Consider the following 72,089-nt stretch of genomic DNA (forward strand, 5'->3'; position numbering starts at 1 on the left):
CTAGGACGCATATTTAAGGAGATATGGCAAAAAGAAGTTTTTCATATAAAAATTTCAATTTTTTTAGGTTTTGGGTGGATTTTTCAATTTTTTGAGGGTGGTCACGAATTATCGTCCTTTTCGCTCTAGGACGCTTAGTTCAGGAGATATGGCCAAAAGAAGTTTTTCATATAAAAATTTCAATTTTTTTAGGTTTTGGGCGGATTTTTCAATTTTTTGAGGGTGGTCACGAATTATCGTCCTTTTCGCTCTAGGACGCATATTTAAGGAGATATGGCCAAAAGAAGTTTTTCATATAAAAATTTAAATTTTTTTAGGTTTTGGGTGGATTTTTCAATTTTTTGATGGTGGTCACGAATTATCGTCCTTTTCGCTCTAGGACGCTTAGTTTAGGAGATATGGCCAAAAGAAGTTTTTCATATAAAAATTTCAATTTTTTTTAGGTTTTGGGTGGATTTTTCAATTGTTTGAGGGTGGTCACGAATTATTGTCCTTTTCGCTCTAGGACGCTTAGTTCAATTGATATGGCCAAAAGAAGTTTTTCATATAAAAATTTCAATTTTTTTAGGTTTTGGGTGGATTTTTCAATTTTTTGATGGTGGTCACGAATTATCGTCCTTTTCGCTCTAGGACGCATATTTAAGGAGATATGGCCAAAAGAAGTTTTTCATATAAAAATTTCAATTTTTTTAGGTTTTGGGTGGATTTTTCAATTTTTTGAGGGTGGTCACGAATTATCGTCCTTTTCGCTCTAGGACGCATATTTAAGGAGATATGGCCAAAACAAGTTTTTCATATAAAAATTTCAATTTTTTTAGGTTTTGGGTGGATTTTTCAATTTTTTGAGGGTGGTCACGACTTATCGTCCTTTTCGCTCTAGGACGCATATTTAACAAAAACAAGTTTTTCATATAAAAATTTCATTTTTTTTAGGTTTTGGGTTGATTTTTCAATTTTTTGATGGCGGTCACGAATTATCGTCCTTTTCGCTCTAGGACGCATATTTAAGGAGATATGGCCAAAAGAAGTTTTTCATATAAAAATTTCAATTTTTTAGGTTTTGGGTGGATTTTTCAATTTTTTGAGGGTGGTCACGAATTATCGTCCTTTTCGCTCTAGGACGCATATTTAAGGAGATATGGCCAAAACAAGTTTTTCATATAAAAATTTCAATTTTTTTAGGTTTTGGGTGGATTTTTCAATTTTTTGAGGGTGGTCACGAATTATCGTCCGTTTCGCTCTAGGACGCATATTTAAGGAGATATGACCAAAAGAAGTTTTTCATATAAAAATTTCAATTTTTTTAGGTTTTGGGTGGATTTTTCATTTTTTTGATGGTGGTCACGAATTATCGTCCTTTTCGCTCTATGACGCTTAGTTCAGGAGATATGGCCAAAAGAAGTTTTTCATATAAAAATTTCAATTTTTTTAGGTTTTGGGTGGATTTTTCAATTTTTTGAGGGTGGACGAATTATCGTCCTTTTCGCTCTAGGACGCATATTTAAGGAAATATGGCCAAAACAAATTTTTCATATAAAAATTTAAATTTTTTAAGGTTTTGGGTGAATTTTTCAATTTTTTGACGGTGGTCACGAATTATCGTCCTTTTCGCTCTAGGACGCATATTTAAGGAGATATGGCCAAAAGAAGTTTTTCATATAAAAATTTCAATTTTTTTAGGTTTTGGGTGGATTTTTCAATTTTTTGAGGGTGGTCACGAATTATCGTCCTTTTCGCTCTAGGACGCATATTTAAGGAGATATGGCCAAAACAAGTTTTTCATATAAAAATTTCAATTTTTTAGGTTTTGGGTGGATTTTTCAATTTTTTGACGGTGGTCACGAATTATCGTCCTTTTCGCTCTAGGACGCATATTTAAGGAGATATGGCAAAAAGAAGTTTTTCATATAAAAATTTCAATTTTTTTAGGTTTTGGGTGGATTTTTCAATTTTTTGAGGGTGGTCACGAATTATCGTCCTTTTCGCTCTAGGACGCTTAGTTCAGGAGATATGGCCAAAACAAGTTTTTCATATAAAAATTTCAATTTTTTTAGGTTTTGGGCGGATTTTTCAATTTTTTGAGGGTGGTCACGAATTATCGTCCTTTTCGCTCTAGGACGCATATTTAAGGAGATATGGCCAAAAGAAGTTTTTCATATAAAAATTTAAATTTTTTTAGGTTTTGGGTGGATTTTTCAATTTTTTGATGGTGGTCACGAATTATCGTCCTTTTCGCTCTAGGACGCTTAGTTTAGGAGATATGGCCAAAAGAAGTTTTTCATATAAAAATTTCAATTTTTTTTAGGTTTTGGGTGGATTTTTCAATTGTTTGAGGGTGGTCACGAATTATTGTCCTTTTCGCTCTAGGACGCTTAGTTCAATTGATATGGCCAAAAGAAGTTTTTCATATAAAAATTTCAATTTTTTTAGGTTTTGGGTGGATTTTTCAATTTTTTGATGGTGGTCACGAATTATCGTCCTTTTCGCTCTAGGACGCATATTTAAGGAGATATGGCCAAAAGAAGTTTTTCATATAAAAATTTCAATTTTTTTAGGTTTTGGGTGGATTTTTCAATTTTTTGAGGGTGGTCACGAATTATCGTCCTTTTCGCTCTAGGACGCATATTTAAGGAGATATGGCCAAAACAAGTTTTTCATATAAAAATTTCAATTTTTTTAGGTTTTGGGTGGATTTTTAAATTTTTTGACGGTGGTCACGACTTATCGTCCTTTTCGCTCTAGGACGCATATTTAAGGAGATATGGCCAAAACAAGTTTTTCATATAAAAATTTCAATTTTTTTAGATTTTGGGTGGATTTTTCAATTTTTTGAGGGTGGTCACGAATTATCGTCCTTTTCGCTCTAGGACGCATATTTAAGGAGATATGGCCAAAAGAAGTTTTTCATATAAAAATTTCAATTTTTTTAGGTTTTGGGTGGATTTTTCAATTTTTTGAGGGTGGTCACGAATTATCGTCCTTTTCGCTCTAGGACGCATATTTAAGGAGATATGGCCAAAACAAGTTTTTCATATAAAAATTTCAATTTTTTTAGGTTTTGGGTGGATTTTTCAATTTTTTGACGGTGGTCACGAATTATCGTCCTTTTCGCTCTAGGACGCATATTTAAGGAGATATGGCCAAAAGAAGTTTTTCATATAAAAATTTCAATTTTTTTAGGTATTGGGTGGATTTTTCAATTTTTTGAGGGTGACCACGAATTATCGTCCTTTTCGCTCTAGGACGCATATTTAAGGAGATATGGCCAAAAGAAGTTCTTCATATAAAAATTTCAATTTTTTTAGGTTTTGGGTGGATTTTTCAATTTTTTGAGGGTGGTCACGAATTATCGTCCTTTTCGCTCTAGGACGCATATTTAAGGAGATATGGCCAAAAGAAGTTTTTCATATAAAAATTTAAATTTTTTTAGGTTTTGGGTGGATTTTTCAATTTTTTGAGGGTGGTCACGAATTATCGTCCTTTTCGCTCTAGGACGCATATTTAAGGAGATATGGCCAAAAGAAGTTTTTCATATAAAAATTTCAATTTTTTTAGGTTTTGGGTGGATTTTTCAATTTTTTGAGGGTGGTCACGAATTATCGTCCTTTTCGCTCTAGGACGCATATTTAAGGAGATATGGCCAAAACAAGTTTTTCATATAAAAATTTCAATTGTTTAGGTTTTGGGTGGATTTTTCAATTTTTTTACGGTGGTCACGAATTATCGTCCTTTTCGCTCTAGGACGCATATTTAAGGAGATATGGCCAAAAGAAGTTTTTCATATAAAAATTTCAATTTTTTTAGGTATTGGGTGGATTTTTCAATTTTTTGAGGGTGATCACGAATTATCGTCCTTTTCGCTCTAGGACGCATATTTAAGGAGATATGGCCAAAAGAAGTTCTTCATATAAAAATTTCAATTTTTTTAGGTTTTGGGTGGATTTTTCAATTTTTTGAGGGTGGTCACGAATTATCGTCCTTTTCGCTTTAGGACGCTTAGTTCAGGAGATATGGCCAAAGAAGTTTTTCATATAAAAATTTCAATTTTTTTAGGTTTTGGGTGGATTTTTCAATTTTTTGATGGTGGTCACGAATTATCGTCCTTTTCGCTCTAGGACGCATATTTAAGGAGATATGGCCAAAAGAAGTTTTTCATATAAACATTTCAATTTTTTTAGGTTTTGGGTGGATTTTTCAATTTTTTGAGGGTGGTCACGAATTATCGCCCTTTTCGCTCTAGGACGCATATTTAAGGAGATATGGCCAAAAGAAGTTTTTCATATAAAAATTTCAATTTTTTTAGGTTTTGGGTGGATTTTTCAATTTTTTGAGGGTGGTCACGAATTATCGTCCTTTTCGCTCTAGGACGCTTAGTTCAGAAGATATGGCCAAAAGAAGGTTTTCATATAAAAATTTCAATTTTTTTAGGTTTTGGGTGGATTTTTCAATTTTTTGAGGGTGGTCACGAATTATCGTCCTTTTCGCTCTAGGACGCATATTTAAGGAGATATGGCCAAAACAAGTTTTTCATATACAAATTTCAATTTTTTAGGTTTTGGGTGGATTTTTCAATTTTTTTACGGTGGTCACGAATTATCGTCCTTTTCGCTCTAGGACGCATATTTAAGGAGATATGGCCAAAAGAAGTTTTTCATATAAAAATTTCAATTTTTTTAGGTATTGGGTGGATTTTTCAATTTTTTGAGGGTGATCACGAATTATCGTCCTTTTCGCTCTAGGACGCATATTTAAGGAGATATGGCCAAAAGAAGTTCTTCATATAAAAATTTCAATTTTTTTAGGTTTTGGGTGGATTTTTCAATTTTTTGAGGGCGGTCACGAATTATCGTCCTTTTCGCTTTAGGACGCTTAGTTCAGGAGATATGGCCAAAGAAGTTTTTCATATAAAAATTTCAATTTTTTTAGGTTTTGGGTGGATTTTTCAATTTTTTGATGGTGGTCACGAATTATCGTCCTTTTCGCTCTAGGACGCATATTTAAGGAGATATGGCCAAAAGAAGTTTTTCATATAAACATTTCAATTTTTTTAGGTTTTGGGTGGATTTTTCAATTTTTTGAGGGTGGTCACGAATTATCGACCTTTTCGCTCTAGGACGCATATTTAAGGAGATATGGCCAAAAGAAGTTTTTCATATAAAAATTTCAATTTTTTTAGGTTTTGGGTGGATTTTTCAATTTTTTGAGGGTGGTCACGAATTATCGTCCTTTTCGCTCTAGGACGCTTAGTTCAGAAGATATGGCCAAAAGAAGGTTTTCATATAAAAATTTCAATTTTTTAGGTTTTGGGTGGATTTTTCAATTTTTTGAGGGTGGTCACGAATTATCGTCCTTTTCGCTCTAGGACGCATATTTAAGGAGATATGGCCAAAAGAAGTTTTTCATATAAAAATTTCAATTTTTTTAGGTTTTGGGTTGATTTTTCAATTTTTTGAGGGTGGTCACGAATTATCGTCCTTTTCGCTCTAGGACGCATATTTAAGGAGATATGGCCAAAAGAAGTTTTTCATATAAAAATTTCAATTTTTTTAGGTTTTGGGTGGATTTTTCATTTTTTTGATGGTGGTCACGAATTATCGTCCTTTTCGCTCTATGACGCTTAGTTCAGGAGATATGGCCAAAACAAATTTTTCATATAAAAATTTAAATTTTTTTAGGTTTTGGGTGAATTTTTCAATTTTTTGACGGTGGTCACGAATTATCGTCCTTTTCGCTCTAGGACGCATATTTAAGGAGATATGGCCAAAAGAAGTTTTTCATATAAAAATTTCAATTTTTTTAGGTTTTGGGTGGATTTTTCAATTTTTTGAGGGTGGTCACGAATTATCGTCCTTTTCGCTCTAGGACGCATATTTAAGGAGATATGGCCAAAACAAGTTTTTCATATAAAAATTTAAATTTTTTTAGGTTTTGGGTGGATTTTTCAATTTTTTGACGGTGGTCACGAATTATCGTCCTTTTCGCTCTAGGACGCATATTTAAGGAGATATGGCAAAAAGAAGTTTTTCATATAAAAATTTCAATTTTTTTAGGTTTTGGGTGGATTTTTCAATTTTTTGAGGGTGGTCACGAATTATCGTCCTTTTCGCTCTAGGACGCATATTTAAGGAGATATGGCCAAAACAAGTTTTTCATATAAAAATTTCAATTTTTTTAGGTTTTGGGTGGATTTTTCAATTTTTTGAGGGTGGTCACGAATTATCGTCCTTTTCGCTCTAGGACGCATATTTAAGGAGATATGGCCAAAAGAAGTTTTTCATATAAAAATTTAAATTTTTTTAGGTTTTGGGTGGATTTTTCAATTTTTTGAGGGTGGTCACGAATTATCGTCCTTTTCGCTCTAGGACGCATATTTAAGGAGATATGGCCAAAACAAGTTTTTCATATAAAAATTTCAATTTTTTTAGGTTTTGGGTGGATTTTTCAATTTTTTGACGGTGGTCACGAATTATCGTCCTTTTCGCTCTAGGACGCATATTTAAGGAGATATGGCCAAAAGAAGTTTTTCATATAAAAATTTCAATTTTTTTAGGTATTGGGTGGATTTTTCAATTTTTTGAGGGTGATCACGAATTATCGTCCTTTTCGCTCTAGGACGCATATTTAAGGAGATATGGCCAAAAGAAGTTCTTCATATAAAAATTTCAATTTTTTTAGGTTTTGGGTGGATTTTTCAATTTTTTGAGGGTGGTCACGAATTATCGTCCTTTTCGCTCTAGGACGCATATTTAAGGAGATATGGCCAAAACAAGTTTTTCATATAAAAATTTCAATTTTTTTAGGTTTTGGGTGGATTTTTCATTTTTTTGATGGTGGTCACGAATTATCGTCCTTTTCGCTCTATGACGCTTAGTTCAGGAGATATGGCCAAAACAAGTTTTTCATATAAAAATTTCATTTTTTTAGGTTTTGGGTGGATTTTTCAATTTTTTGAGGGTGGACGAATTATCGTCCTTTTCGCTCTAGGACGCATATTTAAGGAAATATCGCCAAAACAAATTTTTCATATAAAAATTTCAATTTTTTAGGTTTTGGGTGGATTTTTCAATTTTTTGAGGGTGGTCACGAATTATCGTCCTTTTCGCTCTAGGACGCATATTTAAGGAGATATGGCCAAAACAAGTTTTTCATATAAAAATTTAAATTTTTTTAGGTTTTGGGTGAATTTTTCAATTTTTTGACGGTGGTCACGAATTATCGTCCTTTTCGCTCTAGGACGCATATTTAAGGAGATATGGCCAAAAGAAGTTTTTCATATAAAAATTTCAATTTTTTTAGGTTTTGGGTGGATTTTTCAATTTTTTGAGGGTGGTCACGAATTATCGTCCTTTTCGCTCTAGGACGCATATTTAAGGAGATATGGCCAAAAGAAGTTTTTCATATAAAAATTTCAATTTTTTTAGGTTTTGGGTGGATTTTTCAATTTTTTGAGGGTGGACGAATTATCGTCCTTTTCGCTCTAGGACGCATATTTAAGGAAATATGGCCAAAACAAATTTTTCATATAAAAATTTAAATTTTTTTAGGTTTTGGGTGAATTTTTCAATTTTTTGACGGTGGTCACGAATTATCGTCCTTTTCGCTCTAGGACGCATATTTAAGGAGATATGGCCAAAAGAAGTTTTTCATATAAAAATTTCAATTTTTTTAGGTATTGGGTGGATTTTTCAATTTTTTGAGGGTGATCACGAATTATCGTCCTTTTCGCTCTAGGACGCTTAGTTCAGGAGATATGGCCAAAAGAAGTTTTTCATATAAAAATTTCAATTTTTTTAGGTTTTGGGTGGATTTTTCAATTTTTTGATGGTGGTCACGAATTATCGTCCTTTTCGCTCTAGGACGCATATTTAAGGAGATATGGCCAAAAGAAGTTTTTCATATAAACATTTCAATTTTTTTAGGTTTTGGGTGGATTTTTCAATTTTTTGAGGGTGGTCACGAATTATCGTCCTTTTCGCTCTAGGACGCTTAGTTCAGGAGATATGGCCAAAAGAAGTTTTTCATATAAAAATTTCAATTTTTTTAGGTTTTGGGTGGATTTTTCAATTTTTTGAGGGTGGTCACGAATTATTGTCCTTTTCGCTCTAGGACGCTTAGTTCAGAAGATATGGCCAAAAGAAGGTTTTCATATAAAAATTTAAATTTTTTTAGGTTTTGGGTGGATTTTTCAATTTTTTGAGGGTGGTCACGAATTATTGTCCTTTTCGCTCTAGGACGCTTAGTTCAGGAGATATGGCCAAAAGAAGTTTTTCATATAAAAATTTAATTTTTTTTAGGTTTTGGGTTGATTTTTCAATTTTTTGATGGCGGTCACGAATTATCGTCCTTTTCGCTCTAGGACGCACATTTAAGGAGATATGGCCAAAACAAGTTTTTCATATAAAAATTTCAATTTTTTTAGGTTTTGGGTGGATTTTTAAATTTTTTGAGGGTGGTCACGAATTATCGTCCTTTTCGCTCTAGGACGCATATTTAAGGAGATATGGCCAAAACAAGTTTTTCATATAAAAATTTCAATTTTTTTAGGTTTTGGGTGGATTTTTCAATTTTTTGAGGATAGTCACGAATTATCGTCCTTTTCGCTCTAGGACGCATATTTAAGGAGATATGGCCAAAAGAAGTTTTTCATATAAAAATTTCAATTTTTTTAGGTTTTGGGTGGATTTTTCAATTTTTTGAGGGTGGTCACGAATTATTGTCCTTTTCGCTCTAGGACGCTTAGTTCAGGAGATATGGCCAAAAGAAGTTTTTCATATAAAAATTTAATTTTTTTAGGTTTTGGGTTGATTTTTCAATTTTTTGATGGCGGTCACGAATTATCGTCCTTTTCGCTCTAGGACGCATATTTAAGGAGATATGGCCAAAAGAAGTTTTTCATATAAAAATTTCAATTTTTTAGGTTTTGGGTGGATTTTTCAATTTTTTGAGGGTGGTCACGAATTATCGTCCTTTTCGCTCTAGGACGCACATTTAAGGAGATGTGGCCAAAACAAGTTTTTCATATAAAAATTTCAATTTTTTTAGGTTTTGGGTGGATTTTTCAATTTTTTGAAGGTGGTCACGAATTATCGTCCTTTTCGCTCTAGGACGCATATTTAAGGAGATATTGCCAAAAGAAGTTTTTCATATAAAAATTTCAATTTTTTTAGGTTTTGGGTGGATTTTTCATTTTTTTGATGGTGGTCACGAATTATCGTCCTTTTCGCTCTATGACGCTTAGTTCAGGAGATATGGCCAAAAGAAGTTTTTCATATAAAAATTTCAATTTTTTTAGGTTTTGGGTGGATTTTTCAATTTTTTGAGGGTGGACGAATTATCGTCCTTTTCGCTCTAGGACGCATATTTAAGGAAATATGGCCAAAACAAATTTTTCATATAAAAATTTAAATTTTTTTAGGTTTTGGGTGAATTTTTCAATTTTTTGACGGTGGTCACGAATTATCGTCCTTTTCGCTCTAGGACGCATATTTAAGGAGATATGGCCAAAAGAAGTTTTTCATATAAAAATTTCAATTTTTTTAGGTTTTGGGTGGATTTTTCAATTTTTTGAGGGTGGTCACGAATTATCGTCCTTTTCGCTCTAGGACGCATATTTAAGGAGATATGGCCAAAACAAGTTTTTCATATAAAAATTTCAATTTTTTTAGGTTTTGGGTGGATTTTTCAATTTTTTGAGGGTGGTCACGAATTATCGTCCTTTTCGCTCTAGGACGCATATTTAAGGAGATATGGCAAAAAGAAGTTTTTCATATAAAAATTTAAATTTTTTTAGGTTTTGGGTGGATTTTTCAATTTTTTGATGGTGGTCACGAATTATCGTCCTTTTCGCTCTAGGACACTTAGTTTAGGAGATATGGCCAAAAGAAGTTTTTCATATAAAAATTTCAATTTTTTTAGGTTTTGGATGGATTTTGCAATCGTTTGAGGGTGGTCACGAATTATCGTCCTTTTCGCTCTAGGACGCATATTTAAGGAGATATGGCCAAAAGAAGTTTTTCATATAAAAATTTCAATTTTTTTAGGTTTTGGGTGGATTTTTCAATTTTTTGAGGGTGGTCACGAATTATCGTCCTTTTCGCTCTAGGACGCATATTTAAGGAGATATGGCCAAAACAAGTTTTTCATATAAAAATTTCAATTTTTTTTGGTTTTGGGTGGATTTTTCAATTTTTTGACGGTGGTCACGAATTATCGTCCTTTTCGCTCTAGGACGCATATTTAAGGAGATATGGCCAAAACAAGTTTTTCATATAAAAATTTCAATTTTTTAGGTTTTGGGTGGATTTTTCAATTTTTTGAGGGTGGTCACGAATTATCGTCCTTTTCGCTCTAGGACGCATATTTAAGGAGATATGGCCAAAAGAAGTTTTTCATATAAAAATTTCAATTTTTTTAGGTTTTGGGTTGATTTTTCAATTTTTTGAGGGTGGTCACGAATTATCGTCCTTTTCGCTCTAGGACGCATATTTAAGGAGATATCGCCAAAAGAAGTTTTTCATATAAAAATTTAAATTTTTTTAGGTTTTGGGTGGATTTTTCAATTTTTTGAGGGTGGTCACGAATTATCGTCCTTTTCGCTCTAGGACACATATTTAAGGAGATATGGCCAAAACAAGTTTTTCATATAAAAATTGCAATTTTTTTAGGTTTTGGGTGGATTTTTCAATTTTTTGACGGTGGTCACGAATTATCGTCCTTTTCGCTCTAGGACGCATATTTAAGGAGATATGGCCAAAAGAAGTTTTTCATATAAAAATTTCAATTTTTTTAGGTTTTGGGTGGATTTTTCAATTTTTTGAGGGTGGTCACGAATTATCGTCCTTTTCGCTCTAGGACGCATATTTAAGGAGATATGGCCAAAACAAGTTTTTCATATAAAAATTTCAATTTTTTTAGGTTTTGGGTGGATTTTTCATTTTTTTGATGGTGGTCACGAATTATCGTCCTTTTCGCTCTATGACGCTTAGTTCAGGAGATATGGCCAAAAGAAGTTTTTCATATAAAAATTTCAATTTTTTTAGGTTTTGGGTGGATTTTTCAATTTTTTGAGGGTGGACGAATTATCGTCCTTTTCGCTCTAGGACGCATATTTAAGGAGATATGGCCAAAAGAAGTTTTTCATATAAAAATTTCAATTTTTTTAGGTTTTGGGTGGATTTTTCAATTTTTTGAGGGTGGTCACGAATTATCGTCCTTTTCGCTCTAGGACGCATATTTAAGGAGATATGGCCAAAACAAGTTTTTCATATAAAAATTTCAATTTTTTTAGGTTTTGGGTGGATTTTTCAATTTTTTGAGGGTGGTCACGAATTATCGTCCTTTTCGCTCTAGGACGCATATTTAAGGAGATATGGCAAAAAGAAGTTTTTCATATAAAAATTTCAATTTTTTTAGGTTTTGGGTGGATTTTTCAATTTTTTGAGGGTGGTCACGAATTATCGTCCTTTTCGCTCTAGGACGCATATTTAAGGAGATATGGCCAAAACAAGTTTTTCATATAAAAATTTCAATTTTTTTAGGTTTTGGGTGGATTTTTCAATTTTTTGAGGGTGGTCACGAATTATCGTCCTTTTCGCTCTAGGACGCATATTTAAGGAGATATGGCCAAAAGAAGTTTTTCATATAAAAATTTAAATTTTTTTAGGTTTTGGGTGGATTTTTCAATTTTTTGATGGTGGTCACGAATTATCGTCCTTTTCGCTCTAGGACGCTTAGTTTAGGAGATATGGCCAAAAGAAGTTTTTCATATAAAAATTTCAATTTTTTTTAGGTTTTGGGTGGATTTTTCAATTGCGTCCTTTTCGCTCTAGGACGCATATTTAAGGAGATATGGCCAAAAGAAGTTTTTCATATAAAAATTTCAATTTTTTTAGATTTTGGGTGGATTTTTCAATTTTTTGAGGGTGGTCACGAATTATCGTCCTTTTCGCTCTAGGACGCATATTTAAGGAGATATGGCCAAAACAAGTTTTTCATATAAAAATTTCAATTTTTTTAGGTTTTGGGTGGATTTTTCAATTTTTTGACGGTGGTCACGAATTATCGTCCTTTTCGCTCTAGGACGCATATTTAAGGAGATATGGCCAAAAGAAGTTTTTCATATAAAAATTTCAATTTTTTTAGGTATTGGGTGGATTTTTCAATTTTTTGAGGGTGATCACGAATTATCGTCCTTTTCGCTCTAGGACGCATATTTAAGGAGATATGGCCAAAAGAAGTTCTTCATATAAAAATTTCAATTTTTTTAGGTTTTGGGTGGATTTTTCAATTTTTTGAGGGTGGTCACGAATTATCGTCCTTTTCGCTCTAGGACGCATATTTAAGGAGATATGGCCAAAACAAGTTTTTCATATAAAAATTTCAATTTTTTTAGGTTTTGGGTGGATTTTTCAATTTTTTGAGGGTGGTCACGAATTATCGTCCTTTTCGCTCTAGGACGCATATTTAAGGAGATATGGCAAAAAGAAGTTTTTCATATAAAAATTTCAATTTTTTTAGGTTTTGGGTGGATTTTTCAATTTTTTGAGGGTGGTCACGAATTATCGTCCTTTTCGCTCTAGGACGCATATTTAAGGAGATATGGCCAAAACAAGTTTTTCATATAAAAATTTCAATTTTTTTAGGTTTTGGGTGGATTTTTCAATTTTTTGAGGGTGGTCACGAATTATCGTCCTTTTCGCTCTAGGACGCATATTTAAGGAGATATGGCCAAAAGAAGTTTTTCATATAAAAATTTAAATTTTTTTAGGTTTTGGGTGGATTTTTCAATTTTTTGATGGTGGTCACGAATTATCGTCCTTTTCGCTCTAGGACGCTTAGTTTAGGAGATATGGCCAAAAGAAGTTTTTCATATAAAAATTTCAATTTTTTTTAGGTTTTGGGTGGATTTTTCAATTGCGTCCTTTTCGCTCTAGGACGCATATTTAAGGAGATATGGCCAAAAGAAGTTTTTCATATAAAAATTTCAATTTTTTTAGGGTTTGGGTGGATTTTTCAATTTTTTGAGGGTGGTCACGAATTATCGTCCTTTTCGCTCTAGGACGCATATTTAAGGAGATATGGCCAAAACAAGTTTTTCATATAAAAATTTCAATTTTTTTAGGTTTTGGGTGGATTTTTCAATTTTTTGACGGTGGTCACGAATTATCGTCCTTTTCGCTCTAGGACGCATATTTAAGGAGATATGGCCAAAAGAAGTTTTTCATATAAAAATTTCAATTTTTTTAGGTATTGGGTGGATTTTTCAATTTTTTGAGGGTGATCACGAATTATCGTCCTTTTCGCTCTAGGACGCATATTTAAGGAGATATGGCCAAAAGAAGTTCTTCATATAAAAATTTAAATTTTTTTAGGTTTTGGGTGGATTTTTCAATTTTTTGAGGGTGGTCACGAATTATCGTCCTTTTCGCTCTAGGACGCATATTTAAGGAGATATGGCCAAAAGAAGTTTTTCATATAAAAATTTAAATTTTTTTAGGTTTTGGGTGGATTTTTCAATTTTTTGAGGGTGGTCACGAATTATCGTCCTTTTCGCTCTAGGACGCATATTTAAGGAGATATGGCCAAAACAAGTTTTTCATATAAAAATTTAATTTTTTTTAGGTTTTGGGTGGATTTTTCAATTTTTTGAGGATGGTCACGAATTATCGTCCTTTTCGCTCTAGGACGCATATTTAAGGAGATATGGCCAAAAGAAGTTTTTCATATAAAAATTTCAATTTTTTTAGGTTTTGGGTGGATTTTTCAATTTTTTGAGGGTGGTCACGAATTATTGTCCTTTTCGCTCTAGGACGCTTAGTTCAGGAGATATGACCAAAAGAATTTTTTCATATAAAAATTTCATTTTTTTAGGTTTTGGGTTGATTTTTCAATTTTTTGATGGCGGTCACGAATTATCGTCCTTTTCGCTCTAGTACGCATATTTAAGGAGATATGGCCAAAAGAAGTTTTTCATATAAAAATTTCAATTTTTTAGGTTTTGGGTGGATTTTTCAATTTTTTGAGGGTGGTCACGAATTATCGTCCTTTTCGCTATAGGACGCATATTTAAGGAGATATGGCCAAAACAAGTTTTTCATATAAAAATTTCAATTTTTTTAGGTTTTGGGTGGATTTTTCAATTTTTTGAGGGTGGTCACGAATTATCGTCCTTTTCGCTCTAGGACGCATATTTAAGGAGATATGGCCAAAAGAAGTTTTTCATATAAAAATTTAAATTTTTTTAGGTTTTGGGTGGATTTTTCATTTTTTGATGGTGGTCACGAATTACCGTCCTTTTCGCTCTATGACGCTTAGTTCAGGAGATATGGCCAAAAGAAGTTTTTCATATAAAAATTTCAATTTTTTTAGGTTTTGGGTGGATTTTTCAATTTTTTGAGGGTGGACGAATTATCGTCCTTTTCGCTCTAGGACGCATATTTAAGGAGATATGGCCAAAAGAAGTTCTTCATATAAAAATTTCAATTTTTTTAGGTTTTGGGTGGATTTTTCAATTTTTTGAGGGTGGTCACGAATTATCGTCCTTTTCGCTCTAGGACGCATATTTAAGGAGATATGGCCAAAAGAAGTTTTTCATATAAAAATTTCAATTTTTTTAGATTTTGGGTGGATTTTTCAATTTTTTGAGGGTGGTCACGAATTATCGTCCTTTTCGCTCTAGGACGCATATTTAAGGAGATATGGCCAAAACAAGTTTTTCATATAAAAATTTCAATTTTTTTAGGTTTTGGGTGGATTTTTCAATTTTTTGACGGTGGTCACGAATTATCGTCCTTTTCGCTCTAGGACGCATATTTAAGGAGATATGGCCAAAAGAAGTTTTTCGTATAAAAATTTCAATTTTTTTAGGTATTGGGTGGATTTTTCAATTTTTTGAGGGTGATCACGAATTATCGTCCTTTTCGCTCTAGGAGGCATATTTAAGGAGATATGGCCAAAAGAAGTTCTTCATATAAAAATTTCAATTTTTTTAGGTTTTGGGTGGATTTTTCAATTTTTTGAGGGTGGTCACGAATTATCGTCCTTTTCGCTCTAGGACGCATATTTAAGGAGATATGGCCAAAAGAAGTTTTTCATATAAAAATTTCAATTTTTTTAGGTTTTGGGTGGATTTTTCAATTTTTTGAGGGTGGTCACGAATTATCGTCCTTTTCGCTCTAGGACGCATATTTAAGGAGATATGACCAAAAGAAGTTTTTCATATAAAAATTTCAATTTTTTTAGGTTTTGGGTGGATTTTTCAATTTTTTGAGGGTGGTCACGAATTATCGTCCTTTTCGCTCTAGGACGCATATTTAAGGAGATATGGCCAAAACAAGTTTTTCATATAAAAATTTCAATTTTTTTAGGTTTTGGGTGGATTTTTAAATTTTTTGACGGTGGTCACGAATTATCGTCCTTTTCGCTCTAGGACGCATATTTAAGGAGATATGGCCAAAAGAAGTTTTTCATATAAAAATTTCAATTTTTTTAGGTATTGGGTGGATTTTTCAATTTTTTGAGGGTGGTCACGAATTATCGTCCTTTTCGCTCTAGGACGCATATTTAAGGAGATATGGCCAAAACAAGTTTTTCATATAAAAATTTCAATTTTTTTAGGTTTTGGGTGGATTTTTCAATTTTTTGAGGGTGGTCACGAATTATCGTCCTTTTCGCTCTAGGACGCTTAGTTCAGGAGATATGGCCAAAAGAAGTTTTTCATATAAAAATTTCAATTTTTTTAGGTTTTGGGTGGATTTTTCAATTTTTTGATGGTGGTCACGAATTATCGTCCTTTTCGCTCTAGGACGCATATTTAAGGAGATATGGCCAAAAGAAGTTTTTCATATAAACATTTCAATTTTTTTAGGTTTTGGGTGGATTTTTCAATTTTTTGAGGGTGGTCACGAATTATCGTCCTTTTCGCTCTAGGACGCATATTTAAGGAGATATGGCCAAAAGAAGTTTTTCATATAAAAATTTCAATTTTTTTAGGTTTTGGGTGGATTTTTCAATTTTTTGAGGGTGGTCACGAATTATTGTCCTTTTCGCTCTAGGACGCTTAGTTCAGAAGATATGGCCAAAAGAAGGTTTTCATATAAAAATTTCAATTTTTTTAGGTTTTGGGTGGATTTTTCAATTTTTTGATGGTGGTCACGAATTATCGTCCTTTTCGCTCTAGGACGCATATTTAAGGAGATATGGCCAAAAGAAGTTTTTCATATAAAAATTTCAATTTTTTAGGTTTTGGGTGGATTTTTCAATTTTTTGAGGGTGGTCACGAATTATCGTCCTTTTCGCTCTAGGACGCATATTTAAGGAGATATGGCCAAAACAAGTTTTTCATATAAAAATTTCAATTTTTTTAGGTTTTGGGTGGATTTTTCAATTTTTTGATGGTGGTCACGAATTATCGTCCTTTTCGCTCTAGGACGCATATTTAAGGAGATATGGCCAAAAGAAGTTTTTCATATAAAAATTTCAATTATTTTAGGTTTTGGGTGGATTTTTCAATTTTTTTGAGGGTGGTCACGAATTATCGTCTTTTCGCTCTAGGACGCATATTTAAGGAGATATGGCCAAAAGAAGTTTTTCATATAAAAATTTCAATTTTTTTAGGTTTTGGGTGGATTTTTCAATTTTTTGAGGGTGGACGAATTATCGTCCTTTTCGCTCTAGGACGCATATTTAAGGAAATATGGCCAAAACAAATTTTTCATATAAAAATTTAAATTTTTTTAGGTTTTGGGTGAATTTTTCAATTTTTTGACGGTGGTCACGAATTATCGTCCTTTTCGCTCTAGGACGCATATTTAAGGAGATATGGCCAAAAGAAGTTTTTCATATAAAAATTTCAATTTTTTTAGGTTTTGGGTGGATTTTTCAATTTTTTGAGGGTGGTCACGAATTATCGTCCTTTTCGCTCTAGGACGCATATTTAAGGAGATATGGCCAAAAGAAGTTTTTCATATAAAAATTTCAATTTTTTTAGGTTTTGGGTGGATTTTTCAATTTTTTGATGGTGGTCACGAATTATCGTCCTTTTCGCTCTAGGACGCATATTTAAGGAGATATGGCCAAATGAAGTTTTTCATATAAAAATTTCAATTTTTTTAGGTTTTGGGTGGATTTTTCAATTTTTTGAGGGTGGTCACGAATTATCGTCCTTTTCGCTCTAGGACGCATATTTAAGGAGATATGGCAAAAAGAAGTTTTTCATATAAAAATTTCAATTTTTTTAGGTTTTGGGTGGATTTTTCAATTTTTTGATGGTGGTCACGAATTATCGTCCTTTTTGCTCTAGGACGCATATTTAAGGAGATATGGCCAAAAGAAGTTTTTCATATAAAAATTTCAATTTTTTTAAGTTTTGGGTGGCTTTTTAAATTTTTTGAGGGTGGTCACGAATTATCGTCCTTTTCGCTCTAGGACGCATATTTAAGGAGATATGGCCAAAAGAAGTTTTTCATATAAAAATTTAAATTTTTTTAGGTTTTGGGTGGATTTTTCAATTTTTTGATGGTGGTCACGAATTATCGTCCTTTTCGCTCTAGGACGCTTAGTTTAGGAGATACTCTGTTAAAGAACACACGTTTTGTTACCCGCTCTGGAAGATTGGCCTGGATATTCGTTCGTAAGACTCGCAGCAGCACATGAAACAGCAATTTGGAAAGCTCTGTGGATGTTGTGCATGGATTTAGTGGAGTACAGGGTTTTGCCGTTGAGAAGAGTGAGTTTTCACCGCACAAAAAACTTTAAGATTTCACAAATCCGAGGAAAATTACACCAACATTTTTAATTTATGTTAACCGGTAGTTGGATAAAATTATTCAGCGGAATGTATTAATAACAAACAGCTGGTATGTGTTTTGACATTTTATACTATTGACATCTGATCAAACAAAATTGGCAATTCACTATATTCAAAAGCGCTCCATTCATAAAATATTACAACAGCCTAAAAGTATACATTATATTTCTAAAACTATAATACCCTTCACATCACATTAAGAAGTAACTGTCAGTAATTCAAAAAACGGCATTTCCATATCAAAATAAAATATAAACTGTAGTATACGGTATGTCCGATACTCCGAGGACCACAATCAAACAGTTAGAGCAACAAACAAAGAGAAAACTTCAAGAGACATCACCTGAGGAAGATAAGATGGCGAAGAAACCAGTAGAAATATGGAAGTGGGCGATTTAATGAATTTAATGAAGATTACAATGGAGAGTTTACTTGAGGAAAAGTTACAAAACCTGCCAACAAAACAGGATATGGACGAATTGAAGATTGGTATAGCACAAGCAACATCGGAAATATCCGATCTAAAGGCTGAAAACAAAAAACTTAAAGAGGAGATTGAGTTGCTGAAGATAAAAATGGAAAGGGACGGAGCTACTTTAAGATGGTTTGAGCACCACATCAACAACAATAGGCTTATATTCAAAGGACTTCCAAATGACAAACCTGCACTAAATGCTGCCCGGAGTACCTGTACTGAACATCTCAAAATTACACCGAAAATAATCTCGGCTAAAACAATAACTTCAAAAAAAGGCACACAAACAATATCAGTGGAATTTGAAAACGAAGATACTGTAAAACAGGTCTTGAAGAACACTAGAAATTTGGCTGGAACAAAAATTTCAATTGACAGAGACTTAAACCCAAGAAGACAACGAAATAAAGTGGCGATGCTCCTCATTCGGAAAAAGATACTAGAACAAAGCGATAAATATAAGATCATAGTCAGAGATGATAATATGAAAATCAGAGATAAATGGTTTACCCTGAGCAATGATGGGAAATTAAAATGTGGGAAAGAAGATGCTGAAACAGTACTCAAAGAACTATATGGAAACAATATACAGAACGTTTCTTTTGAGAACATTTTTGAATGTATTGATTCAAAAAACTTTTAAATGGTCAAGTCAACAAAAGAACTAAAATAATAAAAGAAAAAAACAATAACATAAGTCTAAAAATAATGTCGTATAACATAAACGGATTGGCAAATAAATACCTTTACCCCCAGTTTTTTACGTTTTTACAGTCGTTCGATATCATAGTTCTTGTAGAAACTCATTTAATGAAAGAATTTACAAATCAATCCGAAAAATATTTTCCACAATTTAATGTATTATGGGTAGATGCAACCAAAACTAACAGATTTGGGAGAGCAATAGGAGGAATCATGGTGGGAATTAAAAAAAGCTTACAGAGCTGTAGTATTCAATATGAAGTTCTACAATCAAACAATATATTTGCACTATCTATAAAAATAGAACATATGAAGGTAATTCTACTTCCATTGTACCTAATGAGTGCTAACTGGAATCGGGATTTCCATTTAGCTAAGAAACTAATAGAGGATGTTCAAGGTGAAAATATCATATTAATTGGAGATATGAATATAAGGATTGGGGAATTACAACAAGATATTTCGATGTACAGAGATGAATTCCATGCAGCTACTGAATTGAGAAAATCTATGGATAAAGAAATTAACCTCAGAGGCAAAACGTTCATAGACTACTTAAATGATCACAGCATTATTATACTAAATGGCCAAACCACAGGTGATGACGAAGGAAGACTTACTTTCGTTAGCTCAGTTGGTGAGTCGGTTAATGATATTTGTGGAGTATCACATAACATGTTAAAATTTGTGGAGAGTTTTGTAGTGGAAGATGGAATATGGTCTGACCACTTACCCATTGTACTTCATTTACAACTATATGTAGCAAATACCAAAAGGATGAATCTTCTACCTAAACTGTCATGGAATCAGGGAAATATTAATGACTACCAAAACAAACTCAATTCTAGTTTAAGCAGAGTTTTACAAAGGGTTGATACGTGTTCTCTGCAGGATTTGACGGACATTATTATTGCCTCAAACCAGCAAAGAAATATTGTGAGGAAGTTTGTCCCGGTAAATAAATGGTTCAATGCAAGATGTTTTTGGGCGAGAAAGAAATCATTCAAATCCTTAGCAAAGTTCAGGAGAACTAATTCTGACGACGATAAAAAGTTGTATTTAGAGGCACAAAAGAATTTCAAGGAGATATGCGAGTCCAGCAAACGGAATTATTTTCACCAAATCAGTCTAAGAATAAATGAAGTAACTGAGTCGAGGGAGTGGTGGAAAATCGCGAGAGAATTGAATAATCAGTGCTTTCAAATAAGTCCCCAAGTAACGGCAGCCGAATTTAAAGAATACTTCGAACAACTACTGAATCCAGAGCAACAACCAAGAATGATTGCATATGTCCCGCTTTTTAGAACAGAAGAATCTCTGGATAGGAACATCACAGTACAGGACATATATACTATGTTGTCGAAGGTTAAAATGAATAAAGCTCCGGGTGAAGACAGAATACCTTACGAGTTCTTTGTAAATGCCTCTGAAGAGTTTCTAGCTGAGTTGGCTAAAGCTTATGATAAAATGTATGCCAGTGGGAGCATAGATGAAGCATTTGTTAAAACGATTATTTTTCCCATACATAAAAAAGGAAATATGAACGAGGCATCCAATTACAGAGGAATATCATTTATGAACTCTATAGCGAAGATATTCATGGGAATATTGAATGATCGTTTGTGTTCATGGGCAGAAGAGAGGAGAGTACTTATTGAATACCAAGCTGGGTTCAGACAAAAATATTCAACCATTGACAACATTTATAATCTTGCGACGATTATAAAAATTAAACTTGCACAGAAGAGGAAGATATATGCCTTTTTTGTAGATTTCAAGGCGGCATTTGATACTGTGTCAAGAAATCTTATGATATACAAGCTGTATGAGCTAGGAATTTCGTATAAAATGGTAAAAATTATTGAGAGTGTATATCAAAAAACAGAATCAGCAGTTTGGACGGGAGATGAACTTTCGGAGTATTTTAATACGAATAGCGGAGTAAAGCAAGGTTGCCTACTATCGCCTTTATTGTTTGCTCTATACATAAATGATTTACATGATATCCTTGGAGGTGGTGTAGCCATTGAAGAAATTAGAGTTAAAATATTGCTTTATGCAGACGATATTGTAATATTGGCAGAGGATAAGGAGGTTCTCCAATCAATGATAAATAACTTAGAAAGCTATTGCAATAAGTGGAATTTAGTTGTAAATTTGTCTAAGTCGAAAATAATGGTTTTCAGAAACGGTGGCCGATTATCGAGTCAAGAGAAGTGGACTCTAAACAACCAACCAATTGAAATAGTGTCAGAATATAACTACTTAGGTGTCATACTGACACCCCAAATGAATTTTACTAAACATATCGAAGCCAGAAACCTACAGGCAAAAAATGCAATAAACATGACATGGAAAAATTTTCTTGGGAAATCGAGCATATCGCTAGAACAAAAATGGAATCTATTCAAAGCAGTATGTAGATCGATTCAATCTTATGGTGCACAAGTCTGGGGTTTCAGTTATTATGATGAGGTTGACAAGCTACAGCGATTCTTTATAAAGAAATTACTACGATTGCCAGACTCTGCCCCTAATTATGCAGTAGCCTTGGAGACTGGACTTGAGGAAGGCCATATATATATGATGCAAATGCATCTCAAATATATTATGAGAACGAAATTCAAATACACGGCTGAACGATTACCCCACCAGTTAACAAGGAAAGTAATACAAAAGAATTTATTTTGGGCAAATCAAATAAATACTATCATTGATCAGCTTGATATGCCCCAAATCAACGAGAATATGAGTTTGAATTCTTGGAATACTATGATGGCAAACCTGGTCGAACATATGATTATGAAAAACAGAAGTATGTCAATACTAAGAGCGCAACAAACCACCATGAGAATATATAGATACCTAGATTACTCCAGAAGTCATCTTTATTTTGGGGGAAGTTACACCGTAGACGACATTTCATGGATAATTAAGGCCAGATGTGATCTAATACTTCTTAACGCAAATCCGTACATCCCTAATCCAAATGGCAACGATCAGTGCACACTATGCAATATGAATCAGAAAGAAACACTGCAACATTTCCTTGGTGTTTGTCCCATTTTAAGTGAGATTAGGGTGCTCTACTTTAGGAGGAACCCCTTAAATGAGGATAATATCATAAGTATACTAGATGGAAGAGAAGTGGAAGACTGGAGAAATCTTATTGGATATCTTAAAGCAGCTTTACGATACCGTGACCTGATTATCAGAGAGTTTGCATAATTTTTTGTTTTTTATTTCTTTTTGAATAATATGTTCTTTAATTAACACGTTACAAGTACTCAGGCTGACGACGTTAAGTCATAGCCGTAAAATCTTTATTTAAAGTATTATATCAATTAAATTTTTTAAACATTGAATTGTATAGATGAATTTATAAATAATAAAGATTCAACTAACTAACTAACTATGGCCAAAAGAAGTTTTTCATATAAAAATTTCAATTTTTTTTAGGTTTTGGGTGGATTTTTCAATTGTATGAGGGTGGTCACGAATTATTGTCCTTTTCGCTCTAGGACGCTTAGTTCAGGAGATATGGCCAAAACAAGTTTTTCATATAAAAATTTCAATTTTTTTAGGTTTTGGGTGGATTTTTCAATTTTTTGATGGCGGTCACGAATTATCGTCCTTTTCGCTCTAGGACGCATATTTAAGGAGATATGGCCAAAAGAAGTTTTTCATATAAAAATTTCAATTTTTTAGGTTTTGGGTGGATTTTTCAATTTTTTGAGGGTGGTCACGAATTATCGTCCTTTTCGCTCTAGGACGCATATTTAAGGAGATATGGCCAAAACAAGTTTTTCATATAAAAATTTCAATTTTTTTAGGTTTTGGGTGGATTTTTCAATTTTTTGATGGTGGTCACGAATTATCGTCCTTTTCGCTCTAGGACGCATATTTAAGGAGATATGGCCAAAAGAAGTTTTTCATATAAAAATTTCAATTATTTTAGGTTTTGGGTGGATTTTTCAATTTTTTTGAGGGTGGTCACGAATTATCGTCTTTTCGCTCTAGGACGCATATTTAAGGAGATATGGCCAAAAGAAGTTTTTCATATAAAAATTTCAATTTTTTTAGGTTTTGGGTGGATTTTTCAATTTTTTGAGGGTGGACGAATTATCGTCCTTTTCGCTCTAGGACGCATATTTAAGGAAATATGGCCAAAACAAATTTTTCATATAAAAATTTAAATTTTTTTAGGTTTTGGGTGAATTTTTCAATTTTTTGACGGTGGTCACGAATTATCGTCCTTTTCGCTCTAGGACGCATATTTAAGGAGATATGGCCAAAAGAAGTTTTTCATATAAAAATTTCAATTTTTTTAGGTTTTGGGTGGATTTTTCAATGTTTTGAGGGTGGTCACGAATTATCGTCCTTTTCGCTCTAGGACGCATATTTAAGGAGATATGGCCAAAAGAAGTTTTTCATATAAAAATTTCAATTTTTTTAGGTTTTGGGTGGATTTTTCAATTTTTTGATGGTGGTCACGAATTATCGTCCTTTTCGCTCTAGGACGCATATTTAAGGAGATATGGCCAAAAGAAGTTTTTCATATAAAAATTTCAATTTTTTTAGGTTTTGGGTGGATTTTTCAATTTTTTGATGGTGGTCACGAATTATCGTCCTTTTCGCTCTAGGACGCTTAGTTTAGGAGATATGGCCAAAAGAAGTTTTTCATATAAAAATTTCAATTTTTTTTAGGTTTTGGGTGGATTTTTCAATTGTTTGAGGGTGGTCACGAATTATTGTCCTTTTCGCTCTAGGACGCTTAGTTCAGGAGATATGGCCAAAACAAGTTTTTCATATAAAAATTTCAATTTTTTTAGGTTTTGGGTGGATTTTTCAATTTTTTGATGGTGGTCACGAATTATCGTCCTTTTCGCTCTAGGACGCATATTTAAGGAGATATGGCCAAAAGAAGTTTTTCATATAAAAATTTCAATTTTTTTAGGTATTGGGTGGATTTTTCAATTTTTTGAGGGTGATCACGAATTATCGTCCTTTTCGCTCTAGGACGCATATTTAAGGAGATATGGCCAAAAGAAGTTCTTCATATAAAAATTTCAATTTTTTTAGGTTTTGGGTGGATTTTTCAATTTTTTGAGGGTGGTCACGAATTATCGTCCTTTTCGCTCTAGGACGCATATTTAAGGAGATATGGCCAAAAGAAGTTTTTCATATAAAAATTTCAATTTTTTTAGGTTTTGGGTGGATTTTTCAATTTTTTGACGGTGGTCACGAATTATCGTCCTTTTCGCTCTAGGACGCATATTTAAGGAGATATGGCCAAAAGAAGTTCTTCATATAAAAATTTCAATTTTTTTAGGTTTTGGGTGGATTTTTCAATTTTTTGAGGGTGGTCACGAATTATCGTCCTTTTCGCTCTAGGACGCATATTTAAGGAGATATGGCCAAAAGAAGTTTTTCATATAAAAATTTCAATTTTTTTAGGTTTTGGGTGGATTTTTCAATTTTTTGACGGTGGTCACGAATTATCGTCCTTTTCGCTCTAGGACGCATATTTAAGGAGATATGGCCAAAAGAAGTTTTTCATATAAAAATTTCAATTTTTTTAGGTATTGGGTGGATTTTTAAATTTTTTGAGGGTGATCACGAATTATCGTCCTTTTCGCTCTAGGACGCATATTTAAGGAGATATGGCCAAAAGAAGTTTTTCATATAAACATTTCAATTTTTTTAGGTTTTGGGTGGATTTTTCAATTTTTTGAGGGTGGTCACGAATTATCGTCCTTTTCGCTGTAGGACGCATATTTAAGGAGATATGGCCAAAAGAAGTTTTTCATATAAAAATTTCAATTTTTTTAGGTTTTGGGTGGATTTTTCAATTTTTTGAGGGTGGTCACGAATTATTGTCCTTTTCGCTCTAGGACGCATATTTAAGGAGATATGGCCAAAAGAAGTTTTTCATATAAAAATTTCAATTTTTTTAGGTTTTGGGTGGATTTTTCAATTTTTTGAGGGTGGTCACGAATTATCGTCCTTTTCGCTCTAGGACGCATATTTAAGGAGATATGGCCAAAACAAGTTTTTCATATAAAAATTTCAATTTTTTTAGGTTTTGGGTGGATTTTTCAATTTTTTGAGGGTGGTCACGAATTATTGTCCTTTTCGCTCTAGGACGCTTAGTTCAGGAGATATGGCCAAAAGAAGTTTTTCATATAAAAATTTCATTTTTTTTAGGTTTTGGGTTTATTTTTCAATTTTTTGAGGGTGGTCACGAATTATCGTCCTTTTCGCTGTAGGACGCATATTTAAGGAGATATGGCCAAAAGAAGTTTTTCATATAAAAATTTCAATTTTTTTAGGTTTTGGGTGGATTTTTCAATTTTTTGAGGATGGTCACGAATTATCGTCCTTTTCGCTCTAGGACGCATATTTAAGGAGATATGGCCAAAACAAGTTTTTCATATAAAAATTTCAATTTTTTTAGGTTTTGGGTGGATTTTTCAATTTTTTGAGGGTGGTCACGAATTATTGTCCTTTTCGCTCTAGGACGCTTAGTTCAGAAGATATGGCCAAAAGAAGGTTTTCATATAAAAATTTCAATTTTTTTAGGTTTTGGGTGGATTTTTCAATTTTTGGATGGTGGTCACGAATTATCGTCCTTTTCGCTCTAGGACGCATATTTAAGGAGATATGGCCAAAAGAAGTTTTTCATATAAAAATTTCAATTTTTTTAGGTTTTGGGTGGATTTTTCAATTTTTTGAGGGTGGTCACGAATTATCGTCCTTTTCACTCTAGGACGCATATTTAAGGAGATATGGCCAAAACAAGTTTTTCATATAAAAATTTCAATTTTTTTAGGTTTTGGGTGGATTTTTCAATTTTTTGAGGATGGTCACGAATTATCGTCCTTTTCGCTCTAGGACGCATATTTAAGGAGATATGGCCAAAACAAGTTTTTCATATAAAAATTTCAATTTTTTTAGGTTTTGGGTGGATTTTTCAATTTTTTGAGGGTGGTCACGAATTATTGTCCTTTTCGCTCTAGGACGCTTAGTTCAGGAGATATGGCCAAAAGAAGTTTTTCATATAAAAATTTCATTTTTTTTAGGTTTTGGGTTTATTTTTCAATTTTTTGATGGCGGTCACGAATTATCGTCCTTTTCGCTCTAGGACGCATATTTAAGGAGATATGGCCAAAAGAAGTTTTTCATATAAAAATTTCAATTTTTTAGGTTTTGGGTGGATTTTTCAATTTTTTGAGGGTGGTCACGAATTATCGTCCTTTTCGCTGTAGGACGCATATTTAAGGAGATATGGCCAAAAGAAGTTTTTCATATAAAAATTTCAATTTTTTTAGGTTTTGGGTGGATTTTTCAATTTTTTGAGGGTGGTCACGAATTATCGTCCTTTTCGCTCTAGGACGCATATTTAAGGAGATATGGCCAAAAGAAGTTTTTCATATAAAAATTTCAATTTTTTTAGGTTTTGGGTGGATTTTTCATTTTTTTGATGGTGGTCACGAATTATCGTCCTTTTCGCTCTATGACGCTTAGTTCAGGAGATATTGCCAAAAGAAGTTTTTCATATAAAATTTTCAATTTTTTTAGGTTTTGGGTGGATTTTTCAATTTTTTGAGGGTGGACGAATTATCGTCCTTTTCGCTCTAGGACGCATATTTAAGGAAATATGGCCAAAACAAATTTTTCATATAAAAATTTAAATTTTTTTAGGTTTTGGGTGAATTTTTCAATTTTTAGAGGGTGGTCACGAATTATCGTCCTTTTCGCTCTAGGACGCATATTTAAGGAGATATGGCCAAAACAAGTTTTTCATATAAAAATTTCAATTTTTTTTAGGTTTTGGGTGGATTTTTCAATTTTTTGAGGGTGGTCACGAATTATCGTCCTTTTCGCTCTAGGACGCATATTTAAGGAGATATGGCCAAAACAAGTTTTTCATATAAAAATTTCATTTTTTTTAGGTTTTGGGTGGATTTTTCAATTTTTTGAGGGTGGTCACGAATTATCGTCCTTTTCGCTCTAGGACGCATATTTAAGGAGATATGGCCAAAAGAAGTTTTTCATATAAAAATTTAAATTTTTTAGGTTTTGGGTGGATTTTTCAATTTTTTGATGGTGGTCACGAATTATCGTCCTTTTCGCTCTAGGACGCTTAGTTTAGGAGATATGGCCAAAAGAAGTTTTTCATATAAAAATTTCAATTTTTTTTTAGGTTTTGGGTGGATTTTTCAATTGTTTGAGGGTGGTCTAGGACGCATTTAAGGAGATATGGCCAAAAGAAGTTTTTCATATAAAAATTTCAATTTTTTTAGGTTTTGGGTGGATTTTTCAATTTTTTGATGGTGGTCACGAATTATCGTCCTTTTCGCTCTAGGACGCATATTTAAGGAGATATGGCCAAAAGAAGTTTTTCATATAAAAATTTCAATTTTTTTAGGTTTTGGGTGGATTTTTCAATTTTTTGAGGGTGGTCACGAATTATCGTCCTTTTCGCTCTAGGACGCATATTTAAGGAGATATGGCCAAAACAAGTTTTTCATATAAAAATTTCAATTTTGTTAGGTTTTGGGTGGATTTTTCAATTTTTTGAGGGTGGTCACGAATTATCGTCCTTTTCGCTCTAGGACGCATATTTAAGGAGATATGGCCAAAACAAGTTTTTCATATAAAAATTTCAATTTTTTTAGGTTTTGGGTGGATTTTTCAATTTTTTGAGGGTGGTCACGAATTATCGTCCTTTTCGCTCTAGGACGCATATTTAAGGAGATATGGCCAAAAGAAGTTTTTCATATAAAAATTTCAATTTTTTTAAGTTTTGGGTGGATTTTTCAATTTTTTGATGGTGGTCACGAATTATCGTCCTTTTCGCTCTAGGACGCTTAGTTTAGGAGATATGGCCAAAAAGAAGTTTTTCATATAAAAATTTCAATTTTTTTAGATTTTGGGTGGATTTTTCAATTTTTTGAGGGTGGTCACGAATTATCGTCCTTTTCGCTCTAGGACGCATATTTAAGGAGATATGGCCAAAACTAGTTTTTCATATAAAAATTTCAATTTTTTTAGGTTTTGGGTGGATTTTTCAATTTTTTGACGGTGGTCACGAATTATCGTCCTTTTCGCTCTAGGACGCATATTTAAGGAGATATGGCCAAAACAAGTTTTTCATATAAAAATTTCAATTTTTTTAGGTTTTGGGTGGATTTTTCAATTTTTTGAGGGTGGTCACGAATTATCGTCCTTTTCGCTCTAGGACGCATATTTAAGGAGATATGGCCAAAAGAAGTTTTTCATATCAAAATTTCAATTTTTTTAGGTTTTGGGTGGATTTTTCAATTTTTTGAGGGTGGTCACGAATTATCGTCCTTTTCGCTCTAGGACGCATATTTAAGGAGATATGGCCAAAAGAAGTTTTTCATATAAAAATTTCAATTTTTTTAGGTTTTGGGTGGATTTTTCAATTTTTTGACGGTGGTCACGAATTATCGTCCTTTTCGCTCTAGGACGCATATTTAAGGAGATATGGCCAAAAGAAGTTTTTCATATAAAAATTTCAATTTTTTTAGGTATTGGGTGGATTTTTCAATTTTTTGAGGGTGATCACGAATTATCGTCCTTTTCGCTCTAGGACGCATATTTAAGGAGATATGGCCAAAAGAAGTTCTTCATATAAAAATTTCAATATTTTTAGGTTTTGGGTGGATTTTTCAATTTTTTGAGGGTGGTCACGAATTATCGTCCTTTTCGCTCTAGGACGCATATTTAAGGAGATATGGCCAAAACAAGTTTTTCATATAAAAATTTAAATTTTTTTTGGTTTTGGGTGGATTTTTCAATTTTTTGACGGTGGTCACGAATTATCGTCCTTTTCGCTCTAGGACGCATATTTAAGGAGATATGGCCAAAAGAAGTTTTTCATATAAAAATTTCAACTTATTTAGGTATTGGGTGGATTTTTCAATTTTTTGAGGGTGATCACGAATTATCGTCCTTTTCGCTCTAGGACGCTTAGTTCAGGAGATATGGCCAAAAGAAGTTTTTCATATAAAAATTTCAATTTTTTTAGGTTTTGGGTGGATTTTTCAATTTTTTGATGGTGGTCACGAATTATCGTCCTTTTCGCTCTAGGACGCATATTTAAGGAGATATGGCCAAAGGAAGTTTTTCATATAAACATTTAAATTTTTTTAGGTTTTGGGTGGATTTTTCAATTTTTTGAGGGTGGTCACGAATTATCGTCCTTTTCGCTCTAGGACGCTTAGTTCAGGAGATATGGCCAAAAGAAGTTTTTCATATAAAAATTTCAATTTTTTTAGGTTTTGGGTGGATTTTTCAATTTTTTGATGGTGGTCACGAATTATCGTCCTTTTCGCTCTAGGACGCATATTTAAGGAGATATGGCCAAAGGAAGTTTTTCATATAAACATTTAAATTTTTTTAGGTTTTGGGTGGATTTTTCAATTTTTTGAGGGTGGTCACGAATTATCGTCCTTTTCGCTCTAGGACGCATATTTAAGGAGATATGGCCAAAAGAAGTTTTTCATATAAAAATTTCAATTTTTTTAGGTTTTGGGTGGATTTTTCAATTTTTTGAGGGTGGTCACGAATTATTGTCCTTTTCGCTCTAGGACGCTTACTTCAGAAGATATGGCCAAAAGAAGGTTTTCATATAAAAATTTCAATTTTTTTAGGTTTTGGGTGGATTTTTCAAATTTTTGATGGTGGTCACGAATTATCGTCCTTTTCGCTCTAGGACGCATATTTAAGGAGATATGGCCAAAACAAGTTTTTCATATAAAAATTTCAATTTTTTTAGGTTTTGGGTGGATTTTTCAATTTTTTGAGGGTGGTCACGAATTATCGTCCTTTTCGCTCTAGGACGCATATTTAAGGAGATATGGCCAAAAGAAGTTTTTCATATAAAAATTTCAATTTTTTTAGGTTTTGGGTGGATTTTTCATTTTTTTGATGGTGGTCACGAATTATCGTCCTTTTCGCTCTATGACGCTTAGTTCAGGAGATATTGCCAAAAGAAGTTTTTCATATAAAAATTTCAATTTTTTTAGGTTTTGGGTGGATTTTTCAATTTTTTGAGGGTGGACGAATTATCGTCCTTTTCGCTCTAGGACGCATATTTAAGGAAATATGGCCAAAACAAATTTTTCATATAAAAATTTAAATTTTTTTAGGTTTTGGGTGAATTTTTCAATTTTTTGACGGTGGTCACGAATTATCGTCCTTTTCGCTCTAGGACGCATATTTAAGGAGATATGGCCAAAAGAAGTTTTTCATATAAAAATTTCAATTTTTTTAGGTTTTGGGTGGATTTTTCAATTTTTTGAGGGTGGTCACGAATTATCGTCCTTTTCGCTCTAGGACGCATATTTAAGGAGATATGGCCAAAACAAGTTTTTCATATAAAAATTTCAATTTTTTTAGGTTTTGGGTGGATTTTTCAATTTTTTGACGGTGGTCACGAATTATCGTCCTTTTCGCTCTAGGACGCATATTTAAGGAGATATGGCAAAAAGAAGTTTTTCATATAAAAATTTCAATTTTTTTAGGTTTTGGGTGGATTTTTCAATTTTTTGAGGGTGGTCACGAATTATCGTCCTTTTCGCTCTAGGACGCATATTTAAGGAGATATGGCCAAAACAAGTTTTTCATATAAAAATTTCAATTTTTTTAGGTTTTGGGTGGATTTTTCAATTTTTTGAGGGTGATCACGAATTATTGTCCTTTTCGCTCTAGGACGCTTAGTTCAGGAGATATGGCCAAAAGAAGTTTTTCATATAAAAATTTCAATTTTTTTTAGGTTTTGGGTGGATTTTTCAATTTTTTGGTGGAGGGTGGTCACGAATTATTGTCCTTTTCGCTCTAGGACGCTTAGTTCAGGAGATATGGCCAAAAGAAGTTTTTCATAAAAAAATTTCAATTTTTTTAGGTTTTGGGTGGATTTTTCAATTTTTTGAGGGTGGTCACGAATTATCGTCCTTTTCGCTCTAGGACGCATATTTAAGGAGATATGGCCAAAAGAAGTTTTTCATATAAAAATTTCAATTTTTTTAGGTTTTGGGTGGATTTTTCAATTTTTTGAGGGTGGTCACGAATTATCGCCCTTTTCGCTCTAGGACGCATATTTAAGGAGATATGGCCAAAACAAGTTTTTCATATAAAAATTTCAATTTTTTTAGGTTTTGGGTGGATTTTTCAATTTTTTGACGGTGGTCACGAATTATCGTCCTTTTCGCTCTAGGACGCATATTTAAGGAGATATGGCCAAAAGAAGTTTTTCATATAAAAATTTCAATTTTTTTAGGTTTTGGGTGGATTTTTCAATTTTTTGAGGGTGGTCACGAATTATCGTCCTTTTCGCTCTAGGACGCATATTTAAGGAGATATGGCCAAAACAAGTTTTTCATATAAAAATTTCAATTTTTTTAGGTTTTGGGTGGATTTTTCAATTTTTTGACGGTGGTCACGAATTATCGTCCTTTTCGCTCTAGGACGCATATTTAAGGAGATATGGCCAAAAGAAGTTTTTCATATAAAAATTTCAATTTTTTTAGGTATTGGGTGGATTTTTCAATTTTTTGAGGGTGATCACGAATTATCGTCCTTTTCGCTCTAGGACGCATATTTAAGGAGATATGGCCAAAAGAAGTTCTTCATATAAAAATTTCATTTTTTTTAGGTTTTGGGTGGATTTTTCAATTTTTTGAGGGTGGTCACGAATTATCGTCCTTTTCGCTCTAGGACGCATATTTAAGGAGATATGGCCAAAAGAAGTTTTTCATATAAAAATTTCAATTTTTTTAGGTTTTGGGTGGATTTTTCAATTTTTTGAGGGTGGTCACGAATTATCGTCCTTTTCGCTCTATGACGCTTAGTTCAGGAGATATTGCCAAAAGAAGTTTTTCATATAAAAATTTCAATTTTTTTAGGTTTTGGGTGGATTTTTCAATTTTTTGAGGGTGGACGAATTATCGTCCTTTTCGCTCTAGGACGCATATTTAAGGAAATATGGCCAAAACAAATTTTTCATATAAAAATTTAAATTTTTTTAGGTTTTGGGTGAATTTTTCAATTTTTAGAGGGTGGTCACGAATTATCGTCCTTTTCGCTCTAGGACGCATATTTAAGGAGATATGGCCAAAACAAGTTTTTCATATAAAAATTTCAATTTTTTTTAGGTTTTGGGTGGATTTTTCAATTTTTTGAGGGTGGTCACGAATTATCGTCCTTTTCGCTCTAGGACGCATATTTAAGGAGATATGGCCAAAACAAGTTTTTCATATAAAAATTTCATTTTTTTTAGGTTTTGGGTGGATTTTTCAATTTTTTGAGGGTGGTCACGAATTATCGTCCTTTTCGCTCTAGGACGCATATTTAAGGAGATATGGCCAAAAGAAGTTTTTCATATAAAAATTTAAATTTTTTAGGTTTTGGGTGGATTTTTCAATTTTTTGATGGTGGTCACGAATTATCGTCCTTTTCGCTCTAGGACGCTTAGTTTAGGAGATATGGCCAAAAGAAGTTTTTCATATAAAAATTTCAATTTTTTTTTAGGTTTTGGGTGGATTTTTCAATTGTTTGAGGGTGGTCTAGGACGCATTTAAGGAGATATGGCCAAAAGAAGTTTTTCATATAAAAATTTCAATTTTTTTAGGTTTTGGGTGCATTTTTCAATTTTTTGATGGTGGTCACGAATTATCGTCCTTTTCGCTCTAGGACGCATATTTAAGGAGATATGGCCAAAAGAAGTTTTTCATATAAAAATTTCAATTTTTTTAGGTTTTGGGTGGATTTTTCAATTTTTTGAGGGTGGTCACGAATTATCGTCCTTTTCGCTCTAGGACGCATATTTAAGGAGATATGGCCAAAACAAGTTTTTCATATAAAAATTTCAATTTTGTTAGGTTTTGGGTGGATTTTTCAATTTTTTGAGGGTGGTCACGAATTATCGTCCTTTTCGCTCTAGGACGCATATTTAAGGAGATATGGCCAAAACAAGTTTTTCATATAAAAATTTCAATTTTTTTAGGTTTTGGGTGGATTTTTCAATTTTTTGAGGGTGGTCACGAATTATCGTCCTTTTCGCTCTAGGACGCATATTTAAGGAGATATGGCCAAAAGAAGTTTTTCATATAAAAATTTCAATTTTTTTAAGTTTTGGGTGGATTTTTCAATTTTTTGATGGTGGTCACGAATTATCGTCCTTTTCGCTCTAGGACGCTTAGTTTAGGAGATATGGCCAAAAAGAAGTTTTTCATATAAAAATTTCAATTTTTTTAGATTTTGGGTGGATTTTTCAATTTTTTGAGGGTGGTCACGAATTATCGTCCTTTTCGCTCTAGGACGCATATTTAAGGAGATATGGCCAAAACTAGTTTTTCATATAAAAATTTCAATTTTTTTAGGTTTTGGGTGGATTTTTCAATTTTTTGACGGTGGTCACGAATTATCGTCCTTTTCGCTCTAGGACGCATATTTAAGGAGATATGGCCAAAAGAAGTTTTTCATATAAAAATTTCAATTTTTTTAGGTATTGGGTGGATTTTTCAATTTTTTGAGGGTGATCACGAATTATCGTCCTTTTCGCTCTAGGACGCATATTTAAGGAGATATGGCCAAAAGAAGTTCTTCATATAAAAATTTCAATATTTTTAGGTTTTGGGTGGATTTTTCAATTTTTTGAGGGTGGTCACGAATTATCGTCCTTTTCGCTCTAGGACGCATATTTAAGGAGATATGGCCAAAACAAGTTTTTCATATAAAAATTTAAATTTTTTTTGGTTTTGGGTGGATTTTTCAATTTTTTGACGGTGGTCACGAATTATCGTCCTTTTCGCTCTAGGACGCATATTTAAGGAGATATGGCCAAAAGAAGTTTTTCATATAAAAATTTCAACTTATTTAGGTATTGGGTGGATTTTTCAATTTTTTGAGGGTGATCACGAATTATCGTCCTTTTCGCTCTAGGACGCTTAGTTCAGGAGATATGGCCAAAAGAAGTTTTTCATATAAAAATTTCAATTTTTTTAGGTTTTGGGTGGATTTTTCAATTTTTTGATGGTGGTCACGAATTATCGTCCTTTTCGCTCTAGGACGCATATTTAAGGAGATATGGCCAAAGGAAGTTTTTCATATAAACATTTAAATTTTTTTAGGTTTTGGGTGGATTTTTCAATTTTTTGAGGGTGGTCACGAATTATCGTCCTTTTCGCTCTAGGACGCTTAGTTCAGGAGATATGGCCAAAAGAAGTTTTTCATATAAAAATTTCAATTTTTTTAGGTTTTGGGTGGATTTTTCAATTTTTTGATGGTGGTCACGAATTATCGTCCTTTTCGCTCTAGGACGCATATTTAAGGAGATATGGCCAAAGGAAGTTTTTCATATAAACATTTAAATTTTTTTAGGTTTTGGGTGGATTTTTCAATTTTTTGAGGGTGGTCACGAATTATCGTCCTTTTCGCTCTAGGACGCATATTTAAGGAGATATGGCCAAAAGAAGTTTTTCATATAAAAATTTCAATTTTTTTAGGTTTTGGGTGGATTTTTCAATTTTTTGAGGGTGGTCACGAATTATTGTCCTTTTCGCTCTAGGACGCTTACTTCAGAAGATATGGCCAAAAGAAGGTTTTCATATAAAAATTTCAATTTTTTTAGGTTTTGGGTGGATTTTTCAATTTTTTGATGGTGGTCACGAATTATCGTCCTTTTCGCTCTAGGACGCATATTTAAGGAGATATGGCCAAAACAAGTTTTTCATATAAAAATTTCAATTTTTTTAGGTTTTGGGTGGATTTTTCAATTTTTTGAGGGTGGTCACGAATTATCGTCCTTTTCGCTCTAGGACGCATATTTAAGGAGATATGGCCAAAAGAAGTTTTTCATATAAAAATTTCAATTTTTTTAGGTTTTGGGTGGATTTTTCATTTTTTTGATGGTGGTCACGAATTATCGTCCTTTTCGCTCTATGACGCTTAGTTCAGGAGATATTGCCAAAAGAAGTTTTTCATATAAAAATTTCAATTTTTTTAGGTTTTGGGTGGATTTTTCAATTTTTTGAGGGTGGACGAATTATCGTCCTTTTCGCTCTAGGACGCATATTTAAGGAAATATGGCCAAAACAAATTTTTCATATAAAAATTTAAATTTTTTTAGGTTTTGGGTGAATTTTTCAATTTTTTGACGGTGGTCACGAATTATCGTCCTTTTCGCTCTAGGACGCATATTTAAGGAGATATGGCCAAAAGAAGTTTTTCATATAAAAATTTCAATTTTTTTAGGTTTTGGGTGGATTTTTCAATTTTTTGAGGGTGGTCACGAATTATCGTCCTTTTCGCTCTAGGACGCATATTTAAGGAGATATGGCCAAAACAAGTTTTTCATATAAAAATTTCAATTTTTTTAGGTTTTGGGTGGATTTTTCAATTTTTTGACGGTGGTCACGAATTATCGTCCTTTTCGCTCTAGGACGCATATTTAAGGAGATATGGCAAAAAGAAGTTTTTCATATAAAAATTTCAATTTTTTTAGGTTTTGGGTGGATTTTTCAATTTTTTGAGGGTGGTCACGAATTATCGTCCTTTTCGCTCTAGGACGCATATTTAAGGAGATATGGCCAAAACAAGTTTTTCATATAAAAATTTCAATTTTTTTAGGTTTTGGGTGGATTTTTCAATTTTTTGAGGGTGATCACGAATTATTGTCCTTTTCGCTCTAGGACGCTTAGTTCAGGAGATATGGCCAAAAGAAGTTTTTCATATAAAAATTTCAATTTTTTTTAGGTTTTGGGTGGATTTTTCAATTTTTTGGTGGAGGGTGGTCACGAATTATTGTCCTTTTCGCTCTAGGACGCTTAGTTCAGGAGATATGGCCAAAAGAAGTTTTTCATAAAAAAATTTCAATTTTTTTAGGTTTTGGGTGGATTTTTCAATTTTTTGAGGGTGGTCACGAATTATCGTCCTTTTCGCTCTAGGACGCATATTTAAGGAGATATGGCCAAAAGAAGTTTTTCATATAAAAATTTCAATTTTTTTAGGTTTTGGGTGGATTTTTCAATTTTTTGAGGGTGGTCACGAATTATCGCCCTTTTCGCTCTAGGACGCATATTTAAGGAGATATGGCCAAAACAAGTTTTTCATATAAAAATTTCAATTTTTTTAGGTTTTGGGTGGATTTTTCAATTTTTTGACGGTGGTCACGAATTATCGTCCTTTTCGCTCTAGGACGCATATTTAAGGAGATATGGCCAAAAGAAGTTTTTCATATAAAAATTTCAATTTTTTTAGGTTTTGGGTGGATTTTTCAATTTTTTGAGGGTGGTCACGAATTATCGTCCTTTTCGCTCTAGGACGCATATTTAAGGAGATATGGCCAAAACAAGTTTTTCATATAAAAATTTCAATTTTTTTAGGTTTTGGGTGGATTTTTCAATTTTTTGACGGTGGTCACGAATTATCGTCCTTTTCGCTCTAGGACGCATATTTAAGGAGATATGGCCAAAAGAAGTTTTTCATATAAAAATTTCAATTTTTTTAGGTTTTGGGTGGATTTTTCAATTTTTTGAGGGTGATCACGAGTTATCGTCCTTTTCGCTCTAGGACGCATATTTAAGGAGATATGGCCAAAAGAAGTTCTTCATATAAAAATTTCATTTTTTTTAGGTTTTGGGTGGATTTTTCAATTTTTTGAGGGTGGTCACGAATTATCGTCCTTTTCGCTCTAGGACGCATATTTAAGGAGATATGGCCAAAAGAAGTTTTTCATATAAAAATTTCAATTTTTTTAGGTTTTGGGTGGATTTTTCAATTTTTTGAGGGTGGTCACGAATTATCGTCCTTTTCGCTCTAGAACGCATATCTAAGGAGATATGGCCAAAACAAGTTTTTCATATAAAAATTTCAATTTTTTTAGGTTTTGGGTGGATTTTTCAATTTTTTGACGGTGGTCACGAATTATCGTCCTTTTCGCTCTAGGACGCATATTTAAGGAGATATGGCCAAAAGAAGTTTTTCATATAAAAATTTCAATTTTTTTAGGTTTTGGGTGGATTTTTAATTTTTTTGATGGTGGTCACGAATTATCGTCCTTTTCGCTCTATGACGCTTAGTTCAGGAGATATTGCCAAAAGAAGTTTTTCATATAAAAATTTCAATTTTTTTAGGTTTTGGGTGGATTTTTCAATTTTTTGAGGGTGGACGAATTATCGTCCTTTTCGCTCTAGGACGCATATTTAAGGAAATATGGCCAAAACAAATTTTTCATATAAAAATTTAAATTTTTTTAGGTTTTGGGTGAATTTTTCAATTTTTTGACGGTGGTCACGAATTATCGTCCTTTTCGCTCTAGGACGCATATTTAAGGAGATATGGCCAAAAGAAGTTTTTCATATAAAAATTTCAATTTTTTTAGGTTTTGGGTGGATTTTTCAATTTTTTGAGGGTGGTCACGAATTATCGTCCTTTTCGCTCTAGGACGCATATTTAAGGAGATATGGCCAAAACAAGTTTTTCATATAAAAATTTCAATTTTTTTAGGTTTTGGGTGGATTTTTCAATTTTTAGACGGTGGTCACGAATTATCGTCCTTTTCGCTCTAGGACGCATATTTAAGGAGATATGGCAAAAAGAAGTTTTTCATATAAAAATTTCAATTTTTTTAGGTTTTGGGTGGATTTTTCAATTTTTTGAGGGTGGTCACGAATTATCGTCCTTTTCGCTCTAGGACGCATATTTAAGGAGATATGGCCAAAACAAGTTTTTCATATAAAAATTTCAATTTTTTTAGGTTTTGGGTGGATTTTTCATTTTTTGGGGGTGGTCACGAATTATCGTCCTTTTCGCTCTAGGACGCATATTTAAGGAGATATGGCCAAAAGAAGTTTTTCATATAAAAATTTCAATTTTTTTAGGTTTTGGGTGGATTTTTCAATTTTTTGATGGTGGTCACGAATTATCGTCCTTTTCGCTCTAGGACGCTTAGTTTAGGAGATATGGCCAAAAGAAGTTTTTCATATAAAAATTTCAATTTTTTTAGGTTTTGGGTGGATTTTTCAATTTTTTGAGGGTGGTCACGAATTATCGTCCTTTTCGCTCTAGGACGCATATTTAAGGAGATATGGCCAAAACAAGTTTTTCATATAAAAATTTCAATTTTTTTAGGTTTTGGGTGGATTTTTCAATTTTTTGACGGTGGTCACGAATTATCGTCCTTTTCGCTCTAGGACGCATATTTAAGGAGATATGGCCAAAACAAGTTTTTCATATAAAAATTTCAATTTTTTTAGGTTTTGGGTGGATTTTTCAATTTTTTGAGGGTGGTCACGAATTATCGTCCTTTTCGCTCTAGGACGCATATTTAAGGAGATATGGCCAAAAGAAGTTTTTCATATAAAAATTTCAATTTTTTTAGGTTTTGGGTGGATTTTTCAATTTTTTGAGGGTGGTCACGAATTATCGTCCTTTTCGCTCTAGAACGCATATTTAAGGAGATATGGCCAAAACAAGTTTTTCATATAAAAATTTCAATTTTTTTAGGTTTTGGGTGGATTTTTCAATTTTTTGACGGTGGTCACGAATTATCGTCCTTTTCGCTCTAGGACGCATATTTAAGGAGATATGGCCAAAAGAAGTTTTTCATATAAAAATTTCAATTTATTTAGGTATTGGGTGGATTTTTCAATTTTTTGAGGGTGATCACGAATTATTGTCCTTTTCGCTCTAGGACGCTTAGTTCAGGAGATATGGCCAAAAGAAGTTTTTCATATAAAAATTTCAATTTTTTTTAGGTTTTGGGTGGATTTTTCAATTTTTTGGTGGAGGGTGGTCACGAATTATCGTCCTTTTCGCTCTAGGACGCTTAGTTCAGGAGATATGGCCAAAAGAAGTTTTTCATATAAAAATTTCAATTTTTTTAGGTTTTGGGTGGATTTTTCAATTTTTTGAGGGTGGTCACGAATTATCGTCCTTTTCGCTCTAGGACGCATATTTAAGGAGATATGGCCAAAAGAAGTTTTTCATATAAAAATTTCAATTTTTTTAGGTTTTGGGTGGATTTTTCAATTTTTTGATGGTGGTCACGAATTATCGTCCTTTTCGCTCTAGGACGCTTAGTTTAGGAGATATGGCCAAAAGAAGTTTTTCATATAAAAATTTCAATTTTTTTTAGGTTTTGGGTGGATTTTTCAATTGTTTGAGGGTGGTCACGAATTATTGTCCTTTTCGCTCTAGGACGCTTAGTTCAGGAGATATGGCCAAAAGAAGTTTTTCATATAGAAATTTCAATTTTTTTAGGTTTTGGGTGGATTTTTCAATTTTTTGATGGTGGTCACGAATTATCGTCCTTTTCGCTCTAGGACGCATATTTAAGGAGATATGGCCAAAAGAAGTTTTTCATATAAAAATTTCAATTTTTTTAGGTTTTGGGTGGATTTTTCAATTTTTTGAGGGTGGTCACGAATTATCGCCCTTTTCGCTCTAGGACGCATATTTAAGGAGATATGGCCAAAACAAGTTTTTCATATAAAAATTTCAATTTTTTTAGGTTTTGGGTGGATTTTTCAATTTTTTGACGGTGGTCACGAATTATCGTCCTTTTCGCTCTAGGACGCATATTTAAGGAGATATGGCCAAAAGAAGTTTTTCATATAAAAATTTCAATTTTTTTAGGTTTTGGGTGGATTTTTCAATTTTTTGAGGGTGGTCACGAATTATCGTCCTTTTCGCTCTAGGACGCATATTTAAGGAGATATGGCCAAAACAAGTTTTTCATATAAAAATTTCAATTTTTTTAGGTTTTGGGTGGATTTTTCAATTTTTTGACGGTGGTCACGAATTATCGTCCTTTTCGCTCTAGGACGCATATTTAAGGAGATATGGCCAAAAGAAGTTTTTCATATAAAAATTTCAATTTTTTTAGGTATTGGGTGGATTTTTCAATTTTTTGAGGGTGATCACGAATTATCGTCCTTTTCGCTCTAGGACGCATATTTAAGGAGATATGGCCAAAAGAAGTTCTTCATATAAAAATTTCAATTTTTTTAGGTTTTGGGTGTATTTTTCAATTTTTTGAGGGTGGTCACGAATTATCGTCCTTTTCGCTCTAGGACGCATATTTAAGGAGATATGGCCAAAAGAAGTTTTTCATATAAAAATTTCAATTTTTTTAGGTTTTGGGTGGATTTTTCAATTTTTTGAGGGTGGTCACGAATTATCGTCCTTTTCGCTCTAGAACGCATATCTAAGGAGATATGGCCAAAACAAGTTTTTCATATAAAAATTTCAATTTTTTTAGGTTTTGGGTGGATTTTTCAATTTTTTGACGGTGGTCACGAATTATCGTCCTTTTCGCTCTAGGACGCATATTTAAGGAGATATGGCCAAAAGAAGTTTTTCATATAAAAATTTCAATTTTTTTAGGTATTGGGTGGATTTTTCAATTTTTTGAGGGTGATCACGAATTATCGTCCTTTTCGCTCTAGGACGCATATTTAAGGAGATATGGCCAAAACAAGTTTTTCATATAAAAATTTCAATTTTTTTAGGTTTTGGGTGGATTTTTAAATTTTTTGAAGATGGTCACGAATTATCGTCCTTTTCGCTCTAGGACGCATATTTAAGGAGATATGGCCAAAAGAAGTTTTTCATATAAAAATTTCATTTTTTTTAGGTTTTGGGTTGATTTTTCAATTTTTTGATGGCGGTCACGAATTATCGTCCTTTTCGCTCTAGGACGCATATTTAAGGAGATATGGCCAAAACAAGTTTTTCATATAAAAATTTCAATTTTTTAGGTTTTGGGTGGATTTTTCAATTTTTTGAGGGTGGTCACGAATTATCGTCCTTTTCGCTCTAGGACGCATATTTAAGGAGATATGGCCAAAACAAGTTTTTCATATAAAAATTTCAATTTTTTTAGGTTTTGGGTGGATTTTTCAATTTTTTGAGGGTGGTCACGAATTATCGTCCTTTTCGCTCTAGGACGCATATTTAAGGAGATATGGCCAAAAGAAGTTTTTCATATAAAAATTTCAATTTTTTTAGGTTTTGGGTGGATTTTTCATTTTTTTGATGGTGGTCACGAATTATCGTCCTTTTCGCTCTATGACGCTTAGTTCAGGAGATATGGCCAAAAGAAGTTTTTCATATAAAAATTTCAATTTTTTTAGGTTTTGGGTGGATTTTTCAATTTTTTGAGGGTGGACGAATTATCGTCCTTTTCGCTCTAGGAAGCATATTTAAGGAAATATGGCCAAAACAAATTTTTCATATAAAAATTTTATTTTTTTAGGTTTTGGGTGAATTTTTCAATTTTTTGAGGGTGGTCACGAATTATCGTCCTTTTCGCTCTAGGACGCATATTTAAGGAGATATTGCCAAAAGAAGTTTTTCATATAAAAATTTCAATTTTTTTAGGTTTTGGGTGGATTTTTCAATTTTTTGACGGTGGTCACGAATTATCGTCCTTTTCGCTCTAGGACGCATATTTAAGGAGATATGGCCAAAACAAGTTTTTCATATAAAAATTTCATTTTTTTTAGGTTTTGGGTGGATTTTTCAATTTTTTGAGGGTGGTCACGAATTATCGTCCTTTTCGCTCTTGGACGCTTAGTTCAGGAGATATGGCCACAAGAAGTTTTTCATATAAAAATTTCAATTTTTTTAGGTTTTGGGTGGATTTTTCAATTTTTTGATGGTGGTCACGAATTATCGTCCTTTTCGCTCTAGGACGCATATTTAAGGAGATATTGCCAAAAGAAGTTTTTCATATAAAAATTTCAATTTTTTTAGGTTTTGGGTGGATTTTTCAATTTTTTGACGGTGGTCACGAATTATCGTCCTTTTCGCTCTATGACGCATATTTAAGGAGATATGGCCAAAACAAGTTTTTCATATAAAAATTTCAATTTTTTTAGGTTTTGGGTGGATTTTTCAATTTTTTGAGGGTGGTCACGAATTATCGTCCTTTTCGCTCTTGGACGCTTAGTTCAGGAGATATGGCCACAAGAAGTTTTTCATATAAAAATTTCAATTTTTTTAGGTTTTGGGTGGATTTTTCAATTTTTTGATGGTGGTCACGAATTATCGTCCTTTTCGCTCTAGGACGCATATTTAAGGAGATATGGCCAAAAGAAGTTTTTCATATAAACATTTAAATTTTTTTAGGTTTTGGGTGGATTTTTCTATTTTTTGAGGGTGGTCACGAATTATCGTCCTTTTCGCTCTAGGACGCATATTTAAGGAGATATGGCCAAAAGAAGTTTTTCATATAAAAATTTCAATTTTTTTAGGTTTTGGGTGGATTTTTCAATTTTTTGAGGGTGGTCACGAATTATCGTCCTTTTCGCTCTAGGACGCATATTTAAGGAGATATGGCCAAAAGAAGTTTTTCATATAAAAATTTCAATTTTTTTAGGTTTTGGGTGGATTTTTCAATTTTTTGAGGGTGGTCACGAATTATCGTCCTTTTCGCTCTAGGACGCATATTTAAGGAGATATGGCCAAAACAAGTTTTTCATATACAAATTTAAATTTTTTTAGGTTTTGGGTGGATTTTTCAATTTTTTGAGGGTGGTCACGAATTATCGTCCTTTTCGCTCTAGGACGCATATTTAAGGAGATATGGCCAAAAGAAGTTTTTCATATAAAAATTTCATTTTTTTTAGGTTTTGGGTGGATTTTTCAATTTTTTGAGGGTGGTCACGAATTATCGTCCTTTTCGCTCTAGGACGCATATTTAAGGAGATATGGCCAAAAGAAGTTTTTCATATAAACATTTAAATTTTTTTAGGTTTTGGGTGGAGGGTGGACGAATTATCGTCCTTTTCGCTCTAGGAAGCATATTTAAGGAAATATGGCCAAAACAAATTTTTCATATAAAAATTTTATTTTTTTAGGTTTTGGGTGAATTTTTCAATTTTTTGAGGGTGGTCACGAATTATCGTCCTTTTCGCTCTAGGACGCATATTTAAGGAGATATTGCCAAAAGAAGTTTTTCATATAAAAATTTCAATTTTTTTAAGGTTTTGGGTGGATTTTTCAATTTTTTGACGGTGGTCACGAATTATCGTCCTTTTCGCTCTAGGACGCATATTTAAGGAGATATGGCCAAAACAAGTTTTTCATATAAAAATTTCAATTTTTTTAGGTTTTGGGTGGATTTTTCAATTTTTTGAGGGTGGTCACGAATTATCGTCCTTTTCGCTCTAGGACGCATATTTAAGGAGATATGGCCAAAAGAAGTTTTTCATATAAAAATTTCAATTTTTTTAGGTTTTGGGTGGATTTTTCAATTTTTTGAGGGTGGTCACGAATTATCGTCCTTTTCGCTCTAGGACGCATATTTAAGGAGATATGGCCAAAACAAGTTTTTCATATAAAAATTTCAATTTTTTTAGGTTTTGGGTGGATTTTTCAATTTTTTGACGGTGGTCACGAATTATCGTCCTTTTCGCTCTAGGACGCATATTTAAGGAGATATGGCCAAAACAAGTTTTTCATATAAAAATTTCAATTTTTTTAGGTTTTGGGTGGATTTTTCAATTTTTTGAGGGTGGTCACGAATTATCGTCCTTTTCGCTCTAGGACGCATATTTAAGGAGATATGGCCAAAAGAAGTTCTTCATATAAAAATTTCAATTTTTTTAGGTTTTTGGTGGATTTTTCAATTTTTTGAGGGTGGTCACGAATTATCGTCCTTTTCGCTCTAGGACGCATATTTAAGGAGATATGGCCAAAATAAGTTTTTCATATAAAAATTTCAATTTTTTTAGGTTTTTGGTGGATTTTTCAATTTTTTGAGGGTGGTCACGAATTATCGTCCTTTTCGCTCTAGGACGCATATTTAAGGAGATATGGCCAAAAGAAGTTTTTCATATAAAAATTTCAATTTTTTTAGGTTTTGGGTGGATTTTTCAATTTTTTGAGGGTGGTCACGAATTATCGTCCTTTTCGCTCTAGGACGCATATTTAAGGAGATATGGCCAAAACAAGTTTTTCATATAAATATTTAAATTTTTTTAGGTTTTGGGTGGATTTTTCAATTTTTTGACGGTGGTCACGAATTATCGTCCTTTTCGCTCTAGGACGCATATTTAAGGAGATATGGCCAAAACAAGTTTTTCATATAAAAATTTAAATTTTTTTAGGTATTGGGTGGATTTTTCAATTTTTTGAGGGTGGTCACGAATTATCGTCCTTTTCGCTCTAGGACGCATATTTAAGGAGATATGGCCAAAAGAAGTTTTTCATATAAAAATTTCAATTTTTTTAGGTATTGGGTGGATTTTTCAATTTTTTGAGGGTGATCACGAATTATCGTCCTTTTCGCTCTAGGACGCATATTTAAGGAGATATGGCCAAAAGAAGTTCTTCATATAAAAATTTCAATTTTTTTAGGTTTTGGGTGGATTTTTCAATTTTTTGAGGGTGATCACGAATTATCGTCCTTTTCGCTCTAGGACGCATATTTAAGGAGATATGGCCAAAAGAAGTTCTTCATATAAAAATTTCAATTTTTTTAGGTTTTGGGTGGATTTTTCAATTTTTTGAGGGTGGTCACGAATTATCGTCCTTTTCGCTCTAGGACGCATATTTAAGGAGATATGGCCAAAAGAAGTTTTTCATATAAACATTTAAATTTTTTTAGGTTTTGGGTGGATTTTTCAATTTTTTGAGGGTGGTCACGAATTATCGTCCTTTTCGCTCTAGGACGCATATTTAAGGAGATATGGCCAAAAGAAGTTTTTCATATAAAAATTTAAATTTTTTTAGGTTTTGGGTGGATTTTTCAATTTTTTGAGGGTGGTCACGAATTATTGTCCTTTTCGCTCTAGGACGCTTAGTTCAGAAGATATGGCCAAAAGAAGGTTTTCAAATAAAAATTTCAATTTTTTTAGGTTTTGGGTGGATTTTTCAATTTTTTGATGGTGGTCACGAATTATCGTCCTTTTCGCTCTAGGACGCATATTTAAGGAGACATGGCCAAAAGAAGTTTTTCATATAAAAATTTCAATTTTTTTAGGTTTTGGGTGGATTTTTCAATTTTTTGAGGGTGGTCACGAATTATCGTTCTTTTCGCTCTAGGACGCATATTTAAGGAGATATGGCCAAAACAAGTTTTTCATATAAAAATTTCAATTTTTTTAGGTTTTGGGTGGAATTTTCAATTTTTTGAGGATGGTCACGAATTATCGTCCTTTTCGCTCTAGGACGCATATTTAAGGAGATATGGCCAAAAGAAGTTTTTCATATAAAAATTTCAATTTTTTAGGTTTTGGGTGGATTTTTCAATTTTTTGAGGGTGGTCACGAATTATTGTCCTTTTCGCTCTAGGACGCTTAGTTCAGGAGATATGGCCAAAAGAAGTTTTTCATATAAAAATTTCATTTTTTTTAGGTTTTGGGTTGATTTTTCAATTTTGTGATGGCGGTCACGAATTATCGTCCTTTTCGCTCTAGGACGCATATTTAAAGAGATATGGCCAAAACAAGTTTTTCATATAAAAATTTAAATTTTTTTAGGTTTTGGGTGGATTTTTCAATTTTTTGAGGGTGGTCACGAATTATCGTCCTTTTCGCTCTAGGACGCATATTTAAGGAGATATGGCCAAAAGAAGTTTTTCATATAAAATTTTCATTTTTTTTTAGGTTTTGGGCGGATTTTTCATTTTTTTGATGGTGGTCACGAATTATCGTCCTTTTCGCTCTATGACGGTTAGTTCAGGAGATATGGCCAAAAGAAGTTTTTCATATAAAAATTTCAATTTTTTTAGGTTTTGGGTGAATTTTTCAATTTTTTGACGGTGGTCAGAATTATCGTCCTTTTCACTCTAGGACGCATATTTAAGGAGATATGGCCAAAAGAAGTTTTTCATATAAAAATTTCAATTTTTTTAGGTTTTGGGTGGATTTTTCAATTTTTTGAGGGTGGTCACGAATTATCGTCCTTTTCGGTCTAGGACGCATATTTAAGGAGATATGGCCAAAACAAGTTTTTCATATAAAAATTTCAATGTTTTTAGGTTTTGGGTGGATTTTTCAATTTTTTGACGGTGGTCACGAATTATCGTCCTTTTCGCTCTAGGACGCATATTTAAGGAGATATGGCAAAAAGAAGTTTTTCATATAAAAATTTCAATTTTTTGAGGGTGGTCACGAATTATCGTCCTTTTCGCTCTAGGACGCATATTTAAGGAGATATGGCCAAAAGAAGTTTTTCATATAAAAATTTAAATTTTTTTAGGTTTTGGGTGGATTTTTCAATTTTTTGATGGTGGTCACGAATTATCGTCCTTTTCGCTCTAGGACGCTTAGTTTAGGAGATATGGCCAAAAGAAGTTTTTCATATAAAAATTTCAATTTTTTTAGGTTTTGGGTGGATTTTTCAATTTTTTGAGGGTGGTCACGAATTATCGTCCTTTTCGCTCTAGGACGCATATTTAAGGAGATATGGCCAAAAGAAGTTTTTCATATAAAAATTTCAATTTTTTTAGGTTTTGGGTGGATTTTTCAATTTTTTGATGGTGGTCACGAATTATCGTCCTTTTCGCTCTATGACGCTTAGTTCAGGAGATATGGCCAAAAGAAGTTTTTCATATAAACATTTCAATTTTTTTAGGTTTTGGGTGGATTTTTCAATTTTTTGAGGGTGGACGAATTATCGTCCTTTTCGCTCTAGGACGCATATTTAAGGAAATATGGCCAAAACAAATTTTTCATATAAAAATTTAAATTTTTTTAGGTATTGGGTGAATTTTTCAATTTTTTGACGGTGGTCACGAATTATCGTCCTTTTCGCTCTAGGACGCATATTTAAGGAGATATGGCCAAAACAAGTTTTTCATATAAAAATTTCAATTTTTTTAGGTTTTGGGTGGATTTTTCAATTTTTTGAGGGTGGTCACGAATTATCGTCCTTTTCGCTCTAGGACGCATATTTAAGGAGATATGGCCAAAAGAAGTTTTTCATATAAACATTTAAATTTTTTTAGGTTTTGGGTGGATTTTTCTATTTTTTGAGGGTGGTCACGAATTATCGTCCTTTTCGCTCTAGGACGCATATTTAAGGAGATATGGCCAAAACAAGTTTTTCATATAAAAATTTCAATTTTTTAGGTTTTGGGTGGATTTTTCAATTTTTTGAGGGTGGTCACGAATTATCGTCCTTTTCGCTCTAGGACGCATATTTAAGGAGATATGGCCAAAACAAGTTTTTCATATAAAAATTTCAATTTTTTTAGGTTTTGGGTGGATTTTTCAATTTTTTGAGGGTGGTCACGAATTATCGTCCTTTTCGCTCTAGGACGCATATTTAAGGAGATATGGCCAAAAGAAGTTTTTCATATAAAAATTTCAATTTTTTTAGGTTTTGGTGGATTTTTCATTTTTTTGATGGTGGTCACGAATTATCGTCCTTTTCGCTCTATGACGCTTAGTTCAGGAGATATGGCCAAAAGAAGTTTTTCATATAAAAATTTCAATTTTTTTAGGTTTTGGGTGGATTTTTCAATTTTTTGAGGGTGGACGAATTATCGTCCTTTTCGCTCTAGGAAGCATATTTAAGGAAATATGGCCAAAACAAATTTTTCATATAAAAATTTTATTTTTTTTAGGTTTTGGGTGAATTTTTCAATTTTTTGAGGGTGGTCACGAATTATCGTCCTTTTCGCTCTAGGACGCATATTTAAGGAGATATTGCCAAAAGAAGTTTTTCATATAAAAATTTCAATTTTTTTAGGTTTTGGGTGGATTTTTCAATTTTTTGACGGTGGTCACGAATTATCGTCCTTTTCGCTCTAGGACGCATATTTAAGGAGATATGGCCAAAACAAGTTTTTCATATAAAAATTTCTTTTTTTTAGGTTTTGGGTGGATTTTTCAATTTTTTGAGGGTGGTCACGAATTATCGTCCTTTTCGCTCTAGGACGCTTAGTTCAGGAGATATGGCCACAAGAAGTTTTTCATATAAAAATTTCAATTTTTTTAGGTTTTGGGTGGATTTTTCAATTTTTTGATGGTGGTCACGAATTATCGTCCTTTTCGCTCTAGGACGCATATTTAAGGAGATATGGCCAAAAGAAGTTTTTCATATAAACATTTAAATTTTTTTAGGTTTTGGGTGGATTTTTCTATTTTTTGAGGGTGGTCACGAATTATCGTCCTTTTCGCTCTAGGACGCATATTTAAGGAGATATGGCCAAAAGAAGTTTTTCATATAAAAATTTCAATTTTTTTAGGTTTTGGGTGGATTTTTCAATTTTTTGAGGGTGGTCACGAATTATCGTCCTTTTCGCTCTAGGACGCATATTTAAGGAGATATTGCCAAAAGAAGTTTTTCATATAAAAATTTCAATTTTTTTAGGTTTTGGGTGGATTTTTCAATTTTTTGACGGTGGTCACGAATTATCGTCCTTTTCGCTCTAGGACGCATATTTAAGGAGATATGGCCAAAACAAGTTTTTCATATAAAAATTTCAATTTTTTTAGGTTTTGGGTGGATTTTTCAATTTTTTGAGGGTGGTCACGAATTATCGTCCTTTTCGCTCTAGGACGCATATTTAAGGAGATATGGCCAAAAGAAGTTTTTCATATAAAAATTTCAATTTTTTTAGGTTTTGGGTGGATTTTTCAATTTTTTGAGGGTGGTCACGAATTATCGTCCTTTTCGCTCTAGGACGCATATTTAAGGAGATATGGCCAAAACAAGTTTTTCATATAAAAATTTCAATTTTTTTAGGTTTTGGGTGGATTTTTCAATTTTTTGACGGTGGTCACGAATTATCGTCCTTTTCGCTCTAGGACGCATATTTAAGGAGATATGGCCAAAAGAAGTTTTTCATATAAAAATTTCAATTTTTTTAGGTATTGGGTGGATTTTTCAATTTTTTGAGGGTGATCACGAATTATCGTCCTTTTCGCTCTAGGACGCATATTTAAGGAGATATGGCCAAAAGAAGTTCTTCATATAAAAATTTCAATTTTTTTAGGTTTTGGGTGGATTTTTCAATTTTTTGAGGGTGGTCACGAATTATCGTCCTTTTCGCTCTAGGACGCATATTTAAGGAGATATGGCCAAAAGAAGTTTTTCATATAAAAATTTCAATTTTTTTAGGTTTTGGGTGGATTTTTCAATTTTTTGAGGGTGGTCACGAATTATCGTCCTTTTCGCTCTAGGACGCATATTTAAGGAGATATGGCCAAAAGAAGTTTTTCATATAAAAATTTCAATTTTTTTAGGTTTTGGGTGGATTTTTCAATTTTTTGAGGGTGGTCACGAATTATCGTCCTTTTCGCTCTAGGACGCATATTTAAGGAGATATGGCCAAAACAAGTTTTTCATATACAAATTTAAATTTTTTTAGGTTTTGGGTGGATTTTTCAATTTTTTGACGGTGGTCACGAATTATCGTCCTTTTCGCTCTAGGACGCATATTTAAGGAGATATGGCCAAAAGAAGTTTTTCATATAAAAATTTCAATTTTTTTAGGTTTTGGGTGGATTTTTCAATTTTTTCAGGGTGGACGAATTATCGTCCTTTTCGCTCTAGGACGCATATTTAAGGAGATATGGCCAAAAGAAGTTTTTCATACAAAAATTTCAATTTTTTTAGGTTTTGGGTGGATTTTTCAATTTTTTGAGGGTGGTCACGAATTATCGTCCTTTTCGCTCTAGGACGCATATTTAAGGAGATATGGCCAAAAGAAGTTTTTCATATAAACATTTAAATTTTTTTAGGTTTTGGGTGGAGGGTGGACGAATTATCGTCCTTTTCGCTCTAGGAAGCATATTTAAGGAAATATGGCCAAAACAAATTTTTCATATAAAAATTTTATTTTTTTTAGGTTTTGGGTGGATTTTTCAATTTTTTGACGGTGGTCACGAATTATCGTCCTTTTCGCTCTAGGACGCATATTTAAGGAGATATGGCCAAAACAAGTTTTTCATATAAAAATTTAGGTTTTGGGTGGATATGGCCAAAAGAAGTTTTTCATATAAAAATTTCATTTTTTTTAGGTATTGGGTGGATTTTTCAATTTTTTGAGGGTGATCACGAATTATCGTCCTTTTCGCTCTAGGACGCATATTTAAGGAGATATGGCCAAAAGAAGTTTTTCATATAAAAATTTCAATTTTTTTAGGTATTGGGTGGATTTTTCAATTTTTTGAGGGTGATCACGAATTATCGTCCTTTTCGCTCTAGGACGCATATTTAAGGAGATATGGCCAAAAGAAGTTCTTCATATAAAAATTTCAATTTTTTTAGGTTTTGGGTGGATTTTTCAATTTTTTGAGGGTGGTCACGAATTATCGTCCTTTTCGCTCTAGGACGCATATTTAAGGAAATATGGCCAAAACAAATTTTTCATATAAAAATTTAAATTTTTTTAGGTTTTGGGTGAATTTTTCAATTTTTTGACGGTGGTCACGAATTATCGTCCTTTTCGCTCTAGGACGCATATTTAAGGAGATATGGCCAAAACAAGTTTTTCATATAAAAATTTCAATTTTTTTAGGTTTTGGGTGGATTTTTCAATTTTTTGAGGGTGGTCACGAATTATCGTCCTTTTCGCTCTAGGACGCATATTTAAGGAGATATGGCCAAAAGAAGTTTTTCATATAAAAATTTAAATTTTTTTAGGTTTTGGGTGGATTTTTCAATTTTTTGATGGTGGTCACGAATTATCGTCCTTTTCGCTCTAGGACGCTTAGTTTAGGAGATATGGCCAAAAGAAGTTTTTCATATAAAAATTTCAATTTTTTTTAGGTTTTGGGTGGATTTTTCAATTGTTTGAGGGTGGTCACGAATTATTGTCCTTTTCGCTCTAGGACGCTTAGTTCAGGAGATATGGCCAAAAGAAGTTTTTCATATAAAAATTTCAATTTTTTTAGGTTTTGGGTGGATTTTTCAATTTTTTGATGGTGGTCACGAATTATCGTCCTTTTCGCTCTAGGACGCATAGTTAAGGAGATATGGCCAAAAGAAGTTTTTCATATAAAAATTTCAATTTTTTTAGGTTTTGGGTGGATTTTTCAATTTTTTGAGGGTGGTCACGAATTATCGTCCTTTTCGCTCCAGGACGCATATTTAAGGAGATATGGCCAAAACAAGTTTTTCATATAAAAATTTCAATTTTTTTAGGTTTTGGGTGGATTTTTCAATTTTTTGAGGGTGGTCACGAATTATCGTCCTTTTCGCTCTAGGACGCATATTTAAGGAGATATGGCCAAAACACGTTTTTCATATAAAAATTTCAATTTTTTTAGGTTTTGGGTGGATTTTTCAATTTTTTGAGGGTGGTCACGAATTATCGTCCTTTTCGCTCTAGGACGCTTAGTTCAGGAGATATGGCCAAAAGAAGTTTTTCATATAAAAATTTCAATTTTTTTAGGTTTTGGGTGGATTTTTCAATTTTTTGATTGTGGTCACGAATTATCGTCCTTTTCGCTCTAGGACGCATATTTAAGGAGATATGGCCAAAAGAAGTTTTTCATATAAAAATTTCAATTTTTTTAGGTTTTGGGTGGATTTTTCAATTTTTTGAGGGTGGTCACGAATTATCGTCCTTTTCGCTCTAGGACGCATATTTAAGGAGATATGGCCAAAAGAAGTTTTTCATATAAAAATTTCAATTTTTTTAGGTTTTGGGTGGATTTTTCAATTTTTTTGAGGGTGGTCACGAATTATCGTCCTTTTCGCTCTAGGACGCTTAGTTCAGAAGATATGGCCAAAAGAAGGTTTTCATATAAAAATTGCAATTTTTTTAGGTTTTGGGTGGATTTTTCAATTTTTTGATGGTGGTCACGAATTATCGTCCTTTTCGCTCTAGGACGCATATTTAAGGAGATATGGCCAAAACAAGTTTTTCATATAAAAATTTCAATTTTTTTAGGTTTTGGGTGGATTTTTCAATTTTTTGAGGGTGGTCACGAATTATCGTCCTTTTCGCTCTAGGACGCATATTTAAGGAGATATGGCCAAAACAAGTTTTTCATATAAAAATTTCAATTTTGTTAGGTTTTGGGTGGATTTTTCAATTTTTTGAGGGTGGTCACGAATTATCGTCCTTTTCGCTCTAGGACGCATATTTAAGGAGATATGGCCAAAACAAGTTTTTCATATAAAAATTTCAATTTTTTTAGGTTTTGGGTGGATTTTTCAATTTTTTGAGGGTGGTCACGAATTATCGTCCTTTTCGCTCTAGGACGCATATTTAAGGAGATATGGCCAAAAGAAGTTTTTCATATAAAAATTTCAATTTTTTTAAGTTTTGGGTGGATTTTTCAATTTTTTGATGGTGGTCACGAATTATCGTCCTTTTCGCTCTAGGACGCTTAGTTTAGGAGATATGGCCAAAAGAAGTTTTTCATATAAAAATTTCAATTTTTTTAGGTTTTGGGTAGATTTTTCACTTGTTTGAGGGTGGTCACGAATTATTGTCCTTTTCGCTCTAGGACGCTTAGTTCAGGAGATATGGCCAAAAGAAGTTTTTCATATAAAAATTTCAATTTTTTTAGGTTTTGGGTGGATTTTTCAATTTTTTGATGGTGGTCACGAGTTATCGTCCTTTTCGCTCTAGGACGCATATTTAAGGAGATATGGCCAAAAGAAGTTTTTCATATAAAAATTTCAATTTTTTTAGGTTTTGGGTGGATTTTTCAATTTTTTGAGGGTGGTCACGAATTATCGTCCTTTTCGCTCTAGGACGCATATTTAAGGAGATATGGCCAAAAGAAGTTTTTCATATAAAAATTTCAATTTTTTTAGGTTTTGGGTGGATTTTTCAATTTTTTGACGGTGGTCACGAATTATCGTCCTTTTCGCTCTAGGACGCATATTTAAGGAGGTATGGCCAAAACAAGTTTTTCATATAAAAATTTCAATTTTTTTAGGTTTTGGGTGGATTTTTCAATTTTTTGAGGGTGGTCACGAATTATCGTCCTTTTCGCTCTAGGACGCATATTTAAGGAGATATGGCCAAAAGAAGTTTTTCATATAAAAATTTCAATTTTTTTAGGTTTTGGGTGGATTTTTCAATTTTTTGAGGGTGGTCACGAATTATCGTCCTTTTCGCTCTAGGACGCATATTTAAGGAGATATGGCCAAAACAAGTTTTTCATATAAAAATTTCAATTTTTTTAGGTTTTGGGTGGATTTTTCAATTTTTTGACGGTGGTCAAGAATTATCGTCCTTTTCGCTCTAGGACGCATATTTAAGGAGATATGGCCAAAATAAGTTTTTCATATAAAAATTTCAATTTTTTTAGGTATTGGGTGGATTTTTCAATTTTTTGAGGGTGATGACGAATTATCGTCCTTTTCGCTCTAGGACGCATATTTAAGGAGATATGGCCAAAAGAAGTTTTTCATATAAAAATTTCAATTTTTTTAGGTTTTGGGTGGATTTTTCAATTTTTTGAGGGTGGTCACGAATTATCGTCCTTTTCGCTCTAGGGCGCTTAGTTCAGGAGATATGGCCAAAAGAAGTTTTTCATATAAAAATTTCAATTTTTTTAGGTTTTGGGTGGATTTTTCAATTTTTTGATGGTGGTCACGAATTATCGTCCTTTTCGCTCTAGGACGCATATTTAAGGAGATATGGCCAAAAGAAGTTTTTCATATAAACATTTCAATTTTTTTAGGTTTTGGGTGGATTTTTCAATTTTTTGAGGGTGGTCACGAATTATCGTCCTTTTCGCTCTAGGACGCATATTTAAGGAGATATGGCCAAAAGAAGTTTTTCATATAAAAATTTCAATTTTTTTAGGTTTTGGGTGGATTTTTCATTTTTTTGATGGTGGTCACGAATTATCGTCCTTTTCGCTCTATGACGCTTAGTTCAGGAGATATGGCCAAAAGAAGCTTTTCATATAAAAATTTCAATTTTTTTAGGTTTTGGGTGGATTTTTCAATTTTTTGAGGGTGGTCACGAATTATCGTCCTTTTCGCTCTAGGACGCATATTTAAGGAGATATGGCCAAAACAAGTTTTTCATATAAAAATTTCAATTTTTTTAGGTTTTGGGTGGATTTTTCAATTTTTTGACGGTGGTCAAGAATTATCGTCCTTTTCGCTCTAGGACGCATATTTAAGGAGATATGGCCAAAAGAAGTTTTTCATATAAAATTTCAATTTTTTTAGGTATTGGGTGGATTTTTCAATTTTTTGAGGGTGATGACGAATTATCGTCCTTTTCGCTCTAGGACGCATATTTAAGGAGATATGGCCAAAAGAAGTTCTTCATATAAAAATTTCAATTTTTTTTAGGTTTTGGGTGGATTTTTCAATTTTTTGAGGGTGGTCACGAATTATCGTCCTTTTCGCTCTAGGACGCATATTTAAGGAGATATGGCCAAAACAAGTTTTTCATATAAAAATTTCAATTTTTTTAGGTTTTGGGTGGATTTTTCAATTTTTTGAGGGTGGTCACGAATTATCGTCCTTTTCGCTCTAGGACGCATATTTAAGGAGATATGGCCAAAAGAAGTTTTTCATATAAAAATTTCAATTTTTTTAGGTTTTGGGTGGATTTTTCAATTTTTTGAGGGTGGTCACGAATTATCGTCCTTTTCGCTCTAGGACGCATATTTAAGGAGATATGGCCAAAACAAGTTTTTCATATAAAAATTTCAATTTTTTTAGGTTTTGGGTGGATTTTTCAATTTTTTGACGGCGGTCACGAATTATCGTCCTTTTCGCTCTAGGACGCATATTTAAGGAGATATGGCCAAAAGAAGTTTTTCATATAAAAATTTCAATTTTTTTAGGTATTGGGTGGATTTTTCAATTTTTTGAGGGTGATCACGAATTATCGTCCTTTTCGCTCTAGGACGCATATTTAAGGAGATATGGCCAAAAGAAGTTCTTCATATAAAAATTTCAATTTTTTTAGGTTTTGGGTGGATTTTTCAATTTTTTGAGGGTGGTCACGAATTATCGTCCTTTTCGCTCTAGGACGCATATTTAAGGAGATATGGCCAAAACAAGTTTTTCATATAAAAATTTAAATTTTTTTAGGTTTTGGGTGGATTTTTCAGTTTTTTGAGGGTGGTCACGAATTATCGTCCTTTTCGCTCTAGGACGCATATTTAAGGAGGTATGGCCAAAAGAAGTTTTTCATATAAACATTTCAATTTTTTTTGGTTTTGGGTGGATTTTTCAATTTTTTGAGGGTGGTCACGAATTATCGTCCTTTTCGCTCTAGGACGCATATTTAAGGAGATATGGCCAAAACAAGTTTTTCATATAAAAATTTCAATTTTTTTAGGTTTTGGGTGGATTTTTCAATTTTTTGAGGGTGGTCACGAATTATCGTCCTTTTCGCTCTAGGACGCATATTTAAGGAGATATGGCCAAAACACGTTTTTCATATAAAAATTTCAATTTTTTTAGGTTTTGGGTGGATTTTTCAATTTTTTGAGGGTGGTCACGAATTATCGTCCTTTTCGCTCTAGGACGCTTAGTTCAGGAGATATGGCCAAAAGAAGTTTTTCATATAAAAATTTCAATTTTTTTAGGTTTTGGGTGGATTTTTCAATTTTTTGATTGTGGTCACGAATTATCGTCCTTTTCGCTCTAGGACGCATATTTAAGGAGATATGGCCAAAAGAAGTTTTTCATATAAAAATTTCAATTTTTTTAGGTTTTGGGTGGATTTTTCAATTTTTTGAGGGTGGTCACGAATTATCGTCCTTTTCGCTCTAGGACGCATATTTAAGGAGATATGGCCAAAAGAAGTTTTTCATATAAAAATTTCAATTTTTTTAGGTTTTGGGTGGATTTTTCAATTTTTTTGAGGGTGGTCACGAATTATCGTCCTTTTCGCTCTAGGACGCTTAGTTCAGAAGATATGGCCAAAAGAAGGTTTTCATATAAAAATTGCAATTTTTTTAGGTTTTGGGTGGATTTTTCAATTTTTTGATGGTGGTCACGAATTATCGTCCTTTTCGCTCTAGGACGCATATTTAAGGAGATATGGCCAAAACAAGTTTTTCATATAAAAATTTCAATTTTTTTAGGTTTTGGGTGGATTTTTCAATTTTTTGAGGGTGGTCACGAATTATCGTCCTTTTCGCTCTAGGACGCATATTTAAGGAGATATGGCCAAAACAAGTTTTTCATATAAAAATTTCAATTTTGTTAGGTTTTGGGTGGATTTTTCAATTTTTTGAGGGTGGTCACGAATTATCGTCCTTTTCGCTCTAGGACGCATATTTAAGGAGATATGGCCAAAACAAGTTTTTCATATAAAAATTTCAATTTTTTTAGGTTTTGGGTGGATTTTTCAATTTTTTGAGGGTGGTCACGAATTATCGTCCTTTTCGCTCTAGGACGCATATTTAAGGAGATATGGCCAAAAGAAGTTTTTCATATAAAAATTTCAATTTTTTTAAGTTTTGGGTGGATTTTTCAATTTTTTGATGGTGGTCACGAATTATCGTCCTTTTCGCTCTAGGACGCTTAGTTTAGGAGATATGGCCAAAAGAAGTTTTTCATATAAAAATTTCAATTTTTTTAGGTTTTGGGTAGATTTTTCACTTGTTTGAGGGTGGTCACGAATTATTGTCCTTTTCGCTCTAGGACGCTTAGTTCAGGAGATATGGCCAAAAGAAGTTTTTCATATAAAAATTTCAATTTTTTTAGGTTTTGGGTGGATTTTTCAATTTTTTGATGGTGGTCACGAGTTATCGTCCTTTTCGCTCTAGGACGCATATTTAAGGAGATATGGCCAAAAGAAGTTTTTCATATAAAAATTTCAATTTTTTTAGGTTTTGGGTGGATTTTTCAATTTTTTGAGGGTGGTCACGAATTATCGTCCTTTTCGCTCTAGGACGCATATTTAAGGAGATATGGCCAAAAGAAGTTTTTCATATAAAAATTTCAATTTTTTTAGGTTTTGGGTGGATTTTTCAATTTTTTGACGGTGGTCACGAATTATCGTCCTTTTCGCTCTAGGACGCATATTTAAGGAGGTATGGCCAAAACAAGTTTTTCATATAAAAATTTCAATTTTTTTAGGTTTTGGGTGGATTTTTCAATTTTTTGAGGGTGGTCACGAATTATCGTCCTTTTCGCTCTAGGACGCATATTTAAGGAGATATGGCCAAAAGAAGTTTTTCATATAAAAATTTCAATTTTTTTAGGTTTTGGGTGGATTTTTCAATTTTTTGAGGGTGGTCACGAATTATCGTCCTTTTCGCTCTAGGACGCATATTTAAGGAGATATGGCCAAAACAAGTTTTTCATATAAAAATTTCAATTTTTTTAGGTTTTGGGTGGATTTTTCAATTTTTTGACGGTGGTCAAGAATTATCGTCCTTTTCGCTCTAGGACGCATATTTAAGGAGATATGGCCAAAATAAGTTTTTCATATAAAAATTTCAATTTTTTTAGGTATTGGGTGGATTTTTCAATTTTTTGAGGGTGATGACGAATTATCGTCCTTTTCGCTCTAGGACGCATATTTAAGGAGATATGGCCAAAAGAAGTTTTTCATATAAAAATTTCAATTTTTTTAGGTTTTGGGTGGATTTTTCAATTTTTTGAGGGTGGTCACGAATTATCGTCCTTTTCGCTCTAGGGCGCTTAGTTCAGGAGATATGGCCAAAAGAAGTTTTTCATATAAAAATTTCAATTTTTTTAGGTTTTGGGTGGATTTTTCAATTTTTTGATGGTGGTCACGAATTATCGTCCTTTTCGCTCTAGGACGCATATTTAAGGAGATATGGCCAAAAGAAGTTTTTCATATAAACATTTCAATTTTTTTAGGTTTTGGGTGGATTTTTCAATTTTTTGAGGGTGGTCACGAATTATCGTCCTTTTCGCTCTAGGACGCATATTTAAGGAGATATGGCCAAAAGAAGTTTTTCATATAAAAATTTCAATTTTTTTAGGTTTTGGGTGGATTTTTCATTTTTTTGATGGTGGTCACGAATTATCGTCCTTTTCGCTCTATGACGCTTAGTTCAGGAGATATGGCCAAAAGAAGCTTTTCATATAAAAATTTCAATTTTTTTAGGTTTTGGGTGGATTTTTCAATTTTTTGAGGGTGGTCACGAATTATCGTCCTTTTCGCTCTAGGACGCATATTTAAGGAGATATGGCCAAAACAAGTTTTTCATATAAAAATTTCAATTTTTTTAGGTTTTGGGTGGATTTTTCAATTTTTTGACGGTGGTCAAGAATTATCGTCCTTTTCGCTCTAGGACGCATATTTAAGGAGATATGGCCAAAAGAAGTTTTTCATATAAAATTTCAATTTTTTTAGGTATTGGGTGGATTTTTCAATTTTTTGAGGGTGATGACGAATTATCGTCCTTTTCGCTCTAGGACGCATATTTAAGGAGATATGGCCAAAAGAAGTTCTTCATATAAAAATTTCAATTTTTTTTAGGTTTTGGGTGGATTTTTCAATTTTTTGAGGGTGGTCACGAATTATCGTCCTTTTCGCTCTAGGACGCATATTTAAGGAGATATGGCCAAAACAAGTTTTTCATATAAAAATTTCAATTTTTTTAGGTTTTGGGTGGATTTTTCAATTTTTTGAGGGTGGTCACGAATTATCGTCCTTTTCGCTCTAGGACGCATATTTAAGGAGATATGGCCAAAAGAAGTTTTTCATATAAAAATTTCAATTTTTTTAGGTTTTGGGTGGATTTTTCAATTTTTTGAGGGTGGTCACGAATTATCGTCCTTTTCGCTCTAGGACGCATATTTAAGGAGATATGGCCAAAACAAGTTTTTCATATAAAAATTTCAATTTTTTTAGGTTTTGGGTGGATTTTTCAATTTTTTGACGGCGGTCACGAATTATCGTCCTTTTCGCTCTAGGACGCATATTTAAGGAGATATGGCCAAAAGAAGTTTTTCATATAAAAATTTCAATTTTTTTAGGTATTGGGTGGATTTTTCAATTTTTTGAGGGTGATCACGAATTATCGTCCTTTTCGCTCTAGGACGCATATTTAAGGAGATATGGCCAAAAGAAGTTCTTCATATAAAAATTTCAATTTTTTTAGGTTTTGGGTGGATTTTTCAATTTTTTGAGGGTGGTCACGAATTATCGTCCTTTTCGCTCTAGGACGCATATTTAAGGAGATATGGCCAAAACAAGTTTTTCATATAAAAATTTAAATTTTTTTAGGTTTTGGGTGGATTTTTCAGTTTTTTGAGGGTGGTCACGAATTATCGTCCTTTTCGCTCTAGGACGCATATTTAAGGAGGTATGGCCAAAAGAAGTTTTTCATATAAACATTTCAATTTTTTTTGGTTTTGGGTGGATTTTTCAATTTTTTGAGGGTGGTCACGAATTATCGTCCTTTTCGCTCTAGGACGCATATTTAAGGAGATATGGCCAAAAGAAGTTTTTCATATAAAAATTTCAATTTTTTTAGGTTTTGGGTGGATTTTTCAATTTTTTGAGGGTGGTCACGAATTATTGTCCTTTTCGCTCTAGGACGCTTAGTTCAGAAGATATGGCCAAATGAAGGTTTTCATATAAAAATTTCAATTTTTTTAGGTTTTTGGTGGATTTTTCAATTTTTTGATGGTGGTCACGAATTATCGTCCTTTTCGCTCTAGGACGCATATTTAAGGAGATATGGCCAAAAGAAGTTTTTCATATAAAAATTTCAATTTTTTTAGGTTTTGGGTGGATTTTTCAATTTTTTGAGGGTGGTCACGAATTATCGTCCTTTTCGCTCTAGGACGCATATTTAAGGAGATATGGCCAAAACAAGTTTTTCATATAAAAATTTCAATTTTTTTAGGTTTTGGGTGGATTTTTCAATTTTTTGAGGATGGTCACGAATTATCGTCCTTTTCGCTCTAGGACGCATATTTAAGGAGATATGGCCAAAAGAAGTTTTTCATATAAAAATTTCAATTTTTTTAGGTTTTGGGTGGATTTTTCAATTTTTTGAGGGTGGTCACGAATTATCGTCCTTTTCGCTCTAGGACGCATATTTAAGGAGATATGGCCAAAAGAAGTTTTTCATATAAAAATTTCAATTTTTTTTAGGTTTTGGGTGGATTTTTCAATTTTTTGAGGGTGGTCACGAATTATCGTCCTTTTCGCTCTAGGACGCATATTTAAGGAGATATGGCCAAAAGAAGTTTTTCATATAAAAATTTAAATTTTTTTAGGTTTTGGGTGGATTTTTCAATTTTTTGATGGTGGTCACGAATTATCGTCCTTTTCGCTCTAGGACGCTTAGTTTAGGAGATATGGCCAAAAGAAGTTTTTCATATAAAAATTTCAATTTTTTTAGGTTTTGGGTGGATTTTTCAATTGTTTGAGGGTGGTCACGAATTATTGTCCTTTTCGCTCTAGGACGCTTAGTTCAGGAGATATGGCCAAAAGAAGTTTTTCATATAAAAATTTCAATTTTTTTAGGTTTTGGGTGGATTTTTCAATTTTTTGATGGTGGTCACGAATTATCGTCCTTTTCGCTCTAGGACGCATATTTAAGGAGATATGGCCAAAAGAAGTTTTTCATATAAAAATTTCAATTTTTTTAGGTTTTGGGTGGATTTTTCAATTTTTTGAGGGTGGTAACGAATTATCGTCCTTTTCGCTCTAGGACGCATATTTAAGGAGATATGGCCAAAACAAGTTTTTCATATAAAAATTTCAATTTTTTTAGGTTTTGGGTGGATTTTTCAATTTTTTGACGGTGGTCACGAATTATCGTCCTTTTCGCTCTAGGACGCATATTTAAGGAGATATGGCCAAAACAAGTTTTTCATATAAAAATTTCAATTTTTTTAGGTTTTGGGTGGATTTTCCAATTTTTTGAGGGTGGTCACGAATTATCGTCCTTTTCGCTCTAGGACGCATATTTAAGGAGATATGGCCAAAAGAAGTTTTTCATATAAAAATTTCAATTTTTTTAGGTTTTGGGTGGATTTTTCAATTTTTTGAGGGTGGTCACGAATTATCGTCCTTTTCGCTCTAGGACGCATATTTAAGGAGATATGGCCAAAACAAGTTTTTCATATAAAAATTTCATTTTTTTTAGGTTTTGGGTGGATTTTTCAATTTTTTGACGGTGGTCACGAATTATCGTCCTTTTCGCTCTAGGACGCATATTTAAGGAGATATGGCCAAAAGAAGTTTTTCATATAAAAATTTCAATTTTTTTAGGTATTGGGTGGATTTTTCAATTTTTTGAGGGTGATCACGAATTATCGTCCTTTTCGCTCTAGGACGCATATTTAAGGAGATATGGCCAAAAGAAGTTCTTCATATAAAAATTTCAATTTTTTTAGGTTTTGGGTGGATTTTTCAATTTTTTGAGGGTGGTCACGAATTATCGTCCTTTTCGCTCTAGGACGCATATTTAAGGAGATATGGCCAAAACAAGTTTTTCATATAAAAATTTCAATTTTTTTAGGTTTTGGGTGGATTTTTCAATTTTTTGAGGGTGGTCACGAATTATCGTCCTTTTCGCTCTAGGACGCATATTTAAGGAGATATGGCCAAAAGAAGTTTTTCATATAAAAATTTCAATTTTTTTAGGTTTTGGGTGGATTTTTCAATTTTTTGAGGGTGGTCACGAATTATCGTCCTTTTCGCTCTAGGACGCATATTTAAGGAGATATGGCCAAAACAAGTTTTTCATATAAAAATTTCAATTTTTTTAGGTTTTGGGTGGATTTTTCAATTTTTTGACGGTGGTCACGAATTATCGTCCTTTTCGCTCTAGGACGCATATTTAAGGAGATATGGCAAAAAGAAGTTTTTCATATAAAAATTTCAATTTTTTTAGGTATTGGGTGGATTTTTCAATTTTTTGAGGGTGATCACGAATTATCGTCCTTTTCGCTCTAGGACGCATATTTAAGGAGATATGGCCAAAAGAAGTTCTTCATATAAAAATTTCAATTTTTTTAGGTTTTGGGTGGATTTTTCAATTTTTTGAGGGTGGTCCTTTTCGCTCTAGGACGCATATTTAAGGAGATATGGCCAAAAGAAGTTTTTCATATAAAAATTTCAATTTTTTTAGGTTTTGGGTGGATTTTTCAATTTTTTGAGGGTGGTCACGAATTATCGTCCATTTCGCTCTAGGACGCTTAGTTCAGGAGATATGGCCAAAAGAAGTTTTTCATATAAAAATTTCAATTTTTTTAGGTTTTGGGTGGATTTTTCAATTTTTTGATGGTGGTCACGAATTATCGTCCTTTTCGCTCTAGGACGCATATTTAAGGAGATATGGCCAAAACAAGTTTTTCATATAAACATTTCAATTTTTTTTGGTTTTGGGTGGATTTTTCAATTTTTTGAGGGTGGTCACGAATTATCGTCCTTTTCGCTCTAGGACGCATATTTAAGGAGATATGGCCAAAAGAAGTTTTTCATATAAAAATTTCAATTTTTTTAGGTTTTGGGTGGATTTTTCAATTTTTTGAGGGTGGTCACGAATTATTGTCCTTTTCGCTCTAGGACGCTTAGTTCAGAAGATATGGCCAAATGAAGGTTTTCATATAAAAATTTCAATTTTTTAGGTTTTTGGTGGATTTTTCAATTTTTTGATGGTGGTCACGAATTATCGTCCTTTTCGCTCTAGGACGCATATTTAAGGAGATATGGCCAAAAGAAGTTTTTCATATAAAAATTTAAATTTTTTTAGGTTTTGGGTGGATTTTTCAATTTTTTGAGGGTGGTCACGAATTATCGTCCTTTTCGCTCTAGGACGCATATTTAAGGAGATATGGCCAAAACAAGTTTTTCATATAAAAATTTCAATTTTTTTAGGTTTTGGGTGGATTTTTCAATTTTTTGAGGATGGTCACGAATTATCGTCCTTTTCGCTCTAGGACGCATATTTAAGGAGATATGGCCAAAAGAAGTTTTTCATATAAAAATTTCAATTTTTTTAGGTTTTGGGTGGATTTTTCAATTTTTTGAGGGTGGTCACGAATTATCGTCCTTTTCGCTCTAGGACGCATATTTAAGGAGATATGGCCAAAAGAAGTTTTTCATATAAAAATTTCAATTTTTTTTAGGTTTTGGGTGGATTTTTCAATTTTTTGAGGGTGGTCACGAATTATCGTCCTTTTCGCTCTAGGACGCATATTTAAGGAGATATGGCCAAAAGAAGTTTTTCATATAAAAATTTAAATTTTTTTAGGTTTTGGGTGGATTTTTCAATTTTTTGATGGTGGTCACGAATTATCGTCCTTTTCGCTCTAGGACGCTTAGTTTAGGAGATATGGCCAAAAGAAGTTTTTCATATAAAAATTTCAATTTTTTTTAGGTTTTGGGTGGATTTTTCAATTGTTTGAGGGTGGTCACGAATTATTGTCCTTTTCGCTCTAGGACGCTTAGTTCAGGAGATATGGCCAAAAGAAGTTTTTCATATAAAAATTTCAATTTTTTTAGGTTTTGGGTGGATTTTTCAATTTTTTGATGGTGGTCACGAATTATCGTCCTTTTCGCTCTAGGACGCATATTTAAGGAGATATGGCCAAAAGAAGTTTTTCATATAAAAATTTCAATTTTTTTAGGTTTTGGGTGGATTTTTCAATTTTTTGAGGGTGGTCACGAATTATCGTCCTTTTCGCTCTAGGACGCATATTTAAGGAGATATGGCCAAAACAAGTTTTTCATATAAAAATTTCAATTTTTTTAGGTTTTGGGTGGATTTTTCAATTTTTTGACGGTGGTCACGAATTATCGTCCTTTTCGCTCTAGGACGCATATTTAAGGAGATATGGCCAAAACAAGTTTTTCATATAAAAATTTCAATTTTTTTAGGTTTTGGGTGGATTTTCCAATTTTTTGAGGGTGGTCACGAATTATCGTCCTTTTCGCTCTAGGACGCATATTTAAGGAGATATGGCCAAAAGAAGTTTTTCATATAAAAATTTCAATTTTTTTAGGTTTTGGGTGGATTTTTCAATTTTTTGAGGGTGGTCACGAATTATCGTCCTTTTCGCTCTAGGACGCATATTTAAGGAGATATGGCCAAAACAAGTTTTTCATATAAAAATTTCATTTTTTTTAGGTTTTGGGTGGATTTTTCAATTTTTTGACGGTGGTCACGAATTATCGTCCTTTTCGCTCTAGGACGCATATTTAAGGAGATATGGCCAAAAGAAGTTTTTCATATAAAAATTTCAATTTTTTTAGGTATTGGGTGGATTTTTCAATTTTTTGAGGGTGATCACGAATTATCGTCCTTTTCGCTCTAGGACGCATATTTAAGGAGATATGGCCAAAAGAAGTTCTTCATATAAAAATTTCAATTTTTTTAGGTTTTGGGTGGATTTTTCAATTTTTTGAGGGTGGTCACGAATTATCGTCCTTTTCGCTCTAGGACGCATATTTAAGGAGATATGGCCAAAACAAGTTTTTCATATAAAAATTTCAATTTTTTTAGGTTTTGGGTGGATTTTTCAATTTTTTGAGGGTGGTCACGAATTATCGTCCTTTTCGCTCTAGGACGCATATTTAAGGAGATATGGCCAAAAGAAGTTTTTCATATAAAAATTTCAATTTTTTTAGGTTTTGGGTGGATTTTTCAATTTTTTGAGGGTGGTCACGAATTATCGTCCTTTTCGCTCTAGGACGCATATTTAAGGAGATATGGCCAAAACAAGTTTTTCATATAAAAATTTCAATTTTTTTAGGTTTTGGGTGGATTTTTCAATTTTTTGACGGTGGTCACGAATTATCGTCCTTTTCGCTCTAGGACGCATATTTAAGGAGATATGGCAAAAAGAAGTTTTTCATATAAAAATTTCAATTTTTTTAGGTATTGGGTGGATTTTTCAATTTTTTGAGGGTGATCACGAATTATCGTCCTTTTCGCTCTAGGACGCATATTTAAGGAGATATGGCCAAAAGAAGTTCTTCATATAAAAATTTCAATTTTTTTAGGTTTTGGGTGGATTTTTCAATTTTTTGAGGGTGGTCCTTTTCGCTCTAGGACGCATATTTAAGGAGATATGGCCAAAAGAAGTTTTTCATATAAAAATTTCAATTTTTTTAGGTTTTGGGTGGATTTTTCAATTTTTTGAGGGTGGTCACGAATTATCGTCCTTTTCGCTCTAGGACGCTTAGTTCAGGAGATATGGCCAAAAGAAGTTTTTCATATAAAAATTTCAATTTTTTTAGGTTTTGGGTGGATTTTTCAATTTTTTGATGGTGGTCACGAATTATCGTCCTTTTCGCTCTAGGACGCATATTTAAGGAGATATGGCCAAAAGAAGTTTTTCATATAAACATTTCAATTTTTTTTGGTTTTGGGTGGATTTTTCAATTTTTTGAGGGTGGTCACGAATTATCGTCCTTTTCGCTCTAGGACGCATATTTAAGGAGATATGGCCAAAAGAAGTTTTTCATATAAAAATTTCAATTTTTTTAGGTTTTGGGTGGATTTTTCAATTTTTTGAGGGTGGTCACGAATTATTGTCCTTTTCGCTCTAGGACGCTTAGTTCAGAAGATATGGCCAAATGAAGGTTTTCATATAAAAATTTCAATTTTTTTAGGTTTTTGGTGGATTTTTCAATTTTTTGATGGTGGTCACGAATTATCGTCCTTTTCGCTCTAGGACGCATATTTAAGGAGATATGGCCAAAAGAAGTTTTTCATATAAAAATTTAAATTTTTTTAGGTTTTGGGTGGATTTTTCAATTTTTTGAGGGTGGTCACGAATTATCGTCCTTTTCGCTCTAGGACGCATATTTAAGGAGATATGGCCAAAACAAGTTTTTCATATAAAAATTTCAATTTTTTTAGGTTTTGGGTGGATTTTTCAATTTTTTGAGGATGGTCACGAATTATCGTCCTTTTCGCTCTAGGACGCATATTTAAGGAGATATGGCCAAAAGAAGTTTTTCATATAAAAATTTCAATTTTTTTAGGTTTTGGGTGGATTTTTCAATTTTTTGAGGGTGGTCACGAATTATCGTCCTTTTCGCTCTAGGACGCATATTTAAGGAGATATGGCCAAAAGAAGTTTTTCATATAAAAATTTCAATTTTTTTTAGGTTTTGGGTGGATTTTTCAATTGTTTGAGGGTGGTCACGAATTATTGTCCTTTTCGCTCTAGGACGCTTAGTTCAGGAGATATGGCCAAAAGAAGTTTTTCATATAAAAATTTCAATTTTTTTAGGTTTTGGGTGGATTTTTCAATTTTTTGATGGTGGTCACGAATTATCGTCCTTTTCGCTAGGACGCATATTTAAGGAGATATGGCCAAAAGAAGTTTTTCATATAAAAATTTCAATTTTTTTAGGTTTTGGGTGGATTTTTCAATTTTTTGAGGGTGGTCACGAATTATCGTCCTTTTCGCTCTAGGACGCATATTTAAGGAGATATGGCCAAAACAAGTTTTTCATATAAAAATTTCAATTTTTTTAGGTTTTGGGTGGATTTTTCAATTTTTTGACGGTGGTCACGAATTATCGTCCTTTTCGCTCTAGGACGCATATTTAAGGAGATATGGCCAAAACAAGTTTTTCATATAAAAATTTCAATTTTTTTAGGTTTTGGGTGGATTTTCCAATTTTTTGAGGGTGGTCACGAATTATCGTCCTTTTCGCTCTAGGACGCATATTTAAGGAGATATGGCCAAAAGAAGTTTTTCATATAAAAATTTCAATTTTTTTAGGTTTTGGGTGGATTTTTCAATTTTTTGACGGTGGTCACGAATTATCGTCCTTTTCGCTCTAGGACGCATATTTAAGGAGATATGGCCAAAAGAAGTTTTTCATATAAAAATTTCAATTTTTTTAGGTTTTGGGTGGATTTTTCAATTTTTTGAGGGTGGTCACGAATTATCGTCCTTTTCGCTCTAGGACGCATATTTAAGGAGATATGGCCAAAACAAGTTTTTCATATAAAAATTTCAATTTTTTTAGGTTTTGGGTGGATTTTTCAATTTTTTGACGGTGGTCACGAATTATCGTCCTTTTCGCTCTAGGACGCATATTTAAGGAGATATGGCAAAAAGAAGTTTTTCATATAAAAATTTCAATTTTATTAGGTATTGGGTGGATTTTTCAATTTTTTGAGGGTGATCACGAATTATCGTCCTTTTCGCTCTAGGACGCATATTTAAGGAGATATGGCCAAAAGAAGTTCTTCATATAAAAATTTCAATTTTTTTAGGTTTTGGGTGGATTTTTCAATTTTTTGAGGGTGGTCACGAATTATCGTCCTTTTCGCTCTAGGACGCATATTTAAGGAGATATGGCCAAAAGAAGTTTTTCATATAAAAATTTCAATTTTTTTAGGTTTTGGGTGGATTTTTCAATTTTTTGAGGGTGGTCACGAATTATCGTCCTTTTCGCTCTAGGACGCTTAGTTCAGGAGATATGGCCAAAAGAAGTTTTTCATATAAAAATTTCAATTTTTTTAGGTTTTGGGTGGATTTTTCAATTTTTTGATGGTGGTCACGAATTATCGTCCTTTTCGCTCTAGGACGCATATTTAAGGAGATATGGCCAAAAGAAGTTTTTCATATAAACATTTCAATTTTTTTAGGTTTTGGGTGGATTTTTCAATTTTTTGAGGGTGGTCACGAATTATCGTCCTTTTCGCTCTAGGACGCATATTTAAGGAGATATGGCCAAAAGAAGTTTTTCATATAAAAATTTCAATTTTTTTAGGTTTTGGGTGGATTTTTCAATTTTTTAGAGTGGTCACGAATTATTGTCCTTTTCGCTCTAGGACGCTTAGTTCAGAAGATATGGCCAAAAGAAGGTTTTCATATAAAAATTTCAATTTTTTTAGGTTTTGGGTGGATTTTTCAATTTTTTGATGGTGGTCACGAATTATCGTCCTTTTCGCTCTAGGACGCATATTTAAGGAGATATGGCCAAAAGAAGTTTTTCATATAAAAATTTCAATTTTTTTAGGTTTTGGGTGGATTTTTCAATTTTTTGAGGGTGGTCACGAATTATCGTCCTTTTCGCTCTAGGACGCATATTTAAGGAGATATGGCCAAAACAAGTTTTTCATATAAAAATTTCAATTTTTTTAGGTTTTGGGTGGATTTTTCAATTTTTTGAGGATGGTCACGAATTATCGTCCTTTTCGCTCTAGGACGCATATTTAAGGAGATATGGCCAAAAGAAGTTTTTCATATAAAAATTTCAATTTTTTTAGGTTTTGGGTGGATTTTTCAATTTTTTGAGGGTGGTCACGAATTATTGTCCTTTTCGCTCTAGGACGCTTAGTTCAGGAGATATGGCCAAAAGAAGTTTTTCATATAAAAATTTCATTTTTTGTAGGTTTTGGGTTGATTTTTCAATTTTTTGATGGCGGTCACGAATTATCGTCCTTTTCGCTCTAGGACGCATATTTAAGGAGATATGGCCAAAAGAAGTTTTTCATATAAAAATTTCAATTTTTTAGGTTTTGGGTGGATTTTTCAATTTTTTGAGGGTGGTCACGAATTATCGTCCTTTTCGCTCTAGGACGCATATTTAAGGAGATATGGCCAAAACAAGTTTTTCATATAAAAATTTCAATTTTTTTAGGTTTTGGGTGGATTTTTCAATTTTTTGAGGGTGGTCACGAATTATCGTCCTTTTCGCTCTAGGACGCATATTTAAGGAGATATGGCCAAAAGAAGTTTTTCATATAAAAATTTCAATTTTTTTAGGTTTTGGGTGGATTTTTCATTTTTTTGATGGTGGTCACGAATTATCGTCCTTTTCGCTCTATGACGCTTAGTTCAGGAGATATGGCCAAAAGAAGTTTTTCATATAAAAATTTCAATTTTTTTAGGTTTTGGGTGGATTTTTCAATTTTTTGAGGGTGGACGAATTATCGTCCTTTTCGCTCTAGGACGCATATTTAAGTAAATATGGCCAAAACAAATTTTTCATATAAAAATTTAAATTTTTTTAGGTTTTGGGTGAATTTTTCAATTTTTTGACGGTGGTCACGAATTATCGACCTTTTCGCTCTAGGACGCATATTTAAGGAGATATGGCCAAAAGAAGTTTTTCATATAAAAATTTCAATTTTTTTAGGTTTTGGGTGGATTTTTCAATTTTTTGAGGGTGGTCACGAATTATCGTCCTTTTCGCTCTAGGACGCATATTTAAGGAGATATGGCCAAAAGAAGTTTTTCATATAAAAATTTCAATTTTTTTAGGTTTTGGGTGGATTTTTCAATTTTTTGAGGGTGGTCACGAATTATCGTCCTTTTCGCTCTAGGACGCATATTGAAGGAGATATGGCCAAAACAAGTTTTTCATATAAAAATTTAATTTTTTTTAGGTTTTGGGTGGATTTTTCAATTTTTTGACGGTGGTCACGAATTATCGTCCTTTTCGCTCTAGGACGCATATTTAAGGAGATATGGCCAAAAGAAGTTTTTCATATAAAAATTTCAATTTTTTTAGGTATTGGGTGGATTTTTCAATTTTTTGAGGGTGATCACGAATTATCGTCCTTTTCGCTCTAGGACGCATATTTAAGGAGATATGGCCAAAAGAAGTTCTTCATATAAAAATTTCAATTTTTTTAGGTTTTGGGTGGATTTTTCAATTTTTTGAGGGTGGTCACGAATTATCGTCCTTTTCGCTCTAGGACGCATATTTAAGGAGATATGGCCAAAAGAAGTTTTTCATATAAAAATTTCAATTTTTTTAGGTTTTGGGTGGATTTTTCAATTTTTTGAGGGTGGTCACGAATTATCGTCCTTTTCGCTCTAGGACGCTTAGTTCAGGAGATATGGCCAAAAGAAGTTTTTCATATAAAAATTTCAATTTTTTTAGGTTTTGGGTGGATTTTTCAATTTTTTGATGGTGGTCACGAATTATCGTCCTTTTCGCTCTAGGACGCATATTTAAGGAGATATGGCCAAAAGAAGTTTTTCATATAAACATTTCAATTTTTTTAGGTTTTGGGTGGATTTTTCAATTTTTTGAGGGTGGTCACGAATTATCGTCCTTTTCGCTCTAGGACGCATATTTAAGGAGATATGGCCAAAAGAAGTTTTTCATATAAAAATTTCAATTTTTTTAGGTTTTGGGTGGATTTTTCAATTTTTTGAGAGTGGTCACGAATTATTGTCCTTTTCGCTCTAGGACGCTTAGTTCAGAAGATATGGCCAAAGAAGGTTTTCATATAAAAATTTCAATTTTTTTAGGTTTTGGGTGGATTTTTCAATTTTTTGATGGTGGTCACGAATTATCGTCCTTTTCGCTCTAGGACGCATATTTAAGGAGATATGGCCAAAAAAAGTTTTTCATATAAAAATTTCAATTTTTTTAGGTATTGGGTGGATTTTTCAATTTTTTGAGGGTGATCACGAATTATCGTCCTTTTCGCTCTAGGACGCATATTTAAGGAGATATGGCCAAAAGAAGTTCTTCATATAAAAATTTCAATTTTTTTAGGTTTTGGGTGGATTTTTCAATTTTTTGAGGGTGGTCACGAATTATCGTCCTTTTCGCTCTAGGACGCATATTTAAGGAGATATGGCCAAAAGAAGTTTTTCATATAAAAATTTCAATTTTTTTAGGTTTTGGGTGGATTTTTCAATTTTTTGAGGGTGGTCACGAATTATCGTCCTTTTCGCTCTAGGACGCTTAGTTCAGGAGATATGGCCAAAAGAAGTTTTTCATATAAAAATTTCAATTTTTTTAGGTTTTGGGTGGATTTTTCAATTTTTTGATGGTGGTCACGAATTATCGTCCTTTTCGCTCTAGGACGCATATTTAAGGAGATATGGCCAAAAGAAGTTTTTCATATAAACATTTCAATTTTTTTAGGTTTTGGGTGGATTTTTCAATTTTTTGAGGGTGGTCACGAATTATCGTCCTTTTCGCTCTAGGACGCATATTTAAGGAGATATGGCCAAAAGAAGTTTTTCATATAAAAATTTCAATTTTTTTAGGTTTTGGGTGGATTTTTCAATTTTTTGAGAGTGGTCACGAATTATTGTCCTTTTCGCTCTAGGACGCTTAGTTCAGAAGATATGGCCAAAGAAGGTTTTCATATAAAAATTTCAATTTTTTTAGGTTTTGGGTGGATTTTTCAATTTTTTGATGGTGGTCACGAATTATCGTCCTTTTCGCTCTAGGACGCATATTTAAGGAGATATGGCCAAAAGAAGTTTTTCATATAAAAATTTCAATTTTTTTAGGTTTTGGGTGGATTTTTCAATTTTTTGAGGGTGGTCACGAATTATTGTCCTTTTCGCTCTAGGACGCTTAGTTCAGGAGATATGGCCAAAAGAAGTTTTTCATATAAAAATTTCATTTTTTGTAGGTTTTGGGTTGATTTTTCAATTTTTTGATGGCGGTCACGAATTATCGTCCTTTTCGCTCTAGGACGCATATTTAAGGAGATATGGCCAAAAGAAGTTTTTCATATAAAAATTTCAATTTTTTAGGTTTTGGGTGGATTTTTCAATTTTTTGAGGGTGGTCACGAATTATCGTCCTTTTCGCTCTAGGACGCATATTTAAGGAGATATGGCCAAAAGAAGTTTTTCATATAAAAATTTCAATTTTTTTAGGTTTTGGGTGGATTTTTCATTTTTTTGATGGTGGTCACGAATTATCGTCCTTTTCGCTCTATGACGCTTAGTTCAGGAGATATGGCCAAAAGAAGTTTTTCATATAAAAATTTCAATTTTTTTAGGTTTTGGGTGGATTTTTCAATTTTTTGAGGGTGGACGAATTATCGTCCTTTTCGCTCTAGGACGCATATTTAAGTAAATATGGCCAAAACAAATTTTTCATATAAAAATTTAAATTTTTTTAGGTTTTGGGTGAATTTTTCAATTTTTTGACGGTGGTCACGAATTATCGACCTTTTCGCTCTAGGACGCATATTTAAGGAGATATGGCCAAAAGAAGTTTTTCATATAAAAATTTCAATTTTTTTAGGTATTGGGTGGATTTTTCAATTTTTTGAGGGTGATCACGAATTATCGTCCTTTTCGCTCTAGGACGCATATTTAAGGAGATATGGCCAAAACAAGTTTTTCATATAAAAATTTCAATTTTTTTAGGTTTTGGGAGGATTTTTCAATTTTTTGAGGGTGGACGAATTATCGTCCTTTTCGCTCTAGGACGCATATTTAAGGAGATATGGCCAAAAGAAGTTTTTCATATAAACATTTCAATTTTTTTAGGTTT

Source organism: Haematobia irritans, chromosome 3, assembly GCF_050003625.1.
Source record: "Haematobia irritans isolate KBUSLIRL chromosome 3, ASM5000362v1, whole genome shotgun sequence".
NCBI lineage: Eukaryota > Metazoa > Arthropoda > Insecta > Diptera > Muscidae > Haematobia > Haematobia irritans.